The sequence below is a fragment of the Diadema setosum genome, chromosome 5 (assembly GCF_964275005.1).
Source record: "Diadema setosum chromosome 5, eeDiaSeto1, whole genome shotgun sequence".
NCBI lineage: Eukaryota > Metazoa > Echinodermata > Echinoidea > Diadematoida > Diadematidae > Diadema > Diadema setosum.
The window spans coordinates 11,544,053-11,616,141 of record NC_092689.1 but is presented as its reverse complement, the minus strand read 5'-3'; positions in this window follow the sequence as shown (position 1 = coordinate 11,616,141).

Sequence of the window (72,089 nt, the reverse complement as noted above, 5' to 3'; positions counted from 1 at the left end):
ATGTACTAACTCTGGTGAAAGTTTCATGCTTTAGTCAAATTTTGCACAATTTTTTTTCGGCTTATCTGCTCTACTTAAAAAGATAAACGCAACAAGGTGACCTACATGACCAATGAATGCAACAATTAGAACGAAAAGGTCGTTAATTAACACAACCAGTCTTCTTCCTCACACATAATTATAGGCAGATAGCGTGATGATGACGAACCAAAACTAATGTGCATGTATGTCGCACATAAACCGACACATCGCTGGGCATTAACCTTGTTAATCATTCCTGTCTCATATAGTATTGAAAATTTTCCACCTTGCCTATGCGTATCTTCTTCTAAACCTCCATTAATAGAAATTTTCATTAATTTTGTAGAAAATTGGGATTAAGGACGTATCTGTCACGTGCACGCAAGTGTTATGTTCCTTTGTTGCCAGCCTGAATAGAGGACATAACTTTGAATTCTAATTGTATATTTGATCAGATTGAATTTCCTTATCTTTCATCCGTTTGATTGATTGCACTTTCTAAGGCGTCATTCAGTTAGCCTCCATGACAATATGGACCATTTTCTAAAAAAAAAAAAAAAAAAATGTATTTTATGTATTCATATATATAAAAATGATTTAGGGTCCAAACATATTATATATATATATATATATATATATATATATATATATATATATATATATATATATAATATGTTTGGACCCTAAATCATTTCATGCTGCAGATATAATCGAAATTAATAATGCAGCAAAAAATAATGAGATTACAAATCTTCCATTTCTATCAACGGGAGTTTTACTTCGAATAACTACTATCTATTAGGTATACTTTTGCAATTTCATATTTCAAATACGGATGGTCTCACTCCAGGGTAACCTATATTTTTTCGACATCGATTTCATTCATTTCATTTCACACATCGATAGCAACTCTTCTGCTTAAACTGTCTTTACTTCTACTACTACTACTATAATAGTAACACCTCTTCAATTTCTATACTCGTAGCGAAAGACGGCACATGTTTAACAAATAACAATATACGTATCATCTATATCAGTTTCTTTTTTTCAATTAGAGGGTAAAAATGAGCAAGAGACACAAAGGAGGAATGCCAGGAGTTAAGGTTTATTCCGAATGTAGGACAATATATCTCATCTCAGTGTCCATTTCATGGATACTGGGATTTTTATTACGAAGAGTTCTCGATGTGCTCTTGAACATGCAAGCATGACACCATGGAGAAAAAAAAAGCGACAGGAGGAAACGTGGATCTTGCAAGTGAAGTAATAGTTATTAAGGTCGACAAGAAGCAAGAAGCTAATAGGACTTGTAAGAAAAACTAGGCTGTTTCATGGCGTTGAAGGATTTTCTCCCTTCCCTTTCAAGATCATATGACTTGAAGCAAGGACCTTTTAAGGTTGACATTGATTAGTTTGGATTGGCTGACAGGTAAATTCAGCTGTCTCCGGTAGCCGTCTGCTTGAAACGACACGGCTGACAAATTTAGGGGTGTGATGGAGTCATATGAAAGTTCAAGTGCGCAGACAGACGACTGTAATCTGTTGCAAAGAATGAGTGAAGGACGGAAGTTCATCAAATACAGAGGTGTATAGGCCTACACATTTCTCGGGTAAAGACTGAAAAGAGGGGGCGTTTGTCAACTTATGATTGAATGTGCAGACGATATTTATCGGTTTGTACGTCACTCTTGAAGATACCGTACATCCTTTCTAAGTGCATCGATCACAACACCCCACAACTGCGTCTAACTAAATAGATTAAAATCTTTCTCTTGGAGGCAAATCTTGCCATAAGCACATCGATGTAATCAGTTTTGCGACATTCCTCTAAATTAATTGGCAAAATACCACAAATACTTGATGCAACTGAGTGACAAACTGCCCTTTATCGACGTAAATAATCACTGATTATTTGAAGTGTTTTAATAGTAGCCATGATAGAAATCATGGGTATACATAATATTATTATAATCAATTGTGTTTTCATGGCTACTACTATTACACTGAATAACAAGTGCTTATCTACGTCGATGGAAAGCAAATTGTCAATCAGTTGCAATGAAAACAACTTGACGGAAGAATTCATTAATTTGAACACTTACAAATGGATTCCTGAATGGTTTGGTTTGGTTTGGTAGATACTTTATTTTCTGCAAATCAATATGAATAAGTTACATAATCATGAAGATGCAGGAAGTATACAAAGTAAATTCAACGCAGAGTCGTTTGACTTGCATAAACCACGATACATATAAGTACATAATCATGAACATGTGGGAAATATATAAAATAAATTTAGCACAGTCTTTTGACTTGCATAAACAACGATATGAAAGAAATATAATATACAATATGCATGTCTATGCAGCAGACATTTATAGTTAAGAAACGATTATGCAGAGGGCCGCCATTATAAGCATTGCTTGAAAAGATGGCCGGCCCGAGGAAAAGATAAGGACGTACTAGATTCGTAACGATATAAATTCTGCTGCGAATTTATGCATGTATGTATATTATGATATAATTTCATATGATATATACCTATGTATTAATATCACATATAGACTTGACTATGGTTCCTTAGGTTCAGACAAGTGATTCATTCAATTCTTATGTTCAGTACACTGATTGCAATACAATTAAACTTATTTGAATACAATGCATATAATTGTCGTCACATACATGAAATTCGTTTTCGGAGATTTTTTTTTTTTTCTTGACAAGTTTGCAATGAATTTTCCGGAAACTGAAACGTCTGTAAATCAATCACTAACAATGCCCAAGTATTATTATATTGGTCTTTGCATTTCTTCTAGAAACTGCGTGGTACCCTCCACCTCCACCCCCCCCCCCCCGCCTTCCCCTTCACGACAATGCGCACACAGGACTCTTTCAAAATATTCCTGCTTGAAGAAAGAGCCAGCTAACATGAATGATTTAAAGAAAAAAAAAAAGATCTTTTCAGTGATTTCTGGTATATGGATCTCAATTTAAAACCAACTTATTGCTGCATTGCCATATTTCGAGATTACAAGAAGCTATCACAAGCCGCTCCTCCAAAGTCACAACAGCGTTTTATCTAAAACAGGATGCATGATGCGTAGGATCCCTCGCTCCATGAAGTAAAAAATTACATGTGCCTACGTCATCAAACAACGTTTTCAATTTTAATCAGTTTTTGATTAGTAGCTTCTCCTACGTATTCTTCCTTCTGACATCTCTTCTGCGAGTAAGATTATGATTTATTTATATTTTAGATAAAAAAGGACAAATTACAACCCAATGAAGTATGTTGCCTTAGCACAATGATATCTCTTTGATATGTTAGTCAAGATCACGTTCGTGGTTCCTTATCCTATTTCTGCCACAAGTCATTTGAAAGGCATTCACATTATACTTGGAAATGAAACTGATCTGATAGGATGAAAATATTTAAGAAATGTAACACTTTTTTTTCAAATCTGAAACTGGGAGTGTTCGACGTGGGTTGAGTAGAGGCGGTGGTAATTAAATCATACCAGCAAGGCCAAAAAAAAAAAAAAAAAAAAAAAAAATCATAGACTGCACAAGGCTATATCAGCGGGAGAAAACTGTTGTGTGGCGCATATTTTGACTCCTCTCATACCATTTAAGTCAATTACATCTAATAGGAAGTTTGGTTCCAGGAATTTTCACTTTATCTTATTTATTCATTTATTCATTCATTCATTTATCTCTTTAGTTATTAATTTATGAATCTAATTATTTATTTATTTATGTATTTATGTATTTATGTATATATGTATGTATGTATGTATGTATGTATGTATGTATATATGTATTTGTTTATTTATTCATTTAGTTAGTTAGTTAGTTAGTTATCTATCTATCTATTTTCATTTTACAGTTATGCGCCTGAGCCCTTGTCATTGAGAAATGTGTCTTGTTCACTTGGGAGAAAGAACTATGATGTAAGAAACTGTTTTTCTCTATGTGCGTTGAAGAACCTGGCTTCATTATCAATTCTACACACTGCAATTATGCAGATATCATCATCATCATCATCATCATCATCAACATCATCATCATCATCATCATCGTCATCATCATCATTGTCACCATGAAATTAATTTAAAAGTAGAAACGAGCAGGCGTATAAACAAAGATGATTGCGGTGTTCCATCCTGATTAACTCATTGAGGACGGACTGATTTTACTATAACACACATTTCCCATAGACACTTGCCCGGGTATATTCAGGACTCGCCCTCAATGGGTTAAGCATGTACATGCATAGGCCTATACATCTCATGACTGACTTTTTCCATCACGGAAGCCCATCTCAAAATGTATTGCCACTGCACAAGTTTTGCATGCACGCAATCGACTCTCTCTCTCTCTCTCTCTCTCTCTCTCCCAGCCACCCACACCTTTCAAACTTTACTCGCTGGTGCTCGCTACGTTTTGTCAGTCTCCGCCCCTATTTGTGACGTCATGTGGTGTTGTCATGACGATACGGTTGATCGCGACGTAGCTAAGATGCGAAAGGATGAAACAAAAGTGACAGCAGTCAGCTTTATTGAAAGACAAGGCAATGCCCTGTTAGAACAATGATGATAATGAGCTTGCAAGGGGCTATGTAAAATAGAAAAACAGACGGAAATTCTCGCCATTCTAGGGATAGGTTTTCAGGTGAAAGCACTTACACAGATATCCCCCACCATTAAGTTTGCTTGAGTGCCGTACAAAAAAAAAATCCGGAAGAAAGAAAAACTGCTTTAAGTTTTACATTTTGTGCCAACACAAAGTCGCATTTCATCTCTGAAACCTTTTTTGTTCATTTATTCCACGTCGCCGTTGAGTTTGAAAGTCTATTATCTCACAACGCCATGCTGAGTGTTCCTTCTCCACAACACTCCTTTACCTATACGCTTTGTTTCCACGAATGATAACGCTGCGAAAGACTCGATGAAAGAAACCGTCGGCAACTGACATTCTATTAAGAATTTCCCTTGTGATGTTCCATGCTCGCTCACCACTCCGGTCAGCTTACGCTGTAGCACTGATCACTAGCAGACGGTTCTGTGTGCGTCGACGCGCGTTTCGCGCCACCACTACCAACAGATCAAATTGAAACACGGAAGAGAGCACAAACTAGACAGAAAGTGGCGCCGTCGGAAGCTTTCACGTAGCTTGGAGCCAAACACACCTCTTTCAACGCAACAGACACCTTTATTTTAGCCCAGAAGTCACGCACTGATATAAAGGAACTGGTTATTGGACGATAAAGCAGTCTGTGACGAGGATAAAAGAGGAAATTCGAGCTTTTTTTTTATTTTTTCTTTTGTTTAAAGCAATATGCGAGGCTACACTTGGATTTTCGCCGTCTCCGTGTTTTTAACAAGCGCGGTGTTAGTGATCGCCTCGCCCAGATGGCCCGGGGGAAGTAGCCAGCAGAGGTCGCGGTGGATTCTAAACAGCAAGAGAGACTTCCCATCACCGTTGTCGGATACAAGTTTTGTCAAACGGGTGAGAAAATGATTGAAAATAGTTCAAGATGTTCCACGCCTATGCAGCTAGATATAAGCGCATTCCGTCTATATTTAGATGTACTCCAAAAACTTATCCAATTTACTTGTTAGCTCTACTCTGATGAAGTGTGTCTATGACTAGGAGTATAACACCAGAGGAAAAAAAAAAGGTGACATTTTGTCACGAAGTTACAGGATACACTTGAAAGAAAATGTTCTAGCATCTCAACAAATTTTACCCTTTAAGCTGCAGTAACTTGTTTGCTTGTTATAGTGCCTTTGGAAATAGAAGTCTCTTGCGATTTTAGATGAACTCTGTTTTTCATTTACTCCATGTCTTCACTTAATGTAGGAATCAAAAGCTTGTTTTTCATGATTTTGAGTGAAAGTTACACCACATAAAATTCTAGCCTAGATTGACAGACGAGAAATTGCATCAAAAATAATGGACAAGATCGAGAAGGAGCTTCGATGAACTGCTAATTTGAAAACAGATGATTAAAGAGATATGGGATGGCAAAATGACAGTCCATTCAACTTCTGCCACCATCATGTACTAAAAATGGTACCATAGCTCCCTCTACCAAACCACAATCCTACGATCGTAATACAACTCTACACCGATAAGACCCCTTTTGGTAGCTGGGTAACCAATATGAAGTCTTAGATAAAACTACCCACGCATTTGGCTGTTAGAAACTGGTTGTATTTTTGTTTGACATCAGAAAGGCAAAGCAGAAAAAACATTCCATTTTTTATGAAAAGGCAAAAAAAAAAAATGATTTGTCTATAGGGATTGACTTTTCAATCATAGCAAGTACGGTGAGGAGATGGTGCAAGCCAAAACTGGAAAGCTTTGTAAAACAGGAACCTGTAGAGTTGGGACTTTTTATTATTTTATCTCCTTCAACTAAATGACGTTTTTGCTCTGACTTGCTTCGTCATGAGATGTGCACCCGTAAATCTACCTCAATATAATAATTATTAAGTTGAACGGTGATCTGCAAGATCTGTCGTGTGCTGGAGGACTGTATATATTCGCACTTTATTCCAGTTGGTTCACCTCCTTGTTTTATTTCTATAGTTCATGTTTTAAATTGTACAGTTTGATACAGTGGACTCCCATTATAACGAAGTTCTCCAAACGGGCAGTTTTCTTTCGTTATAACAACTATCGAAATTTCGTTATAACCGAACAAATTGATAAGCGATAAAAATACATGCAGTGGATTACGTTGCAACCTGAATCTTTACTTCGTTGTAACCGGAATTTCGTTATAACCGTGTTCGTTATAATGGGAGTGCACTGTATTGGTGTGTCTTAATCCGTTGTTATTGTTGCTTTCTTTCTTTTTTTCCCTTTTCTGCTTCCTCTGTGTAACTTTTCGGTCGAGGTTATAATATTTATAATATTTTATGTTATCGATGTTTTTAAGACAGAGATAATCGAATCAGTTGTAAAATGATCATATATCGGAAAGCAAACTTGTAACGAAGGATTTGAACTTGATCAAATATTCACTTTCAATGGGTCAGTTGTTTGAAATATTGATGCCGCTCATAATTGAATGAACATAAACACTAAAAACACATAAATCCGTTGCAAGTATTTTTTTTTTCACAACGATATACGACATATTAATGAAACATTATACATTTGCTGCGTTATAGAGCTGCTTTGGAGCCCTGAAATAATATTTGGCCTCCTGAATTTTACATGATGTTGGTAATCAGCAGGCATTGGGGTTGCTAGGTTCCGGCCTGTCTTGGACACAAACCTAAGGTCGCTCTGTAAGACCAGCGTATATACCTCTACAATACCCAGCTTCCGCCTCTCCAAACAAGTTTTATTCCTTCCCTTAGCCAGACAAAGACTCTTTGTTTGGTGTCACGCACCAGCTAGTGACCTGGAAAAAAAAGAACGAAAGAAAAAGAAATGCGCACAGGAGAACGTGAAAGATCAAATTTCATCTAATATTTTTCTTTTCATTTTCAGTTATCATCCCTCAAAAGGGATTTTTTTTTTCAGGTTATAAGAACAACTACCTTTTGACCAGAAACAGACATGGCTCTGTTACTGTTTCTGTTTTATGTCGGATGCGGAATTGTTAACTTTAACAACCATTGTTATTCATGTTATTATATCTAATCATCTGTCACGGTTGACAACAAGGTACAATACTGTGATATCCATCAAAAAAAAAACAAAGAAAACAAAACAAAACAAAACACGAGTGTGTGTTGGCAGTTACTTTTATACGATCTACCGGATTCTAAAGCGCAATGGATAACAGTATTAACAAATCCGAAAATCATAGTTCACCGATGAAATCCACGGATGTTGGTGAAGAGGCAGATAGATAAACACTGCACTGAATAATTACACCGTAAGTTGAACCATTTCTCTGAAACAAATATGCCTCGCAATGTTTGGAGGAGGCGTGTTGGCTGTTGCAATAGAAAGACGCCATATTTTACTTAGTTTGCGTACATTTTTTCATGTACCTATACGCCATCGCAAGGATGCATAACAAACGTAGGTTTCTGACAATCCAGCGTCTTTGTTTCCAATTGATGTACTCAAAGGTGTTGTAATTGTATAATGATGAAATTCACAAGATCTATATGTATTCAGAAGACGGCAGATTAAACAGGTTGAATTATTCCATCAATAGTAGGCGAGACTTTGATACTCTGTTTCCGGCATTCGCGATCTTTCTATCATTTCAAATTTTCGATAGGATTATCGCAAACAACATTAAATCACTGCATTAGCCCACGCCAAGTTTTGTTGATCCAATTTGATTCAATTATAGAAACAAAATTAGAAGCAACGTTGAAGCCATGAATTGATTCCACGCCCAATATATCAAGAGGCACATAACTGGCCCTTCATTATCTGTAAGATGACCACGATTGCTACTTTTTATTCTTTGGAAGATTAGTAAAGGACACTACAATGTTTCGTCTTAGAAATGATGAATATCATAATTTGGACGATAAGATGTGGCGCGTACGCAATTGCACGCAATACAGAACTAATTTGCACTCTGAATAAGAGACCATACGATTGCGAATCATTCATGGATTCATATTTAGTTGTTAATTTAATTATGGATGCGTGCACTGACAGTGCTAACGAGATGATCGAAGCAAGTGGGCAAATAAATAGATGAGAATGACGCAAAAGGATGATATATTTATACAGGATAGTATTAAGATAAAAAGAAAAGGTGCATCAATCGTCTGTCAATGTGTGGGCTCACGAGACGATTGCACAAAGGATTCGTGACCCTCCTCACGCATACATGAATCGCAAACCAAAAACCAAGTGCTTTCCAACTGCCTGGTCAATTTCGTAACGCTGTCCTATCCAAACCGTATGAAGACAGTCACGGAATACATATTATACTCGTGTTTTTCAACCAAGGCTTGTAGGGGGAGCAGGCTGTCGTATTTTATCGACAAGATGAGAGAAATTGGAGTTGGCAACTCTGTTAACATCATCATCTAAGGACAATGAACTCTTAAGAGAGAGAGAGAAAAAAACAATTCCTTATCCTGGATTTTTCTATCTGTCAATCACTCCAAACTGCGGCTTTAACTCGTGAGAGGCAATGCTCTCTTTTGACGCTACGCGAAATCGGCAGGACTTTATATCTTGAAGGCATACACTTTCTCGTGACATCACAGGAACATGCACCAAAGTTATAATAAGAAAAGATCGCCGCATGTTGTACTAAGAATAAAAAGAGGGTTTTCCCCGCAGCCATTTGGGAAGTTGCGGAAAGGGAGAGAGAGAGAGAAAGATTAAGATGTATAGGAGAGGAGGGAGAGGGAGAAAACTTAGTATAAAAAGAGAGAAAGGAGGATATAGTAAGGGGGATGGGAGTTTGAGAACCACAGTAAACACAGTCATAAACACTTCAGACTATCGCTAAATCACAAAAATCCAATTAGGCGTGAGTGAAACATCGTCCATACACTCCATGAGTTCTCACCCCACGGTTGTCAGCTCCATGAGTGCTGATGCATGAGGAAGTATGTCCATGGTTTACCAACTTTCTAACCAACATGTATCACAACAAAATTAAACAGGACGCCATCAAACGTACTTCATCATGCTAATACTTAAATGGATATCAGACCAGAAGAGAGACAGTTTGCATCCGGTTTTTCTGTTGTCGTTGTTTTAAAGAATGAAATGCTATTGCGTAAAACTTGACCAAAACCGTGGATACTGCCTGGTCAAGCAAAATTGTCTACGTTTAAAAATGACCATGAATATGACGACGGACTGAGAAAATATGTACACTTTAGGACGATAGAGTTGGAAAGTGAAAAAGGTCCAAACGCCCTGAGTAACTTTAACAAGTTTTGATTTTTTGGCTATATGTTTCTTACTTAAGTTAGTTCATCTTATCTTTTTTAATCTATCTATTTATCTATGTAAGCATTTACTTAGTCATTCTCTTATTTAAAACGAATGGGCATCCCATTTAACAAAGTCAGTACCCCATGGGGTCCTTAACACACAACGATAATCAGTGAAGGGTGATGATCAAGGCAGACCATAACGACTGTATGGGGTGAAATTCCTACTTCGCCGTAGAAATACACATTATGGAAAATGTGCACGAGGAAATTAAAAAAGAAAAAGAAATATAAGCTCGAAAATCCTACACCAGTGACTAGTTGCGGCTACACCAATAGTACCCTTCCAGTGAAATAAAACGCAGCCGCTCGCCTCACTCACGTTACCTCACAATCATGATATGATCGATTGTGATCTAATGGGATATTCACATGTGAAAGAATACGTGAATTATTCATGCTCTATCTGATCCAACAGAGAGTGAAATAGTTCTGTGATCGTTTTCACGGAGTCACGATTTCGAAATACTGCGACTGCGGCAAGTCCAAGGGTATCTGCTCCCATTGATTATAGAACAAAGAATACTTTCTCATGCGACTGCACATTCCTCATCTCAGCATGATATATCCGCACAGTTCCCGCGTTGGATCATGAAATGTCGTTATGAACATCAAAATAGGCTTTAAACTGAACTTTTGATCCACAGAGAGGCATGTTATATTCTCTTTTATTAGTTCCTACATGTTGTATGATTGTATTTTATTTCAGTTTTTCCGACTAAACCAAGCTCATTTTTTTTTTCATTCCTTGTAGAAGCCCAATTACTCGATAATTTCAGCTTGGTAAGTGTATTTTGGAATATATCAGTAACTCTGTGCAGCCACCAACTTGATTGGCTTTTGATGACATGAGCACATTGTTACCGCGCTTTAATGCATGTATAATATCAGGAAAATGTAACTGGAAGATTGAAGGGTGGACAGTGGAGCAAGGGAACAGAATGGTCACAAATGACCGAGTAGCATAATTCAGTTGCCCACGCGGTTTCTGTCATCAAAACTTTTGGAAAGAAATGTGACAGCTAGAGGAAGCTCCATAAAAGTCAGATCTCCAACATTAACGAAATAACGTCGCAAAGCGGAAATGGAAGTCGGCAGTTTTTCAGGACAGTCTGCAGTAACCACACACACACACTCACTCACACACACACACGTACACACACACACACACATATATATATATATACATATACATATATATATATATATATATATATATATATATATATATGTGTATATATATATATATATATATATATATATATATATATATATATATAAATCGTCTAATGATATTAGTGTAAATGGGGAAACAAAATTTTTGAAAGGTTTCATGAAGACTTAGATTGTCTTTATTTGTTTCACGTGGATCTTTCATGAGGTCCCTTTGCAAAATGGGATGCTAAATGTTAATCCAGGGCAGTTACCCTATTACTTGAAATCCCTCAGTACTTTCAATATCTGGTCACAGTCTACAATTGCTGGTAAGAGATAACACGAAAAAAAGAAATATGAGTTCCACTCACTCAAATCAGGGGAATGCCTTCAAACTTCTGAATCTTCTCGTGGATAAAACAACGTGGGTGAGGAGAGAGAGAGAGAGAAAAAAAGGTCACGTTGGACTTTGCAACTAAATTTTTACGGAGAGATAAAGAAGAAAGAATGGCCCGTTACCACATTGCGTGAGAAGAAAATGCAAACTAGAACAAAAAAAAAACACAGAATGATGATCACAAGGTTTTCGTCAAATTAGCATGAACTCTCCTTTGCTCACCATCTGGGGCGCATCGATGCGAAGGTTTGGACAGAAATTTGTTTGTTTGTTTGTTTGTTTGCTTGCTTTTTACCGTGTCTGGCTATCTATCTCTCTGTATGTATGTACATACATACAAACACATACACACACACACACACACACATGTATTAATACATTATTTTGTATAACAATGTGACATGCCGTCGCGCTTCATTGCTCTTGAAACGCAGATCTTGTATTTACGAAAGATTCATGCCAAGGTGATTTCATTGAAAAAAAAAAAAAATCTGAACATGTGTTCCAAACCTTGAAGTCTTGGAGTCTGTGGGAGTGTTTTGAGATTAGCAGACTTCCGATTTTGTATGAAGCACGTTGCTGTGATGTTTTTGTTTTTTATTAGTTAAAATACACGAACAAACTATTATTTCATTGTTGCATAAGAAAAAGTATGAACTTTGTTCAGGCGGACATTGCTCGTCAGCTGGAGAGGGGTATAACAGGGAGTTCCTTCGCACCCCCTGCACCCCCCCCCCCCCCCTCTCCATTTAAGGGCTTGTGTCAAGATGACCGCAAACTGTATCTGGTGATCAAACTGACAGATTACAAATAGAAATTGCTGATCATAGATATGTCAGTCTCTACTGTTACAATCAGTTCATATCTAACAAAGACTCCCTTTATTACTAGAAAGGTCCATATCTTACATGAGACTGTCTGGCTGACTTTTAAAGATTTTTTTTTTTTTTCAAAATCGACTTTTCCCGATTTCATCAAACTACACTGTAGTTTTCAGAGACTGCACTTCATGAAAGATGTATTTGTTACATGCAATATGTTAATTCGAAGACGATTACAAAAAAAAAAGAAGAAGAAAGAAAGAAAGAACACATAGATGCATGTATTACACGTATAGCTGGAGAGCAAATCAGTCAGCATCTTGTGCGTAGGGCATTTTATAAGAAACACAAAGAGAACAAATAATATGTTCTATTATTCCCCTTGGCAAAAGTGAGGGAGGGGACCACCAGAGCACACAAAAGAAAAAACCTTGTAGGCCTACCTACTATTCTTAGAAATAAGAAAGAAAATATAGAGTCGAGAAGGTAATGAGAATTACAAAAGAAAATACGATAATTGTGTTTTGCGCGATAGAGGAAAGTGCATTGCGGAATATTGGATAGAGATGACAGTCGTGATTGACAGCTTAGGTGAGCGAGAAGTCAAAGACACACACACACGCACACACTAACACACACACATGTATTATTTAAGATATCTCATACGTAATACTTCACCTTGGATTTGCATTAGTCTATTCCACCTTATGTGTTTGTCGATAATTGGCGGCTAAAGTGATTGCCATCGAGATCTTGTGCCATTCAGATCAGTGGTAGAAGGATTCATTGTATGCTATGTGCGTGTTCACGGGTTCAAAGCAGACGACGCGGTCACGTGACACGTCAGATAGAGCATTCTGAATCACGCATGGACTATTTTCGTCCTCGCGGAATGCCGTCGTATCGAATCAAGCAATCGATACAGAGTCATTATCGGGACGGCCGATAGAAATCATTCCCAATAGAGAAATCCGGCCGGATTATATCGGAAATGATATCGATTTTGAAATCGCCCAATCAGCTTCATTGGCTATATCCGTTTCGACGGAGAGAGCGACAGAGACATGCGACGGACTCAAATCCCAAAGTATAAATGAGTCAAAGGTCATTTCATTTTCATCTTTTTTGTTTCCTTATTATATCAGTGTGGTACATGATTGGACGTATATACTTATAATACGCAACTGCACACATTGAAAAGTTTGGACGTTCACTCTTCTCGAATTAACCAGGAGTTCGAATCTCTGCAGAAAATCAACTTCAACGGACGAACAAGGGTGTAGCAACGCACCTGTTGCTCAGTTACTGACGCATCACTTCTTGTTTGTTTGGTGTTTTTTTAAAGCCTTGTTTGTTGCAAAGTTCACAAGCAAAAGCTGGAAAGAGAGGGAACCATCCGGGATTGGAGCAAAATTTTTCATCAAATGACACCAAATTAACAGGGAGCTACCTACGTCAGATCACCTCCTGGTGGGCGTAAAGGAGTTAAAATAATGATTAGAACATAAGGAAGAACAGAGAGAGAGAGAAAGCGAGCAAGGAAAAACAGGCTTGTGCAATACAATCAAGGAAATGTGTTGAGTAACAGGAAATGAAATTCCTTGAATTCGGAGTTAGTTGCATTCCGTTAGTGTTTTAGATTCTGAAAATTTGTTTCGCACATTCACTCTTAAAACATCCGAGTCAGAACTGACCCGGAACTGGGTCCGTTGGGGTCATACACCGTTCCGGGTCAGAAATGACAAGGAATGTGGTCAGATATGACCCATTCAGAGTCATGAATCGGGTCAGGATGACCCCATTCGGAGTCTTCATGACCAAATTCCAAGTCATTTCTGACCCGGAACGGTGTATGACCCCAACGTACCCAGTTCCGGGTCAGTTCTGACTCGGGTCTTTTTAGAGTGTTGGACAAAGACAAGAGTAGGCTCAGAAAAAAAAATACAGAAAAATATGGACATTGATAGGTGAGCAGATGAGAGATTTTCCTTGGAATCTGGAAAATGGAATCTTGAGAAATGAACAGACTGCATGGCTTGTCTTGTTGAATGTCAGAACTCAGCGGATGTTTCACATTTGAGTATCTATTCAGTGACGATATTCTGTGTCCAAGTGATAGTGTGGGTTTGTGGGTGCTTGTGCGTGCGCACGTGAGTGATTAAAGATTGCACCGACGTGTGATTGTTTTGGTAGGTACGTGGATTTAGCCAGAAGTTTCTATGTTGCACGTTTGGTTTGACAATCAATCCCCCTCACGTTCTCCAAAAGTGAGTTGGCGAGCTTGGCGAGGGATTTTAATCGATGGTCAAGAAACGCGACAGACTGACAGATGTAAAGTAATGAAAAGGGAAAATATCAAAGGAGCATCACCAACATATTATTCATTCTGAAAAAAAAAAGAGAATATCGGCGACACAATAAGTTTGGAAGTGATATTCTGTATTCGTTCGTTGTGATGTTTTCACCACAAGTTCAATTTGTATCATGCAACTGGTCTTTTCCAGCAATGGCTATTTTATCGACTGAATTGAAAATGATTTCGCCATTGACGTGGACTCCGGCAAAAAGGGCTTTACTTCAGAAAAAGTACGTACCTATATATAATTACGTCGTTTTCACCAGTTGCGTTTGCAGTAATGGCAGTGATGAATTAATCAACTCTTTAGAAACATTTCCGTTATGATATATTGATTGCGGTCAGAAAAGCAGAATGACATGATGGCGTGTTTTTACCCTCTGATCCCCAAACATAAATGATCTTCTGAGTTGGAAGGTCGACCTCCTGCCAGAATTTATCCCTCTAAAGGGCTTTTTACACTTGCAAATTTTTGCTTGGTCCCGTACCGACGGTGGGGCTAAGGGGGAGGGAGGGGGGGGGGTCTTAGCCCCACCAATAGGGAATTAATTTCTAGTGAACACCACACCCCAATATAAGATTGAGCCAATGAAATGCTTTTGGGAAAAGAAGTTTGTTAGTAAATTAGTTATTAAAAAAAATGTTTGAGCCGAGAAATCAGTTAGCATGGTTAGAGTGGGAAGCTGTAAATGTGATGACCAATCCAATATCTATCCGCCTCTGTACAATAATATGGTCGCCGGCTTGGAGAAAGTCGTAAGGAGCTTTTGGGAACTTACGTTGTTTTCATATATTCCAAAGAGCACAGACAGGTTTCTTCCTTTGACCTCTGATGCCCTTGGCAGTTTAACGACCTCAAAGTATCAGAATATTGATGTTTGGCATCATTGATTACTGGTAAACATGATTATTTCTATAGAGAGCATTGGTTGGCCCTATTTATTAATCTGGTCTGGTGCATAAAACGGAAAAAGCATAATTAACAAATCGACCATTGACCCTTGCCACCGCCCCGGAGCCCTCACCCCCCCCCCCCCCCACGCTTAGAAAAAAAAAACACCCCACACACACACACACACACGCACACACACACACACACACACACATTCCGCCGCCCCTGTTTAGGTGTACTCTTTAGGAAAATTGAACATGGAATTGTGAAGTGCATGTCACCATGTCCCCGGGGAAGAAATTACACTGTATACTGCACTTACAGATCTGTCAAACCTGTACCGCCCCACCCTGACAAAAGGCAGCAAGTGACAAATGCGATATATTTCTTATGAATTAAAAAAATATATACTGCGCTGGCGATTCCAATGGCATATCTCCGTAGGATTGATTTCTACGCCATATTTTTTTCCCCCAGGAAAACATCAATAAATCGGATTTGAGTAATTTGTCGACCCCCCCCCCAAAGTAGGACAGTAGGTGTTATATACATATATATATATATATATATATATATATATATATATATATATATATAAATATATATACATGAGAGAAATGGTTTAAGAGGAATGACTTTAATTTACGTTTGAAGACATTTCAAGAGATGTAGTCTGATTTGTTAAGGGGCAAATATTTCTACTGTTTTCAGTCTTGTAAACACACTTGTAATCTTAGCGAAAACTGTTCGAGTACGTTGACGGTGATAAGTAAGCCCCTTTAATCAAATTATGTATGAACCAAATGGTTTCTTTTGAACACGTATTGTGTTGAAAAGTTCTTGGCAAAATTCCAGGGTAAATGTGTACATGAAAATTCCGAAGTTAAAAGCATGTGATGGGAAATGCAAACAGTATGTGCGAATGCTTCTATGTTTCCTGCCAAACTTATTTGTTAGTGGGGAAAAGAAAAGAAAAGAGAAGTCTCGCTCTACCATGTCTACACCACAACGCCTACGGATATCTAAGCTGGAGGTGGGTTGGAATGTCTTGTTTAGAGCACCAACCTAAGTACAGATCAATTGGCACGCTATCTTTTGAAGAGAAACAATACTTTGTTTCACATTGTTAGTGGGGAAAAGAAAAGAAAAGAAAAGAATAGAAAAGAAAAGAAAAGAAAAGAAAAGAAAAGAAAAGAAAAGAATAGTCTCGCTTCATGAGAGATGTTCGGATCCCGCTCTACACCACAACGCCTACGGATATCTAAGCTGGATGTGGATTGGAATGTCTTATATAGGGCAACAACAGTAAGTGTAGATTAATTGGCACGCTATCTTTTGAAGAGAAACAATACTTTGTTTCACACACTATGATAGCATGAAAACAACTGATAATCAACAGGATACGTTTTCATAAGAAAAATAATCTTTGACTCTGACGCATTATTATCCAGAATATGAAGTAGAATATGAAGTAAAATTATATTTGTAAAAGATGCAATGAAGGTAATCTTTGGTATTATGTGCCCCGGAAAAAAAATGGCAGCACATGAAATCAATATTAATGCATATTTACCATCGAAAAGACCAGGGTTTTTACCACGAAGGTAAGTTAATTAGATCAAAATGTCTAAATATCAGAGAGGTAACTGGATCTTGTCACAGTGAAGAAACTGCTTCAGTTCCTATATAATCACATATATATTGGACTGCTTTCATGGCATGAACCTTAATTTCAAAGAAGATAAAAATCCTTGACTAGAAGAGTTTAAACGTTTTGCATTTGACGAGAGAGAGGAAGTGAGTGAGAGAAGAGAAGGAAAAAGATGTAGCATTTTTCCTTTCTCTCTGCGTAGGCAGGAGTAATATTCCATCTATCATTCTGACGTGTCCTAACCAAAGAACCAATTACTCCCCCGGTCGTTCCACGGAGGAGGTCCGTCAGTGTCACCCAATACGGTTGATAATAACCCCATTATTGCGATTCAGATCAGGTCTGCTCTCGTTTTCCCCAGGTTTCCATTTTTTTGGTCTGCCCCCCCCCCCCCCCCACCCGAAGTGAATTGATAGCAGCCGTTTGGCTATGACTACAACCTGACGAAATAACTGTTACTGTGTGCATTATGACTGCACAGATTTTTCTCACCCTACTTCGAGAACAGAGATCATCACGTTTTGTCCACACCTATTAGGAAATAGGAAATAGATTTTCTCGTCCATTTCTATTTTCGTTTCATTCGCGTTCTCATTCACAAAACTTCCGTCTTTCCTTCTTTTTCACTCGAAACCCTTCAATGCCATGCTTCACAAGCTACTGTGAGCACTCTGTCATTCATCTGATTAGTTTCTATACTTACGCACCTCATGCTGCGAAAATATATTGCCCAAAACGTCTTGAAATATGACAACACACGTTTGCAAACACGTTCTGATGGTTTTACACCTTGTTACATCCTGACCCTCGTTAACGTACGTCAACAACACACATGCACTCATTTAATGATCGCATAGAAAAGAAAAACACAAACAAACAAACATATTATTTCACCAACAAGGTCCAGGGTTACCGTGTTACCTCTATCATTTCACAAAATGAAGCATGAATAAGATTATGTTTTTCCTTGCCCCGAATGCCAGCAGCGACCAACGTACTTGATTTAATACTGGCGAAAATGGTGTTTATTCCGTGAACATACTCATTGCCAGTAATGATATCTCCAGTTTCATTTTCCGTAATTTGCCACGTGTGCATAATTGGACACGTATCAAGCTGTGATCATTTCCTATCCCTGAAATCTATGATAAAGTAATGTTTTATCTGTCTTTCCCGTGGGATTATCTTAGACATGAATAGCCTTGCACCATTAAAGAGTAGAAATGTATTGTCTCTTTTGAAACAATTGTTCTCTGAACTTGATCCGAGCACGACAGTCGAATAAGTTGGTAGTACCATTAATACAATCAATGAGCAAATCCTCCAAGTGACAATATTCCTAGAGCATTTCGTCATGAATGACACACACTCACTCATGACTGCTTTTCGCGTAAGATATTTCTTCAGATTTACAGAATTTGGTTCAAAATAAAAGGTATACTGCTCCATTTTTATTCGCCCCCAGAAATGGCTAATGGCACCCAAACAATAGGCCGTTTTACAAACGCATCTATAATGTGATAGATATCCCCCCCCCCTCTCTCTCTCTCTCTCTATCTATCTATCTCTTTTTTTTTTCCAGCAAGGTCACAGTAACGAACTATTAGAGTCACCTGTTCTTTGATGCTACATTTCAGTTATCGAATCCAATTTCATGCATTGGTTGTTGTTATGTTGAGCAGACCTCAAGCAGGCTTCCTGGTACTCTGATAAAAATGGCAATGCACACACACACACACAGACACACACACACACACACAAAAATCGTCACAAATATCAACAAAAGCCATGAAGCAATCAGTTTTTATTTAAGTATTGCATATAGCAGAAAGGTTTTGAAACTACAGCGAAATTTGTGCAACCTTTTGAAAAACGTCCACTCTCCCTACTCTAAGCTTTCGTTTTGGGCTTGGACAGTGCAGAATGATGAGCCCCTGGTAACATAGTTCCAATTGATAAACAAAGCCTGAATACCCATGACAGAGAAAGACTGGTTCGAACAGGCGTGCACGAATCCCTTTTCTCCAGGAATAGGACCTGCCTGTGCCCTATACGTCTATTCTTTTTCATATAATTAAATTCGATTGTATTTTCCAATATCATATAGATTCTTTCAAATACAATAATTGCCAAAAAAACAATGTAATGCATAATATGATAAAGATACATTTAATTTTGAAAACGGAAAATAAAATGACTTTAACTCGAATGTGACGCATATATACGTCGAGACACAGCCACACACACAATACACACAGACACGATCATTGTAATAATACCCATACGCATAAACACACACACACACACACGCACCCACGCACGCACACACACACACACACACACACACAAACTAGCAATAGGTACTTGTGTACACACAAGCTTAAGTGTGAAACCCGCCAACTCAGCGGCCATCTGTCCATTTGTGACAAAACAGAATCCACACGCTTCGATTCCATCTTTTTTGCTGTGATGGCCACACAATGGGCCGAATCGATACTATCCAAACGGCCACCATACAGTTCCGTAGTCAAATATCACCCCTTTGCGGAGATGCGCCTTTATGCTGCACTCATTTTGGCACGTTTCGCTGCTGACAAATTGTCCGCTCATCATCAGTATCTAGTCTTCAACGATGCTAGATCCTGGAAAAGTACAAGGGCACTGGCAGTATGTGCTCCTGGAGCACAGCCAGGACAAAAGGCGGTTTCAGCTTTCAACTTTTATGCGGACGTGAAAGGGCGTCACAGTTTACCATCATCCTTCGTCATTATGGATTGTTCGCCATTGTCTGCCTCCCTCCCGCGACAGAAGACAGTGCGTTCTTTTGATGTATTCAGATTGGTGATACCGCTTTTCAATAATATGTAGGCCAGCCGGATGTCCAAAGGTCACCACGTAATGGACACATTACCTGGACAGCGCGAACCTCCTTAGACATGAGTTTCCTTTCTTTCGATATCCAGAGAGGGAGTCAACTTTTCACCCCTTTGAAAGAAAAACTATTTTTTGTCTTCTTCATGTCTCCGAGGGGAAACATTAATTTAACCCTTATTCCTTTAACAATTACCAACCATATTGTTGTTATTTCTTTTTCCTTTCGAGAAAAACTAAGAGGATTGAGATGTGCATTACATTCATCTGTATGATGCGGACATAACCTCATGACCCGGATTATGATATCAAGGTGTCAAATTCAGCGCGTAGTAGGGTACGAGTCAGTAGTCACTCGCCGATAATATGAATTGATTTTTCGACTAGGTGTTACCTTGAATTGCTGATCTGTTGCTTTAAGCACTTTACTCCAAACCAACCCGACTCTCTAGTCTGAACAAGTATAAAGAGATTGACATCGGACGTTTGTGAATACATTGACTGAACATTCAACCGATGGAACTTTTAAGAATGAGAGTTCGAGGTGGTTCAGCGGCAGATATGCACGCTTCATAATTATTCACTGACTTCGAACGCATTAGCAGTGTTTCAACCATGCTGAACCAACTGCAACAACCCGGTAGATATCCCCATAACATTCTCCCAAATTTTGCTCTAGTCACTGCGTTTAGATGACACACTCTGAAGTTTATAGTTACCTTTTGCAAGAGCTGTCGCCTTCCAACACTCTTTCTTCCCAGACTCCATAAACCTCTGGAACTCTTTGTCCCAGGAGGTATTGGGCTGTGCAATTCTAGACCAGTTCCAAAGAGATGTGCAGCATATTTTATCCCCCAGTAATGGGAGAGCAGTTGTTCTTTTTCTATGCTTTTTTTCTATTTTACTCGCACGAGTATTTCACATAGAATAGTCTTTTAAGTGTATTTTTGTTCATTACTTTTTGATCCAAGGTATGCACTACACTGACCAGCCAAACAGTACGCAATACACGAAAAGGTGGACTGTACTTTAGCGAACTAGACGAAAAACGGTATTTGGGCGGAACAAACAGTACTGGTTGCAACGTCGAAGCCTCGAAACTAGAAGTCCTGGATCCGTTCTGTTAAGCATCATCTTATCGAGTGTTCAACAAAATTTAAAAAAACCCTCTGTAAAATGTAAGCATAATGATAAATGATGCTGAGCATAATAAGAGAGGTATTAATAGGATATAGTAATATGGTCTCATCTTATTCATGGAAGTCTTTCAATTGTATTATTGCTGTAAAGGTAATATCAACCAAGCATTTCCGGGCAACCGTATCATCTGGACCATGGGTCTCATTAGTGGGTAAAACGTTACTGTGTAGAAATAGGTATCTTTGAAGAGTATTTTAAAGCGGGACAATCACTGTTGCTTCCTTCATTTTCCCTTTTATGTCAGTGTTTGTTTTAATTATTGTTTTTGGTTGTTGTTTTTTCCCATTTTCAGCTTTTCTTTTGTATTTTTTGTTTGCAGCTTGAGGTAGAAGTGTTTAGAAACTTGTTTAGCTTCAAAAACTAATCAACCAATCAAGAACCCTGAGCTAAACTCCAGAACTCCTGAAAACTCTGAAAAGTCTCAACAGACCCATCAAGAAAAAAAAACCCCTCTCCAATTACTTTAAGAGCAAGCAATATATATGCTCCAAACTTATTGCATTTCTTTACATCCTCAAGAATATTTCCTTGATTCAAATTATGCAAGTGCAGTAGGAAACACGTGATATTTGTGCGCATATAATGACGTAAAATAAAGCCTTAGAATCTTCAGAGGACAACGCAAGTATTCCAAACACTGTAATTGAAATAAGAATGCATGGACTGCACGTAGGAACGTCTGTACTTTGTCGGAAATTCAGAGAAAAGCGAAAACCACTTGTTCTATACAATGATCCTCGCTCGGTGCTTTTCGAGTTTTAGTTATGCCAAAAATCATAACAGTTTTGAACGAAGGCAGCAAAGAGAGAGAGAGAGAGAGAAAGAGGAGGAGGTTTCCTTGAAAGCGTTGGATTTGAGGAGCCCCTGGCATAGTAGTTGGAATAGCTCCAACAAGAATTCGTTTAATTTCTTGCGGATTTCGAGTGATTATGAGTGCAACATAGGGTTTCCATATAATGTGATTATCTCTCTGGCTCTATGTTGTCAACATAAGTAGATATAAGGTTATGTAAGAGTGAATGTCTAGTCTGGATTGCCAATTAGAATAAACTATGCATTCACTAAGAGCAGCGTAGTTCATCCCATTACGTAGAAAAATAGAGGCAGGGGTGGGGCAAGAGAGAGAGAAAGGAAGAGAGCGAGGGAGATGCATCATTGTTCTGCTAACTCCATAAGCTTTTACACAGTTATCTCGTACTGTCTGCCGAAGATCACAAACCGATTTTGCAGGCCGATAGACTGGCCTTTTGCGCAATCCATTTTGGTCATCATCTATCTGCCCAGCGAAATTTTTCCATTCGTTACATGCTTGCTGCAAGTGTTTTCTCATTCGTGCTCCACGATATAGAGGGGCTAATGCTGGGCAGAATATCTCCCCCTTCTTCCGCTTCCACGAATGAATAGCTGTGGGGGAAAAAATGAAGTTCAATGCCAGCGGGGAAACTCTATTCACCATTCCGACGCCGTAATTTCGGTATCGCTGTCTTCAGCACGATTTTACGTGTTCGTCAATGGTGGTAGACTGGTATAGAACCGTAGCGATGAGAGACGCAAGCACAAACCTGTCCACCAATCAGCCAAAACCCAGCCGTTATTCAATTTAACATAAAATGATAATAAAATCGAGATCACTTTCTTTGTCTGGTTCTTTGCGCGAGTCCTTTATCACCTTTGCCGGGGACGACGCCGCGTGTGGCTTCCTTAGATCTTTTGGATCCTAGGTGGATTTCACGCTGCTTGATACCGATATCGATTTCTGCGACGAAAGTCTAAATTGAAGGTTAGTCTGAGGAAAGGGGGGGGGGGTTCACATGACGCAAAAGATCAGTAAGAATGCACATTTCGCGAAACATGTGAATGTTCTTTTTCGCCGGGCCAAATTGCCGTAATCGGTAATTTGCACCCTTGAAATTAAACGAAGTGTTACGTTGCTCTAATGTTGGAATACGTCAATCAGTATAACATGAAGAAGTAGAAGAAGAAGAAAAAAAGCAAGCCCATAAGAGACTATTCCCTATAATTTTCTTTGAAAAACAGTTGTAATTTGTCGGTGTTGAACTTGAAAGATGGAACTCCTCATATCCATCGTAAATCTTATCAAATGAGAAAACGCCTTTGAGGCTTGAAATAAGAATCAGTTCATGCGTAAGTCACCGGCTTTGTCAGAGAAATGTGATGACGATTATTAAGGACAGGTTTATCTCAATTTGCATAAGGATTGAGAGAATATAGCATCATTAGTAGAACACATCAGTGAAAGTTTGAGGGAAATTGGATAATCCGTTCATGATTTTTTTTTTTTTTGGAAGTATCAGTACCGCCATCGCGGTATATACATTGATATAATATAATTCGTGATATATATGATGTAGGATATGTGATATAACATAAAATATAAAGAAGATTAAACATTATGCGTTGTTACTTTTCTCGCAAAATAAAAGAGCATTTGATTTGCCTTTTTCAGAAGGCAGGGGTAATAATATTACCCGTAGTATGCGTCAGTAACAAGTCGCAGAAATGTAGGAAATATACCTTTCTTCAAAAACTTGAATTTGTAGAATTCTCTTTATATATTCCTTATATTATCGTTCTACGCATGTGGCATCATTATCTGCTGTAGTCTTCTCATCCAGGAGTTTGATGCAATCACGCAATTCACATACTATATATCACTGTCAGTAGTGTTAGAAGTTTAACACTGGGGGCGACTAATCCGCTCGCAGTTGAGGAAAGATATGGGCAATGTAAAGTTAACTGTAAAAGTTTACAGGAAGATTTACTGTAACAAACTCACATGCATTTTTTTTTTGTGGCAAAAGATCCCAAGTATCAACAGGTGTTAAAAACAATGATGCAAAGCTGATCACTGCTGGTGAACATCATTTTTATTCTACCTCGTCATCTTCCATGATTGCATGACTTTTTAATGTTTTTGTTTTATGACTTTTCAATGTTTTTGTTGACTCACTGAGATATTTTATTCTGCATGTCCTACGACACAACTTTTATTCAAACTGTACACTGATCAAATTATTGTGAATTTTAATAACAAACAAACACCGCACACAACACACACATACACAGTGTTGTCTGCAGCTCTTTGAAAACGGAAAATCGCTGCCATAAACAGGTAGAAATTGATTTTCTAGTAATTAGAGCTGTATAAGAAGTAAGTACATGTACTTTGAAATCCTTTTACTGAAGCGATATAGTGAGAAAATGTTCATTACACTTTAGATTTCTCATTAATGTACCCTTGTATGATATCAACGTATACTTCTGAAGACATTTTGTACAGAATAATTCAGGCATGAGCAAAGCAATCACAAGAATCTACATCGTGCCTTGCGCACATCCCACTTTCAATTTCATTCCAAGTAAAATATGTTGATTCCAATACATTCATCCAACTGCTTGTGGCGTAGATTAAGCGCGCTCATGCAACATCTCAATTGAGCACCAAACAATGTCCAATATTAAAATATTCATGGTTGTTGAGCGGCAAGTATGTCTCGATTGATGCTAAGGATTACCTACCGGGTGAGAGAGAAGTTCTAGGAAAAGTAAGGGCTTTTTACACTTGTAAATTTTTGCTTAGCCCCGGACTATCGGTGGGGCTAAGGGGGGGCCTTAGCCCCACCGATAGTACGGGACTATCCTTAGCCCACTTTCTGTTTACACTCGTTTTTGCCAAAGTGGGCTAGCCCCACCGATAGTACGGTACTATCTGGCCCTGCAAAATAGCAGGGGTTAGCACCGCAATTGCGGTGCTAGCACCGCAATTGCGGTGCCAAGCAAGTGAGTGTAAACAGAACGAAAAAATAATCCTGGGCTAAGCGACGGAGACGAAGTGCGACCCTCACTGACCAATCAGAAACGAGGTAATCAAGTGCTGCCGGTGCGTGCGTGTACGTGTACAGTACACAGCGTAATTATGAATATTCATGTGGTTTGGAAAGTCCGGGGCTAAGAAAGACGAGTGTAAAAAGGTCAGTTTTCTCCTTAGCCCCGGACAAGAGATAGTACGGGACTAATTGGCGAGTGTAAAAAGCTGAAAAAATTGGTACGGGACTAACGATAGTCCTGGGTCAGAGAAAGTCCGGGGTTAAGAAACACAAGTGTAAAAAGCCCTGTAGAGTGAGTTGATTGGGTTCGCGTGACATTTCTTCGGAATCATGGCCGTATAAAAAATATTTCATTTATTTCCAAGCGCGCATGGTTACTAAAGTTTTCAGTGGGATGCGCACACGAGCAATCAAAGGCGGGAAGATGAATTAGTCCCATCTGATTTATGCTCGCGCATATTGATTCTCCCCCTCCTGATTTAAGAAGGAGCATATTTCCAAGGTGTGATGTTATAGATTGACATTTTATTCGACGAGAATGATATTATGTGAGAGAGGAGAATGAGACAGAGAGAGTATTGAAACACGCCGTGCCATGTCGAAATGATATAGGTCGAAATTGTTGTCACCCGAGAAATAATCATCTTCTCTTCGTGACACTCTTGATTTTTTATTTTGGGGTTATTTTGGGATAAAAAGCATGATTATGAATGACCTAGTTTTCCGAGATATTGCCTCTTCCCTATATATATATATATATATATATATATATATATATATATATATATATATAGACATAGACATATATGTGAATACATTATATGTATGTGTAAGCGTGACATGGACTAAATGTTGTTCCGAGTTTCTCTCGGTGATAACCTTTCGCAGAGATTTTTTTTTTTCGTTGTTGTAGTTCATCCTAATGCTCATTGTCACACAATAAAAACTAAATTTTAGCGGTGGCCTCTTATTTTGCCCGCCCAGATGTCGCCCTAGTTTGCTTTGTATACAGAGAAACAATCGAAACTGTCCGAGTGCGTGTGCAGCACTTGCACTCGAGTCGTCACTGCTGCGCGTGTCAACAGCCTTGTCGGACGTACGGAGGCATTTTCTACTTGATAGAAAAGCTGCAGTCTTAGCATTCGCCTCTAATTCCACTTGCTGAAAAAAAGAATAAAGCAAGATAAGAGAAATAGGCATCGTTTTTGACGCTTTTTTGTTTCTACGGATCATCGAGAAGGGTGGTTTGACAAACTAAATCCCGTCATGAATTATGCCTCTCTTATTTTCATTCTCTCCTCTATCTCACTTTTTTTTTTTTACAAATTCTTTTATTTTTTTCAGTATTTTCATATAAAAAAAAAGAGATATGCCCAGCAGCAAAATCCTTATGTTCTCCATAAATTTGACTTCCCCAGTAGAGGCAGTGGCTGCGATTGAATTGTTATGTTTTGTGTTAATAATGCAAATTACCGTCTATAAGGCGATAAAATATCGAAAAGATCCGCAGATATGGCATAGTACCCGGTTCTGCCTTTTCGTCCTTTTGTCGATGTTCACATGCAAGTAATTCTTGGCTGACTAGGATTTGCCTGTTTATTCCATCTCGTGGCAAGAATAAAATCAGGTAACAATCTACCAGGACAGAGTTTTTCCCTCTTTATGACAGTAAATGCATCAACCTGAAATGCAAGTGCAATATTTTATAGAAAAGATAAATTGACTGCACAGTTTCTAATAATCTCGGGGACCTCTTCCAAAGGTTGTCTGCGGACAAGCATAGAGTAAGTGAAAAAAACACACCGAGAGATTTTTTTTTTTTTTGTGATAAAGGGGAAAAAAGAGGTACCTTGTTTCCCCAGCATGAAACTCAAGCTGTTTTGATTGCAACATCAATGTTCTCATTAGAGCTGATGCAATGTCGTTGTTTTTAAAACATTTCGAACCAATTGAATTGATACATAAACGCCATGTTCACTTAAAGTACATACCTGTTCCGATTTGGGAAGATATGTTTCAAAAAGATTGAAACTTTGCTTTTTCCTGATAAAGAGAAAGGGGTACCACTTTGTCGCGAGATTACTGTTGTTTTGGTGTATGCATAATGTATGTGTGTATAAAAGACGTGAGCCTTGAATTTGATTAATCGTCTTACTGACAGAATGGGGATTGATCGGTTCTTACTATGAGAGAAGTACGCTGTAGTTAAATACACTATGCGTTATTTTCTGTGTGTTACGAATTACAGTGACAAACAAAATGTGAAGGTGAAATTTCAAGGTGTAATTCCACATTGTATCCAAGTAACAGTCAATAACAAGAGACGCGTTTAATGTAGAATGGGAGACATTTCATAACAATCAGACTTGTAATCACGTTCATAGGAACGCTATGACATGTTAGATTTTCACCTATTGTCACTGTCCAGTATTACTGATCAGTAATAGTAATAAGACCCATTAACAATGTTAAATAGGTAAATATTTTATCTACACGCGGCTCATAAATTGGTATGTATGCGGAGAAATTTAAAAAAAAAATTCATATATTTTTGCACTCAAGTTTAATTTGCAACAGCAACTCATACTCTTTTATATTCATTTTGGTTCTTCCCGACTAAATGTCAGAAAAGGGAATCTAGTGAAATTTTATTGCTATTATAGGCTAATTGGAAACTTGTCATAATCTTCACTGTCATCTCATGTTATTTACTTATGTTTTGCTTCTAATATCACTTTTCAACGAAAGCATGTGAAAAATTGAAATTGCAAACTTTAATTTCAATAAAGTCTCTACCATTCATTTGTTTTTTTTCAATTTTTACCTTGCTTTCTAATTCCAACTTGAACAAGGTTTAGATGGAATTGGATTCCAAAATCGAGAGTCTAAACCTGGGCTTTATAGCTCATCAAAGTAAGAAAGAAAAAGATGATGTGAATTACGAAAGAAGAATGACAGCGCTATAGAAAATATCTTGTCATAATTTCCTCGCTAGTCTTCTTATTCTTTGTTTGACGGCGGAGGGGCAACAATTTGAAACAGCTGATAGTGAGATAATAATTCTGACATACACGTACCCTGAACCTGAATACCTCAATATCTGAAAGTCCAAGTTGTAACAACAAAATACACTACACTGTCTTCTCAAGCAGTATACTCTCTCACCCCCTCCCCCTCCCCCCCCAAAAAAAAAAAAACTTTCAAAACGAATAAAGGTGGTTTCATTTGACTGATCTGATTCGATTTCATTTGATATATTCTCTGTATGGCATTGCTTTTCAATTACATCAATTTGCAACAATTCCATTAACATTGTATGATTTATCCTATAAATATTGCATTGCAAAGTTTGGTTATTTTGTACGATTTTAACAATATTTTCCGTTAGAATGTGCGTGTGTTTGTGTAATTGATTCTAAGGGTGTGAATCTAGATCTATGAATGATAAAAGTTGTCCAAGTTGTTACAAGCCAGAGAAACCAACTGATACCTGCGTCTGATAGTGACAGTAGACGGATATGAAATGTCATAAATTGTGTCAGTAAATTCACTCGTAAACGACAAAAATGTGGCAAGTTTTCTTAAATCTCCTCTTCAAAGCTGCCAAATAAATGAATAAATGGACAATTAAATTAAAATTGAAATGAAAAGAGATATCAGAAAGCGCAAACAGTACTTTGGCAACTAATGAAATAGAATACTCTTTGTTTGCAAATGATTAATAAGGCGTTAATTGGAGTGTATTTTATATCAGACTTTATTAGAAGAGGGTTTCTTTCGTTATGTGACGTTTATCGTAGAAAATACACTTCAAAGTCTTTCGCGAGATAGACAGAAAAAGAGAACGGTAGAGAGAAAATTATAAAAAAAAAAACAGGAAAAGAAACAGTTAGCCAAGATACTCTATAGCCACATGAGACAACTAGTGATGTAAAAGATACTGATGATGTTTTGTTCTTTCTTGAAATACCGCATCGGGTGAAGATATGAACGAATCCATAATTTGCCTACGTAAAACGGGAAACATATACGTAGCTTGGGAAATAAAGAAAACTCTGAATTTTTGATCAATTCCTTTCAGTAAACATAACCTCCAGGTGACGGCATTTGTACATTAGGCCTATGGAACCCTGTGGATTCCTAGGTGAAAATCTATAAATTGTATTCAACGGTGGTTTTCTTTTCCGCTACCAGATTAGCCATGCACCTGAGCAAAATATTCGGATGAATAAATTGACTGGTCTCTTGTTTAGAATTTCACCGACTGAATGACTGTATTAAGAAGAATTTTAAGTGGTCGTTTTTTGACCTAAAGTTGTTGTTTTCTGTCGGCTAGGTATAGTTATCTCATAAGTAAATAGATGAATGAATAATCAATATGTATATATAAAGAAACAGAGAGACAGGGACAGAGACTATAAACATGATAAAAGATCAACCAAAGTCTACTTATCATAGTTGCCTGAACTATGTGAGTTGTTGCTGCCACTGGCAAAGTTAATATGGTACATCACAAAGCAAGGTCATGTCATCAGTGGGAGACATTCTTGCCGGCATTCTAATCCAAGCAAGGTGATTGAACCTTAATGAGAACGATCATTTTTCGTCACACACACACACACACACACACACACACACACACACACACACACACTGATGAGAGTTTAATGGTAATTATCACTACACAAGGTAGTCATACATTGTGAGGGTGTTTTTGTCGCAGTATGAGCAAAGGGGCGACACACACTCGTACGCAACCTCACACACTCACACTCTCGCATGCTCACACGCCACTAGACGCTTTTACACCAAAGCTATAAAGCATAATCGGACTTTTTCATCCGTATATTTTGATGGCATTAAACCCAGTCTTTCTATCTATCTATTTTTCTATCTATCTATCTATCTATCTATCTATCTATCTATCTATCTTTGATTGGTAAATACAGACTGCGAAGAACAATGGTCTTCATGATGGCTGGCGATGGATCACGATGGCATTGATTTTGGTACTGGTTTAAAAAAAAACGGTGCACAATGCTGCTACAACACGACTGATATGCCATATTATTCATTCCTGTACCACGGTACATTGTGTTACAAAATCTCGCACACAAACATGTATCAACACTGTACTAATATCCATGTACATTATGTGTGTCCATGTATGTTATACTTTATATCATTTAACAGTGCGTATGGATATATTTTTATACAGATACAGATATACGTATATTCCGATAGAATATAAGACAGGAAGGAGATAGAAAGCAATGAGGAGGAGAAAGAAGACTTCATGAAATGAATTTCCTTTAATCAATGTTAATCTTCAAAAAAAACCCAAAAACACCCCGTAGTAACACCTGGAACCCATGTCATAAAAAGATGATACGATAGCAACTCTTGCTGGAATGGCAATTACCATGGTAAGCAATACGAATCCAGCTTCCTGATTGGCTGTTGCTATTGGAAGTTGCCATTCCAGCAAGAGTTGCCATCCTAACATCTTTTATGAAATGGGGCCCTGGTTACTCTATTACTATGTTTCTTTTCTTCCCTGGAAATTCTTCTGGAACACCTACACCCATTTTCGGTAACTTTGTCGTAAATGGAGTTTTGTGTTGCCTTTACACTGACAGGAAAATATGTTTGGCTGTAAAAATCCTGGACTCGGGAATCGGGAAGACCTGTGACTTTTCCCGCACTGAGCCTTCGCTGCTTGATTTTCGGGGTTCAGGGTCACTGTTGAAATTACGTACTATTATTTGTTGTGCTCTTCTCCTCAGTAAATGAATGCAAGGTTTCATTCCTTGATTTGGAGCATATCCTTTCTTTTTTTATTCCAAATACTTAAAAAAAACCAGTAACCACATATCAAAATGACTTGAAAAGAAGGAACAAGTATGAAAATGCGTTTATGGGTTCAAATGCTTAAATATGTTGACAGAGTAGGATGAAATCAATGATTAATATCATGCGGTCCTCAGGTGCGTCACAATTACAGATTTAAACAAAAGCGCTGTTTTTTTTTAAGATGATCCTTTTGTCATTTTGTTGAAATTTTGAGTTTATGAAATTCCTTCAAACTACAGACTTTATTCAGAAATAACGGAATGAATTTGCAACATTGCGAGGTCAAGTGGGCAAACGAATATGAATTTGTACAAGAAAAAAAAAGGAACCTATGAAGAAACATCGAATGCGCTATTCTGGTATAAATTTCAACATCACAATGCGTTCTTCGTTTTTGTTTTCCCATACTTGGATGATACAATTTTTTTTTTCGCCTTTATGCAACCCTCGAAACGTATAACAATGCCATATTTTCTATGACAGCCATTGCTTGAATCGTGGTAAATATGAATTACCTCTCAAGAAATGGAGATTCTGAACACTGAGTTCTCTTTCATTCAAGCAAAATCTCTTTATAGTCAAGTGTTTAATCGATCGACTATGCCTTCTATTAAAGTGTTACCTTGACCCTGCAAGATTCTATTTTGCAAAATGATTTTTTTTTTCACTGTTTCAGTAAAGCGCTGGACGTAAGTGACCAAGGCTTTACGTTTCAGTAACCGTCAATAAAGGTGAACTCTCAAATCTCCTGCCAGAAGTCCATCTTATTTGATAAACCCCGGGAAACTGCTCCTTTGATTGAGAGAAATGCTTCGCGCTCGCATCTGTTATGGTTAAAACTACATTGTAAGCTGCCAGTTTTATAGGCCTGTGATCGAATTTCAATTCCGCCACTCTTCCAGGCGTCTAAAAACAAACCTTGCTTTTGGTAGCAGCCATGCCAAAGAATTGTAGTATCGCTTAGGTCACGTCTTGGCAGTTACAGATAGGTAAATCAGAATAATGCACCGCTAATGCAATCACGACAATGTTCATTATTAAAGGACATCGCTCTTTTGGCTTTCTGTAATTGATTGAATCGCTTTCAGTTTGCAGAGAAACGCAAACAAATAAAAACAAAATTCTTGCCTTTTTTGTGAGTGTAGGACGTATATTATGTGTTATGTGTGTGTGTATTTATATATATACATATATAAAATGAAACCATACATGATATTGTGTGTATGTGTGTGCATTTGGATGTGTCCGATGTATGGTTTCATTATATATATGTGTATATATATATATATATATATATATATATATATATATATAATGAAACCATACATGATTGTGTGCATGTGTGTGCATTTGGATGTGTCCGATTTCAGCAGTGTTTTAAAGGAAGGCATCCATTGTCGACGTGCTCATTATGATACAAGTTCTTTTTTTTTTTTTGTCTTTTCTTGTGTTGTCTTATTTGCTTACCTATTCAGTGTACAGAGAAGTAGCGAATGGAAAGTATCTTCGATGTTCTACATCAATTCACTACTCTAGTTTCTAACTCAGAAACTGGAGAGATAACCCAACAGACAGTGCGAGTGCAATTTAATGGGAGGGAACTTTGTCAATGCATCAGCCCGAAGAACCTGTCTTCATGTAATGAGGATTGCCCAATCTTTGACCTCTAACGCACACACACACACACACAAATACATGTGTACACAGACAACTTCGTTTTAGCTTTGAGACACATTGACTGTTTGTCCCTTTTGAAACACAAACAGACAAAGATGACAAAGGACCTGTTTTGTACAAAATATGTTTTGCGCTCTCGAAACCATAAGATTATGGGTTCAATAGCCAGCTTGGCACTTTTGGTACGGAAGACGAATCCAGAACAACTCATACAACAGAACACACTGGGACCATTAATCGTTTTGATTTGTTTGAATAAAAACAAAATAAAAAAAGAAACAACCACCACACCTAAACAAATCTTCAACATTAGAAAGAAACAATGAATGCAATGGGAACTAGACGGTCATTCCAGATATTTTCGTTCAAAATTCCACTGCAATACGAAGTATGGTAGTTATTTAACTTTTCCTTTTAGCAAATAAAACAATGAAAAAGCGATATCACCACAAAATGGTTTCATTGGCATATAGACAGATTCATACAAATACATACACATATACATACATTCATGGATACGTACAAGGAGATGAAGAGAGAGGGAGAGAGAGAAGAGAGATCGCACTTGAGGAATGGCGATAAAGGAACTTGTATCATATCAGGAGGTATTTTTGTCACTAGAATGGGAAGTTTGAAGCAAATAAATGTTACATCTTTCCAAACGCAGACAAGAAAGAAGGGGATAAAATCTATACTGGTTGCGAGTGCAAAGCCCCATTCTCTATCATGTCTATGGTGATACAGCAGGTCCCTTCATAACTCAAATCATCTCAATGTTCATTTAATTTGATAGGTGGAGTGAAAAAAAGTGGCCGTTGTAGAGAATGATGGAGAGGGAGGGGGGTGGGTGATAGAGAAAAATATTATTCCAATTGTGGCCTGAGCTTTGCGACGCGATTTTCTTTCAAGCTTCATCACCAATCGATTTTCCACTAGTGATGCGGTGAAAAAAAAGGACATGCAGTGAATCGACGTAATTTCATTTGAATCATTTCGTCACCTGCAACGTGGTGACAGAAATCTCTTATAGCCATATCCGGAAAATGAAACCTTTTAGCTCCACATATCCCAATTAGAATTTTATGTTTGATTCAATTAACTGAAAAAAATCCACCATCACCCCCAACAACAATGACAACAACAAATATGGGCGTTTTATCCATCTTACATTTCTCTCTATTCTTATCATTGTTACTTTGTCTTCCTTTTTTTTTTTTTTTTTTTTTTTTTAGCAGTTGTAACTACGTATGCAGAAACTGCCGGAAAGCTGTATTATCTTTCAAACGTACTCTTTTGGGGAAATGTAATATTTTGACGTGACAAATGTTTTCTTACTTTATTCCATGTCTAGGCTATAGCAAAGATGATAAACGCGACGTTCTTAAGAAAACAACAACAATAACAATGAGCAAGATGCGCTATGATTTTTTTTAATCAATTATCTCCCTCTGTAGAAATGTATTTGTAGGATCGCAACTGCTGATCTACACTTTCAACAACCATGTCACAACGAACATTTTCAACAAACATGACAAAGAATCAGAGCACATCCTTACCTTTCTGCTTTAATAATCTCTTACTTTTGTTCAATGACCAAAATGTTTAAAAAGTCTCTGTTCTTATCTTATTACAATACTTTATCTTTATGATTATAATCATGATAGTGACAGACAAAATAAGTACAAAATGCTTCAGATAACAATAACGTTTCAATTTATCCTCTCTGCAAAAGTTTCCTCTCACAAAACAAAAAGGAAATACATTGCAAAATCACTTCTTGCTGGATTTCACTTTTCAAAAAAAGAAAGAAAAGGAAAAAAGACCGTGATTTCTCGCAAATTTTCTCAGATGCCGCTTATTCGATTTGAATTAAGGTGCTAATCTTATAACGATCGGCATTGGCCGTCTTGAAAAGGGGGGTCGCTGCCGGCAGTTTAATGACAAATTTCGATTGAGTGTGACAAAATCCAATTGCCGCTTTACAGCCGTGAGCATTGCGAGGAGAAAACGAGGTCTAAAGGAGACATGGAAGTCAGTTTTCCACACAGGGGGGAATAACGAAGAGTCACAAAATGCTGATAGGTAGAAAAAAAAAGTTCGTTTCCCACTTCCGAAGAGGCTAAGTGGGTGACTTGCAACGCCGTGTTATACTGAGTCAAAGAAAATAACCTGTCAAAATCGTGGCAGAAAGACTCTTAATCTTTTCGAAAAACCTGTCAAAATTCATATACTTTCTTCTTTTTTTTCTTTCTGGCTCTCTTCTCCTTCTGATTCATACGCCCGTTCGTCCGCTTCTGCGGTTTTGCTGGTGTAATGTTCTTTTTGTTTAGCTGTCTGCGTGAATGTCTGTCTGTCTGTCTGTCTGTTTCTCTCTGTTTCTCTCGTTCTAACATGCACACACTATTCTGAAGACATGAAGACAGACCTCCCTGCAGAGACACATACGCTCAAGTAGGGCTACAAGGGCGGTAAGGATAATACTAACACGTATGAATAACTGCAGGATTGGTCGTGTTGGTGAGACTGTCTGTAAGTGCCACATATCATGAAGTCTCTTTAATCCAAAGTTGATCGACCATAACGTAGGCAAAGCGTAAAGATAACTGAGAGATATTTTCACGGTAAGACCTACGCAAACACACACGGGAGCTACATGACAACTCTTGCTGCACATAACACACCCACACGGAGTATATACTGTATAATTATATAGCAGTCAATATGAACCCCCTTTCTAACTGTGCCTACCATATTATAGTTTTGGTGTGTGCTCGCAGCTTACAGCATGCCTTAGGCAACTTTGTGGCATCGTTTGTGACTTGTGATTATGTTGTTTGGGGTATATTGTTCTCTCAGTAGAATTATCATTGCCGAACAAACAATTTGCGTATACCTATTTGTGGTGTTCCTCGCATTAACACAATTAGACGCTATACGCATCGCTGGGTACAGGACTATTTCATTATCACAATCATTCACCCACGAACCTCACAACGTCGATACTGATTCATAGTATGTTTGCCATAGTATAAAGTCACGCCGAAAACAGGAAAATCGTTGATTTTCACTTATCCTGACAATTTGATTCCAAACGCGATTTCCTCGGCTCAGCTGTTTCCGACTTTTGGCTTCTTTTGTTGTGATTTTTCTTTCTGTATGTTCAACGCAACGCAATCGAGATCTACTAATGGAAGAAGAAAGGATCATCCATCAAGAATGATGTATCGTGATGGTAGGTTTCGGCTGTGACATTATTTTCCAGCTAATTTATAACGGAAACAAACAATTTTGCTTCATCAAGCTCTAGGGGGAGAGGGGGCTGATTAAACATACCCGCTGAATAAGTTCCGGCAATCAATCAGAAATCTGACGGAGATATTTTCTTTGCTTAGAGCCAAAGAAACACTTCGAGCTTTAAGCAGCCGGACAAGTTGAGTCGTGATTGATCCGCTTTCGGATTGTTGAAGACGAGTACAGCGCCAAATATCATACTCCGACATATCGCCCGATCGCTAAATTCCGTGATGATATAAGAGTACACGGTACGCGAGAAGAGCAGCTGCGCACCGTGGGTTCGGAGAGCTTCTCGAGTGTCTGTGACCGAAGAAAGAATACAAAATACTAGTAATGGACAGAAAAAAAAACCGTCAACTTCATTCATACCACGAGTACAACACACGTTAAAACGCGTACTCGACCGAGTTCATTGCCATCGGTGCACTCTGCGCGCGCAAGTTCACTTCAGCATAAACAAAAAAAAAAGGAAGATAAAGATGCTTTTTGTGATTTGCGAACATCTATTTTGGCTGTCGGGTCGGGAATGAACTGAAATGGGAAACTGATGCAATTTAACATATTTCCGACTGGCGGTATGTTTCAAAATAAGCAGCATGTCATGGAGCCGTTACATCAGAATTTGAAACGGTTCACCTTTATATCACGATGCATGTATTGTGAACAACCGAGATCAGAATGAAAACGTTATTCTTGAGAAAAGTAATGTTTTATCAACCAAGAACTTGTATCTAGCCAAAAGAACGCTTGTATCAATTTCTCAAGATACCGGAGTTCTTGTAATCCGAGGTCCCGCATCAGCGCTGGTGCAATTATAAACAGAACAAATCTTAAAGGTTTTTTTTTTTTTTGAAATACGATTCAAGAATTGCAAAATAGTACCTTTACACTGCAATTGGACATCTTTGACATAGTGGAGGGGAGACGCAAATGATAGAAGAGTACATGCAAACTATCATCTAACAATCAACAAAAGATTGGGAGGTTTTAAAGGGAAATAAAGGTAACATAACTAGTACTGAAGAACTTTAAATCACGAACCATTCTCACCAATGTTTGTTGTTGTTGTTGTTGTTGTTGTTGTTGTTGTTGTTGTTGTTGTTGTTGTTGTTGTTGTTGGTAAATCTAGTTTACTTTCGTGTCCTTTATGTACAAAATAATATCGTGCAACGGAGGAGAAAATGAGTCCTGAATATCTCGTACTGAGAAGGAAAGAGAATCCATGAGGATATGGCGGTAAATCTAGATGATAATTGAGACTTAATATCACGCGATGCGTTTGTCATGGGAACGGCAAAGTTTGGATTATTCATGGCTTGAAAAGAAAAAAAAAAAGAATGGCATATACAGAATCATGAATATTGTAGTACAATTTGCTTCTGTTTGCATTCGAGACGGTACAATTTAATATCTCTCAAAAATGTCAATTACTTCTCAAAAACGTGGAGATTGTCATGCAGCCTTGACGCCTACCGCTGAAATGAAATTACCCTCGAATGCTACAAGAATACAAACACACCCCATGCCGTGTTCTTTCAATTACCTAAATGTAGTCAATGATTTTAGGACACATCAATTCTACTAGTTGACAAAGCCATGTACCTCACGGGCATGCAATATAACAATGATGATAGAAAGATAATGATTTTAAAAGCTTTACAACAGTGATTATCGTTGCAAATTACATTGAGGTTGAAGGTTAGTTTGCGACATATATTCTAAGGAGCATCATTTGAAGAAGCGATGGTTATTCAATATGCCAAGAAGAGTGGGCCACGATTACATTAAGCTGAAATCTCATTGTTAATCTGTCTCTCTTATTCTTCACCAAGTGGGAATTTATCTTTTGGGGTTTAAAAAAAAAGATCACACTCGATCGATGTGAGAAGGAAAGAAACACAAAGGAGATTGTAATTTTACTCCATCAGACAAAATCAACATTCATAAATTATATCAATCTCACAGACAATTTAAAACATGGTTTTGGTCATTGCTAGTCATGTTTTCGCATCAAGTTTTGATGACATGTTACGACGCTGAAACATGATAATCTCATTATTATTTCAGCTGCTTTTCCGACATAAGAGGTTGGGATGCAAATAAAACATAAAATGAACGGATACATAATGCGCGCGCGCACACACACACACACACACACACACACATTACATGCATCCAAAAGGAGATTGTCAACTGATTATTTTGCGTGTCCGAATGTGTCTGCTTGTGCGGGTGGGGGGAGGGAGGGCTTTTCCATCAATTTAAGACCATTGTTCGCTTTGCATAATCATATCTGGATCTTTCCTCACATCGTCAAGGCTGTCCATGCAGAAACTCTTTCACACTGTCCCTCTTATATTCCACTGTATTGATGAAAAAGCCTTACACCCTGACAGATTTGTTTTAATTGCTCCGAAAACAATGCGTTTTGATGATTGATGGAAAGTGCTGTGGCGTCTGTCATTTTATCGCGCCAGGTATTTTCTCGCCGATTCGCCCATCCTATAGGGAGTTGCTTACAGGATCGATCCGCGCAAATCCTGCATCGCCAAAGTTTCATTATAGTTGATGCTGAGATGGTAAACAGAAATTTCTGAGGCTGTCTTATGTAGGATTTACCCACAGTGAAACTGCATCAATCTTCACGTCATGTCCAGGTGTGTACATGCATGCAAGGTGTCAGTTTGTTTTTCCGTGTGTCAGTATACGTAGTCCGTCCTTTTAATGCACTTGAGCTGTGAACGCGAACAGCTTTTGTTTCTCTTATGACGGCCCGCCGTAAGATAACGTGTTCCAAAGTTGTGATGGGTCAGTGATTCAGGAGACAAAGTTTGAAATGATAATGAAAATTATAAGCATTCACATACAGTACCAAAACTGAGATGGACCCCACATTAAACAGTCTCAGTGGGCAATATTCTTAGATACATGGCTAAAACAACGTTAAAAGAATTATGTTTAGCCTAGAGCAATAGAGTATGAGTAAGCGTCGTATGAAAAATAACGTAGAAATACACTGGCAGACATGATTTATGTACTGTAAAAAAAGATACGTGTCAAACAGCAAGCAATTAAACATATTATGTATATACAGCTGTCAAAAAAATTATGAAACTCATTCTGGCTTAACAGTACCAATGACAAAATTGCATGCAAACTTGGTCGACAGAGAAAGGGCTCTATACCGCAAGAGTGGCATAGCATGGTAATTCGTGTGACTGTTATTAATCATAACTGACAAGAAACTATATTAGACCGTGAAATGCATTTGGAGGACAATGGTTTTAATCCCAAGTGACGTGCCTATTAAGTACAGTCCGAAGTCGAGCGTATGTAACCTTCTTTAAAATTCACCGGAAGGAACCTATTCGAGATAAACTATTACCAAAAAGACATTGCCATAGCTTCTCTTTGTATTTCAATGCTCACCGGATAACTTGTTTTGGTTTTTCTCGTTTGTGTTATCGTTGTTGCGTACACTGGAAAATGATTTCGTATCCTAGCATGAATGATATTTTTCTGTTGCTTCTCAAAGCAGATACACGCAGCCAAGCGCAGCTCGTAGGTCGGGGAGTAATTTATACTGTCATCGACTAATTGGTCCATTAAGGCTGCACTGAGAACATTCAATATGTTTGGTTATACTTCAAATATTGGGTGATAAAAAACACACACAGACGGAAGTTTAATGAAAAATAAAACGCATGTGGGCATTGATCATTAAATGCATTAAGTTCGTGTTTATCTACCCACTTTGACTGATTTTGAACGGCTCGAGATGGACACAATTTCACTTCATGAATCATTCATGATTCCATAATAATGATATGATATAATATTTTGTGGCCTAAAATATATCATCAGCTACTTTTTATGTGTTTTTCCTTTCGACCCGCAAGATCTCCTTCTCTCTCTCTCTCTCTCCATTTTTGAGCAATCTGGCGTATTCCCACGGCTGGCGCGTCAGAGAGGGCAATTACGACGTCAAATTATTTGCCGCATCATAAACATCACCCTTTGTTTCCCTCCTTATAACGTTTTTTGTGATTATTAACCTGAATAAAAACCGGAGCAAACACCAGCGCTCGGCATGTTTGACTTTTACGTCGCGGTGACATCCATATCGTGTATGTTCAGTGTCATGGCATAGGGCTACCAGACACAAATAGGATACGACGTGACATATAGTGAATAATTATAAGGAATATGACATAATACCATTTCTTCTCATAGCACCGTCAATATGCGTCATAATGGCATAGAATGTGTTTTCCCTTTTTTGTTTATCTACCAATTTATTTTCGATGGGCAAATACACACTTTATATATCACTGTCAATATGCTGACATGTAAAAGTTCTAGTGGCATGCTCACTATATAAGGCCGAACCCTGTACAGACATTTCTCTTTTATTTAATTGTTTGGAAATAACTTACAGTAGCACTAGGCTGGAAAACACAGGTATGAAGACAGTATTGTTCTTATCGTCATACTCTCCAACTTTGCCCCGCAAGAATGTATAAGACAATGCAGCTAAATGTGTCCTATCGACTTTTAACAGAAACACAGGAGCACATCTCCCAATGAGTTAATATATCCCTCCATCTCTGTCTATCTCTCTCTGTTTGTGTGACTCTCTCTCCCTCTCTCTTCATTTAGCTATCCTATATCATATGTATATATATATATATATATATATATATATATATATGTGTGTGTATATATATATATATATATATATCCTCTCTATCATATTTATCTTTTTTTATTTCTCTCTCTCCTTTTTCTCTCTATCTGTACATCTCCATCTCTATCTCTTTCTTTGGGTGTCTCTCTTCATCTATCCATCCTATATTACATAATTATATATATATATATATATATATATATATATATAATAAATAGTTATCTTTCTCTCTCTCTCTCTCTCTTTCTCTCTATCTCACTCTCTAGCTTCACTAGGTTCCTCGCCAAGCCAAATTCATCACGCATATTTATATCTCAGTACATTCATTATAATACTTGTATATGTAGACTGAACCAAATATTCTAAGATATAATATACAAGCACTGCAACACAGTTATGAAGACATGGGGCAAATGCTGTGACTTTACCTGGCTCACATTACCGCTGTAGCATCCAAGACATTAGCAATCCAACCGCAACTGAATTTTGAATGACTTATCAAGAAACATGCAATGAATATTATGTATTAAATTCTATACCGATCACGAGGATTCAAATGCGTGACCCGGGGGGTTCTCTATATACGAGTGACATTTGTCTGACGATGATTGTAAAAGTCATGTCTCACTGGGGGAGCTTTTTATTTAAATCGCCTGTCAACATTTTCACGAGTATATGATCGAGATGGAGTATGAAAAAAAAAAACAATATAAAGAAACTAGACTTCGTAATTCAGCGCAATACTATCCCCACTTGCTATCCCTCCAACCCCTCCCAACTCTATTTCAGCATCGCTGTAGAAAAAGAAAGCATCCACCTTACCATGAGCGGGATTAGCAGGGCTTTGGGATGGGGAAAGGAAAAAAAACAACAACAACAACATAACAAAATCACATCAGGAAAGCGAGGACTAGTCATTACATTTGTTATCAAACAGCAATCATTTTTGCGTACATGTCAGCGCCCCCTGAAAAGCTCTCCGACAAAGTTAGAAGAATGCTTCTTAAAACATGTAACCCGGAGCGCAGATGAACCTACATTACCCTCTGCAAGTTGACCCTTTTTTTTTAATCCGTCCTTTTCTGTATGAACTTTTCCTTAAGTGGCGCTAAATGAATTTCCTGTCATTTCTCAATCTGTCTCCGTCTGCTGCGCATACAAGAGGGCCGCTGTGGGCCTAGACGCCCTTACAACAATGACATCCTTACATGAGGCACAGGAACTGATAAATCGACATTCTCCAGAGGTTTTTCTGTAAGTGAATTGCAATTTAATCAGTGGGAGCATCAGTGTACACATGATAATAAAACGAAACATTAATGGTGGGGCATCACCTCAAAACGAGTGCGTTCTCCTCTAGGGATTCCCATTAGCAGCGTGCAAACAAAAGAAATGGATAAGCGAAGAAAAACAACCAGTGAAACATAGCATCGGGAATACAAAGACACAGAGATAGACATGCATATACTGTATTTATAAGCCTATTGCCCTAAAGATTAGGGTTTGAGCAAAATGAGAACTTACTGCATCACTATATAGAATAATCAACTAAAAGACTTTGTACCATATCTGTGGCACTTAATAAAACGTCCATTCTGCAACTTTACTGTAATAGAGAATGCTCTATTTATGTTTTATCCATCAGGCAAGATAATGTCAAAGGATGGAATTCACACTGGCAAGCATTGCCTACAGTTTTCCTTTGTTTGTTTGTATATTTGTTGCTCTTGCCTGGTTCATGACGTATACCATTCCTGCAGCATACGTCACATCGGGATCAAACTTCCAACTATAGTTCCCGAGTAACTTCTTCTTCTTCTTCTTTTCCTCCTTTCTTCTTTTATTTTCGTCTTTTTCTTTCTTCTACTTCTTGGTATGGCACATTATATATATTGAGTTGATCACGGGTTCACTAATTATGGTTTGTCACGTGGGGAGTAACCACGTGTTGTCAGTATCATTCGTCCGCTATCTGGTGTGGATATGTATAGCAAGCACAACTGTATAGCTAAATTTAGATTACTTTGTCTGTCCCTTCTGAAGTCATCTAGAATCTCACATTATCCTAGGTTCCGTACGAGTAGAATCTAGGTAGAATTCTTTCTTAAGCCTATTGGTACTTGGATTATGATTACGTATAGTATCATCTATACACACTGAATCAAATACCAGTGTTCATGTTGAAAATAGTCTAGGCAGGATGTAACCCGGAGACTTGAGTTCTTTCCAGAAAATCCATTGCATGTTTGGCAAAGTGATGGTAGCCGGCTCTAAAAATCAGACCAAAAAAAAAAATAAAAATAAAAAATAACGGCGTACACTCTACAGGAAACCGGTATATATTTCCTGACATGCGTATTTTGACAACGGCCTGATAGAAACACTTCACACATCTTACGTAGATATGAAGTTAGTGAGTTTCCGTTCCCCCAACGAATTCCGCTGAATATTAACAGTTTTGGGAATGCAGAGAGATTCATGTTGAATTAACTGTATTGATTGTGATTACTTGCCTTTGAGGTTTGTTCTCATGCAGTTATTACACATTCTTGCGGTTTGTGGGAGTATCATGGTATTATGGATGAGGTTCGGGATTTTCAACCTGAAGATGAGTGGTTCACGTCCGGCCAGACGTGTATTTTTGGACCCTAAACTTTAGGAACACTGCCCTTATTGAACCAGATGCATTATATGGAAACCTTACTCACGGATAATGATATTCCCATGGCCCTCTACTAGATCATAACTGAGTGGATAAAGGAGGTCATAGTTATCCTTGTCATTATCGCAATTTAACGTATGATTACTTTGTCCATTTTGTATCACCAACATGAAGCTTAGTGAGTCTTACCTTGTGCACGTCTTGTCGTTCTTTCTAACGCTCTTCGCTAAGAACAGTCTGACCATCAATTTTCTCAGTTTAGGCCGCAGAAGTCATAATTATTTCAACTAAAATTTGCAGCTGTAGCAAAGTACTCGTCAGCCTTATTCATAACTCTCTACCCCCCCCCCCCCCCGTTTGAAAGTGACAAAATTGAAGCACACAGTTCATTTTGTTTGCATCACATTAGTGTCATAGTACAAGGATGTCTTCCACGTGTATGTAAGCACTTTCCTCTTCTTCTTCTTTTTGTGTCTTCGATTTCATTGGAATCTCTGAAAAACTCAGTCGGTTTTGGATGTCATCAACTTTGGTATTTCATTGTTTTGTTATTTCTGTTTCTGGCCAAGATCCTCGTGTTGACACAAAATAATTCACTCTTCGAAATTGTAGCCACTTCATACGAGTGCTTTCGTATCATTGTCAGAACATAATACATAAATACTCATAAGTAAGGTCATAGACACAGTGCGATTGTTGGTGCTTTCATTCTTTTGCTTTTAAAGAGCTGAAAAAGAATATGGGTCTATGTAATTAGTGTACTTGCGTGGGTGTGTGCGGTTTAATAATACACCTGTATAAAAATGGTCTATTCCCATGCGGTGTCGCACATATTTGTAGTGCTGAAATCGACACCAATATTCTTTTCTTTCGTATCTCGACCTTAATAAAGGTTACTAAACTCTTTTTACGTGTCAATAGCTGTGTCTGAAATGTGTGTAATGACTTGTTGCCTGCTGCTTAAAGGCAAAACATAGTTCTCAGAAAGGCTTTAAATTCATCTTCCACCACTTGGAATGTTGCTTGTAATGCATCGAAAGGGTCTACCAAGAAATTTGTCTGGCTGACGCAATTTTGTCAAGATGATGAGTCGTTTTGGAGCATTTTGAGATCCATAAAGTAAAATAATTTCGATCGTATGCCTACGAGCATACTACTTTTTGTTCCTGAAGAGCACTCCCCGTTCAGTAGTAGGTAGATACAACGTTACCTGATGATCTATAGTTCCCTATAGCAGTCATATTTCCCAACAAGCTGCATGTGATTCACTCGTGTGCTTATTTACGTGATACGATCGATGGATACTGCTTTGGCCAGTTTTGTCAAATATCAAAACAAAATAATAAAAACACTGCGTAGCATCCACGAACTTTTATGTTTAGAGATTGCAGTACTGTCGCCGTACCTTTTTGGCCAATATTTCGCATTTGCATCTCTACCAAAAATCTTGTAATCACAGCGTTATTTCATGCATTTCTTATGCGTTCGTGTCCATCATTAGAGCAAAAATTGACAATTTCTGTTAGCGTACGGAAAGGTGTATGTTTTACCTTTAACGATGAAATGAAATGAAATGACGATGACCGGAAATGCATCTTTTGTTTTTCAAGATGTTTAAATTCACCAAGTCGTGCGGGGAAATGTGGAATAGGGTGTGCTACATTAGCCTGAGACAGGTGCTTGTTCCTTGGAAGGTGATTACGCAAACAACTGATAAGTTGAATGGAGTTGGGTGTTTGTCCACTTACAAGGAAATATCTTCACCTGCCTCAAATTATTGACGATCTTTCAACACAGATATTTTTCTGAAGTGGTCATGATACAGCAAAGATCTATACAACATGACGTCACAGGAGTTTTGCATTATGTCCTTGGCAAGTTGATTGACAGAAAAGGTGTATGCTCCTATGTGAAGAGTTTTACTTGCATGTCTGACTCGAGTAGTACTGAGACGTGAAGTGTTGTGAAATATATTTCCCCTTAACGTGATAACCTACGTGTTTTCATTCTTTTCTTACGGTTATTTGATTCTAGAACGTCAATGATGCCAAAGATCCTTAGAATGGGAACGCGTCAATGCATACTTTGCTCTGATGTAACCACGAAGATTTTGACGTAATGTTTGTTTGGTCTTTCCACATTCTTCCGTTTAACTTCACTCTATCACTATCGCTTCAGAAGAAAGATATGTATTCTTGAGCCGCTGAATAAGAAAGCTACGGCGAGCGGAGGTCCAAAATGATCAGCATTCCCTGACATCGAGGGAATAATGATAACACATCGTTTGTGAAAAGGAGACGCGCTGTATGGCTTTGCAATTACTGAAATTTCAACAGGCTGCCAGTCTGTTGTAAAGACGAGATTAGATGGGTAATGATAACAGGAACAACTAGATTCAACCTGTCACCTGGTCCTAGTTCTTCGTTACACAGTTCCCTTTGCAAATGCGCATTTTGGCTCCCACCGTCAGCTTTCCCCGCCCATAATGAAAAATTAACGCGGCGGCCCTACAGCAGCTCTTTAATCGCCGTGCCAAGCATTTAGAGGGTTATTCGGCAAAGACTCTGCCGCAGGGTCTCGGAGGGCTAAGATGTGAAAATAAGTAGCTCTTTGTGACACTTTGACCATAGGCGAGCACACGGCTGATTGCTTAACCATGTGACACTTTGTTTGGACGTTATCACCTCGCAATGACGTAAATAAATACTCGCGCATACAATCGCAGCGCGTCCGCTTTTCCTGTCCACGGTGCTAACCAACTTACGTCATTTACAATATGACTAAACAAATATGTCTTGTCAGTAACGCCTTTTTATTCTTACCGCAGAGATTCTCTGAATTCAATAGCGATTCCGCGGACTTGCCTCGACTGCGGTAGCCATTTGATAGTTGCTGATTTCCTCCGCGGATACTGGCGTAAACATGACACTCTAACAATGTCTAAGACAACATTATGATTCGTTACCGTGGGAAAATTAATTGAAATCATGTTGACGGCATTCCTATTCTGATCCTATCAAACTATTGCATCCGATGTGACAGCGCCATTTTGCTGGCAATGTTAAGCCTTGTCACCCCCCCCCCCTCCCCTTTTCTCCATTCGTTGCGACTAAAAAGGCCAGTAGGATTGATTACCACAGAATTGCGTTACTGATCCCGATCTTCTTCCAACCGCGTGCAGTTGGTGTCCCAAAGAAGTCACTGTGGACGGATAACCGGACGCGAACAGTCGAATTGGAGCCATCCCTTGTCTTTCTCTCAAAACGCGGACCGCCTCCTCAAGCGATAAACTCTGAGGCCGCGGAAAATGGAGGATGAGGAACCTTACACTCGGAAGGAAATCGGCCGCGCTCTCCGGGCATATTGTTCCCTCGCCGCGAGATAAACTTGTCATGGAATTTCACGATTTTGCATTTGCCGGCAATAAGCGACAGCACTGGAAATTGTTTGGAAGGAACAAGAACTCCCAATTTCATTGACAAGTCGGTGTATCCTCCCCTGCTGCTTCGTTTCCATAACCGAGGATTTTCCCGCGAGATCTTCACGCGTCCTCTTTCCGCGCGTCCGCAAACAAAACAAAACAAAACAAAGCAAAACAAAACAAACGATACCCTCCATTTTCTTATGCAACTAACGCCTTATCTCTATGATGCAATACGAAATCTGTTTGTGACATTTAAAATGTGTAGAATGAGACCGCTGATGTTCAGCGACTTGTTTTTATTCTACACAGAATATTTCCACTGCCAGGTCATTAGTCTTTTAATAGAAACCATTGCATCTTATTCCAAATTCACACAAGGACGATAAATGTTAATTCCGTTCTTTGTTCAAATTACGATTCGCCTTGTTAGTGTTTGCCCCTTAAGGCCACCTTACATTGTGGCTCCAACATTTTAATGACTTTGCATCCTTGAGCTGAATAAATGACCAAGCTGATTATCGAAGGAAATAATGTTTTCTATTAATGAAACATATTAATGAGAGGCAATGCCGATGTTAAGGGGCAGATTGACGGTCTGTGTTCGAACTCATCACTCTTCTTCTCTACTTAGGTGACGGTAACCTTTCCTGAAGGTCGATCAAAAGCCAAATAGAGTAAGACATTTTCATTTTGAGTAGGGGTGCCATACCAATTTAATTTTAGCTTACCCAAGTTGTGTGCGTGGGTAGTTGCGTGTGATTGTGTTATGGTATGTAGCTGTGAGTGAGTGGGTGTGCGCGCGCACGTGTGTTTGAGTACTAGTATGTAAGTTGTTCGAAGTAGATGTCTGTCTTACTTCATTATAGTTAATGCTTTGTCCCATGGGTTGTACTCGAATATCCTCATGACTGAATGCGGAGCCTTGATTAGATAATGACAATAAGATCAATGACACTTTTAGAAGAGATCCGTGTGTTTTCAATAGTAATACATCTCACCCTCACGCCGTCGTACTCAAGAAGATGGCGACAGGCACTGCTGCACGTTAACACACAATACAAGTGGTTTCATTAACGGTGATATGATTGTGTGGGCGGGTGTCCTAATGTGCGTACATAAGTATGTCAATAAATATCATGGCACATGTCGTGCATGTGGGTACATTTAGTCATTTTCTATTTTAGGACCGACGTAACAAGACGTTCAGCGCTACTTCAGCAAAACTGTCATCAAGTCGTCACATTGTAACGTGTTTTATTATTATTATTATTATTATTATTATTGGCGGGAATAGTATAGAACAAAGCGTGTGGCGTTGCTAACGTCTGTTAATTTTGAGCAGCAGAAATGCACGCAGTGAGTAAAGTTCGTAAGCTTTAGCATCGATGACAATAGCACTTCAAGTAGCCCGTCGTATTGACCGATTTACGACCTGGGAAATGCCACTGGACAACTTTGCCTCACCTATCGATCTTTTGGTTCAGAGTGGCTGAGCGTTCGATCTGACATTTCGCTTCAAGCCAAAATGACATTCAGCGGATGATAATGGTGTGGACATTCGTATCTCGTTATGCCCTATAAGAAGAGCCAATGCATAATTCTTGCCGCCAGAAGCAAAGGGGAAAAAAAGAACAAAGACTAAGAAAGAAAGAAAAGAAATCCTATGATGCCTCTATTTTCTTGGACATTTCTTAATATTTAATCACTTTCAAATCGGCAACCAAGATACCCGTTTTAAGTGAAATGCTTGCCAAACGTAAAGTCTGTGATATGATTGATGATCGTACGCACACGGCAGGCATTCAGCGTTACATTTTGCGTCTATATTTGGTTTAAACAATGTATCTCTGAATCCTGACAAATGGGATTCCGCAGCACGCGAAGAAAAATTGCAAAGAGACGCAGATAGCTCGTCATTGTTGTCGAGTCGTCAGGGGGAAAATGCCAGTGACAAATACAAGTCTTAAGGATATCTTATTCAAATCTCATGCACCATTACACCAATTCACTCTCGAGAATATGGAGTATGGGAGGAGAATAGAGAGATAGCTTGAGAGAGAGAGAGAGAGAGAGAGAGAGAGAATAGGAAAGAAAGAGACAAATTAAACAATAAAATGGGTTTACCCACAAAAATAGCAGACATTGTAATGTTGGTAGAAGTTAACATTCATTGAAATTTAGCTGTGTCGTATTTGACGTCCAAAAGCTATTTTGTTTTTCATCTGCCGTTGCACGGGTGATTGTATATGGGATTGGTCTTCTGGTGAAATTTTGTATGAAGAATCGCGCTTCTGTAAGAAGATTGGCAATGTTGTTGTTGTTGTTGTTGTTGTTGTGTTTCTCTCCCTGTAACCTTTCATTTCTTCCACAAAATTATATATTTCAGTAAAAAACCACGACTACCAAAGTCAATGTGTACTCAGCAGACATTGAGTGAAAAAACAACAACCTGATGACACTTTTTTCTTCTTTTTTTAACAAAGCCAGTAAAGTTCTCGCTCTATTTTCATAATTAAGGAAAAGGTAACTAAGGACGGTTTTCCATGTTACAAGTATTGTACTTCATCATAATGATTGTAATTGTTGTAACTCGGTGTTAAGACAACAAACATTGGTTAGAAGAATCGCGTTCAGGGGCTGCATCAACACATCGAACTTGCAATGGAGCACTGATTGATTTTAGGTTTTTTTCCCGTTTCAGTTTACATTGCGAGAACTGAAACAGTAGCTTGGATGACTTCTACCACATGCTAATTTGGTTTCTACTTGCACGTATACGAGAAATTTTGAGGTTCTTAGCTAACTGCGGAGGTTCAGGTGGATTAGCGAATTACGGCAACGCCGCGAAGACGCCACGAAAAGATAGGGATGGATTAGATATGGTAACTTCTCAAACAGTCTGCCATAGACACTGTTGTTGGGGGTGTTTGTTTTTGTGCCATTCTCATTAATTATTGTGACAAAAGTATCAGTCTATGTTCTGTTTCTCGTCTAACTTGTCTTTTCTTCCTTAACTCTTTTTATTTGCTTCGTTCCATCTTGCTAGTTGGTTTTCGACTCTATAGATTCAATTCAATTCAAATCTATTTCATTTTTTTGACAAGAATACATAGGACCTATACATCATGTAAATACATATACTTTCTTTGGTAACTGATAATAAGCTAAGCAAAATAATGCTAAATAAGAAGAGTATACAGTAATTGTGGGACCTTGTAGTAATTATATATTGTCGTGATAATTAAAGTGATCAAAATGAAGTAAACAATACGAGAAGTGGTAAAAATCCCCTGTATTGAAAAAAAAAATCCACAGCAAATTCGTAAATCTGAAAGGCCCATGCAGGCCTGTTTTGGGACTGGTTTTCAGTAGTAAAGCATTAATTTTCTCGATCAAAGGCAATTGCTCTTTTCTGTAAGAAGAGTGTTGCCGTGAATGCCAGTTTGTTTCTAATGAGAACGGTGTCTGGACACGCCCACTTATTAACCACCCAGTGTCTGAGTGCTGCAGTGTTCTCCGGGTTGATTGCCACGAGTGTTGGCCGCGCGCTCCCCGGCAAGCTTCCGTTGAAACGTCAATCATTAAAGGTGCTTTTGAGACCTGACAGAAATTGCCGTAATTGCTCTTTTGCTTCTGCACGATTGTTATATCCGCTTCCGCGAAGATCTAAATGACAAAAGTAAACCCCGTTAGGGGAAATAGGGCGCCTAATAGCAGCTCGACACGGGGGAAAGCGGTCATAAATGAAATTATGTTCGGCTTCAAATACCACACGTTAGCATAAACAGAAAACCGATATTATCATCCAAGATTTCTCCACGACGGAGCGCGGGTTGCTATAGCGTTGTGGAGCCCAACATAGCTAGGTCTTCAGCCAATTTGTGTTTTCTGGGTTTGGTTTTTTTTTTTCTTTTTTTCGTGTGTGTGTGTGTGTGTGTGTGTTATTGGGTGACATAGAGTAATGGGTGAGCTGGACAGGCGGCTTCTTTTCGTCTGAGCCTTGACCCAGTTAAAGTGATTAAACAGTACAAGGACTCTGATTGGGATTGCCAGTGACTTCGGAAAGAGGCACTTTCGTAGAATGCGAGATGACTGTGTATATTTTCTAGTGATACATGACAGACCAACGGATGATTTATAAGCGAGAGTGAAAGAGAGAATGAGAGAAGAACAAGAAGAAGAAGAAGGAGGAGGAGGAGGAGAAAAGCATCATGACAGCTTCGACATCTTACTTCAATGTAAATTGCTTTTCCCATTTTTTTTTTTGTAACTCTGCCTAACGATTTAATATCAGGATAAGCTCGCGTCATACATGCACCCTCATGCGTTTAGCGGGATTTAGACGAAGTTGGATGTGAGCCGGTGAGTCAAGAGAAATCATGATATTCGAATGGTTCACTGCAAATAATGAAACAGGCGAAAATTGTAATGTCCAATTCCCCATCAGTGTTTAGTCATCGTACACTGTTCAGGAAAAACAAAAAATAAGCGCATTTGGATTGCCTCGTATAGCATTGTCTGACAGCACTTTTGGTTACAATGCACACATAATATCAGATGATGTCTGATGATTTCTGAGTTTTTTTTTTTTCTAAAGGTTACGTAGCAGTGGAATATTACAGTTTGTAGTACGCCTTTTGTGTATTAATTTTTGTTCCTGGGGCATGAATACCACCTGGTGTTTGAACGTGGAGATTCGAGTATTTCATTTTCATGCAGCATGCAAATGAAAGGCAAACTTTATTTCTTTCTATCTTTTGTCTGTTTGTTTTTTTTTTTTTGAGCCCGCAGTATCCTTTGTTGCTTTTCATATAAGGCCGAGACTCTATCCCCCCCCCCCTCCCATCGAAGTCTAGTCAAACTATAGACTTCAGCCTTTATATTTATTGTCTCAACGTGATTTCTAAAAGGTTGGTACGTGTTGTAAGACGTCAGTTTTCCTTCCCCTTCAGGATCTTTCTTTCCTTTTCTTTTGTTTTAACTGTGTTGAGAGAACCATGAGGGCGGTATTTATTATTCCAGTGGGCAGTTACCCTCTCTCGATGCCTGAAGACGCTTTGCTTGAGTCATTAGAGATTCCGTGTTTTGTGTTTCGTGTCATATTTTGCACTGAGAGGAAAAAGATGCAAAGTGTTCGACAGGTAAAGGATGCCACATGGATATCGTGACACATGTGATTTTATCCAACGTACCTTGCTGTAGTACTTAGGCCTTTGCCCTTCCTCCCCCCCCCCCCCCCCCATTTATCAGAACCATACCTCAATGGCATGGCACCTCAGGGAGAATTTTGAAATAGAAATGGAAACATTATATTCACGTTTATCCATTTCTACAAGTACGATTCGAATGAAAGTAAGTCTTTTTCCCCCTTACCCTTCTAGTTCTCTTCGTTAAAGCTTATATTGAAATATGGAGGCTTTAATGCAGAAGTTTTCAGTGTGTTTCAGCTTTTATGCCGTGGTAACACTAAGCACCCTAAAACTTCGAAAGAATTGGGCTTGCACATACTGGTTCTCTTAAATATTCCGAATGAAAAAAAAAAATGGAGATGACAGCTAAACTCACTTTCCCTGATGAATGAAGTGAATCAACGACTGCATTATTTCATGTACGTCATCACGAAAAAACAACATTTTTAAAATTCCGTTCCGATCGAGCTAAACTTGACATTTTGCAATCAAACGAAATGTTGCATCAATAGGGTCAATAAATTCCTTTCTTTTGTTTCTTGCGGGGGGGGGGGAGAACAAGACTTTCTCCGGTAGTATTCACTCTAATGTGTCATTATGAATTTATGAAGTAAAGTCATATCTACTGCATCAAGTCGCCTGTTTGAGATGCGTCAAACATGATCTATAATTCATGAACCGACCCCGCGACAAAGTGTCCTGGGGACAGTGGGAAAATCGTCTTAATGAAACTGTCACATCCCATACAGCAGATCGGAGGAGTAATTATTCAGCTTGTCGATATCGATTTGCTCGTGCGGTGTTGTCGTTTAGTAGAGATCATATCCCTCCTCTAGTGTTCATACCGACACTCCTTTAATTTGTTTCTTTTGTTTTGCATTTGGTTCTTGTTGTGTGTGTTGTTGTTCTACATTATACGCTACAAGGCCTATATGCACATATACAGTTGTAAGGTGTCGATTGTACATTAATACGAAGAGTGCACTTTTTACCATCATTGTCAAGGAAATTACCCACGAACATCATCGTTGCTGTTGCTGTGGGTGGTGGGTGCGTGTATGTGTTTGTGCGTGTGTGCGCGCGCGTTTTTGTTGTACTTTTTTTTTTTTTTAATCAGCTATCTAATGAAATCGCCGCCACATATTTCCCATGGATATCACAGATTTTGGACTTTGATTTAACCATGGCTTTGTTCACAATACTGAGTAGATTTTGGTTGGGTTGGTTTGCATATTATCACCTGCGTATGAAGCACTATATTCTCGTGGTGAGGCCTACTTGACCCCATGTTGCATAACTGCAGCTTCCATAGCAATAGTTTTAATTGCTCGCAGCCGATAGCTAAATATTGTCCGCCAGCGTTTGTCATGGTAACTGTATTTGTGTGTTTTTCATCTGAAGTAGAGTTCTGTATTGATAGGGTTTACCTCGGAATAGACTGTCTTTATCAGCTATTATTGTGTACTGCATGATATACATTGTCACAGTATGATTGAGATTTGATACAGTCCAACCTGTCTATATCGGCCGCGCAAAGGAGATGAAAAGAGTGGCCGTTATAGACAGGTTATATTCTAGATGTCGTGTGTATGGCATGCATGTACAGTTTTCATGTACATTGTATCATATACAAGTGCTTATATGCACATGTATGCGTATTCCACTTAGTGTGCACGTGCTTTATGTATTGAACAATGCCGTTATTGATTGAGTTGTTCCGTGGAACAATGGTAGTTGAGACAGTTGAGGCCGTGGAGCTACACTACAGCTCCATGGTTATTCCAAATGAGTGTGCATGAAATACAGTAAGCAAGTTTTTCACGAGTTCATTACTATACCTGAATGCATGGCCAGCACGGTTGCAAAACAGAAAAAAATATATATATATATATCGGCTCGGCTCTGGCTCCATATGGGTCTGTGGCCGCTATACACAGGTCAAAATCTACCGCGGGAAACAAAATTGGTGTGGCCGGCGACCGCATGGCGTTAGACAGATGGCCACTATCACAGAGTCTTTCACATGGCTTTTTCTATCGGAGGATTTTTTCAGTGGCCGTACACACCAGGTGGCCGCTATAGAGATAAGCCAAAATTGACCGTAGTCTCGACATTTCGACTATGGAATTGCCATGAACGCGGCGGTTAATGTACCATGAACCCATGCCACGAGACAGGTCGTGTCAATGACCAGCGGACGAAATCGAGAATCCTCGCTACGCTGAGCACTTGAGCTGGCGAGAAAAACGCGACATTCTGCACCCACTTGAGGACAGCTGCGGCTTTTCTCCTATACCCCTTGTCATTCTCGTCTCCTTTCCAAGCTAAAGAATGTACACACAAAGATGAAGTCCTACCTAAATGTCATGATGTCTGGTCTCCTGACAACAACAACAACAGCAACAATAAAACGTGAAACATGTTGCATACCTGGTTGATCGGGATGTCAAAGTGCATTTCTTGCATACTCATTTAAAGTACGATGACTTAATGAACCATCTACAAAATGACTCCTGTGCTTGTTTCTCTTCTACCTGATGGCATTAAGAAAAATAGAAATGCCATTTTGTCAAATGAAAATATTGTTGTTTTGGCAAATTTGTCTTCGAATAACAACGACATTTCGCAGAAATATTAGAAAAGGAAAAATGAGGGCATCTGAAGGTCACGGAGAAGCCATTAAGCACTTAAAAAACGTGGGTTTGGGGAGACTACACATCAGTAATATTGCTTCTTTCTGAGCTCTCCTTTTCTCTCAGTTTTTTTTTTGTTTGTTTGTGCAAATGCTATGAGTGTGTGTTTGTATGTGGGTGTTCTTGAGCAATGCATTATTTGATTGTTTTTCATCGTTTCTGCGCTTGAAGCTGAAGTTCCATGGCACTAGTCTTGGCCTCCTAAATAAGAAAATTATATATTCATAAATGTTCACGTTCATATGAAATTATAATATATGTGAATACATATAGGTCTATAGATTTTGGCTGTCACATTTCTTCGGAGACGGTAATATTATAGATATGTGTGAATGCATAAACATGATGATGTACATAATGTAGTCATCCAGATTCCCCCCCCCCCCATCTTTTAAATGCCTTTATCATGATATGCTTGCGAAAGCTATTATTGATCTAATCCAGAGGTATGAGGTGAAAACAAAATCAATACTGTAAAAAGAAACACTAGACAAAGTCTATACTCACTAGATCAGTATACTTTTATTTCATATACCCGACTATGAATATGAACATCCCTGGGTTTCTATTTTCATCATTCATGACGTAACTGTCGAAAGACATTAATGCATCAGACTGATTTGGTTCACGTCGCAAAACACAATGCTGAAAATTTCTTCTGGTGACAGAGAAAATAACTCCTTCTTATAATTCCCACTCCACAATGTATTTATTTTCGTTTACCTTCCTGCTGTGGGTATTGAATAAGGGATCCCGCTTGTTCATAAATCCTTTCTGAGATTACTCGCTGCATGGCGAAAAGAAATAGAGCGGATAGTTCAACTTGTTTTGCACGTATTATATATAATGTGACCCTGCATCACAAAACCAACAAAAAGTCGCCAGACATGGATTTTTAGTTAGGGTAGATTCTGAAAGAGCAGACTCTAATCTTTAAAATAATGTATAACTCGATTCAAATGGACTCTCCTAACCTATCTAAATATTGGAAAGAAAGCACCCGTTCTGGAAAAGTGTGAACCGAGAAAAGGGGCTCAGAAGTACAGGGTGTATTCAAGCGCTTAATCTTTACCAAGCCGTGCTAGCTCTGCGATGAATGGGACAGAAAACAGGATGTAAACCACTGGAGCAAAAACAATGAAGGGATTATCAGATTAAGTTGAAAGAGAGTATGCTCGATTAACACATTCTGTTCATGGTTAATGCCAACTTTCAAAGCAGTAGCGTTATCCTTTCTAAAGTAAAGAGTTGAAAGTGAAGAGTGTGCAAAGGATTTTCAAGAAATGAAATGAGGTATCTAAGATATACTTGATCTCACAACTCTACAACAAAAAAAAAAAAGTTGGAGAAAGATTGCTGAAAACACACTTTCCCATCCATTTTATGTTCCCAAACTTTGAAATAATATATAAGAAGAATAGCTTTTTCAGAAAGCATGAAAAACTCCAGATGGACATGGTTCACCCGTTTCACCTATTTTTGCGTCCTTAGGTAAAATCAAGGGGTGTAACTTTTTGTTGGGTTTGTGATACATTTTTTTTTTTCAAATAGAGGGAGAGAGGAGAGAGTTTTATACACAGATAGATCTAGAGAGAAAGAGAGAAATAGAGGAAGAGAGTTATTATAAAAATGTGTTATTTCTATTTTGTTTCCGATCACTTCGAATCGTAGGTGATTGAGAAATATGTGTATATATATATATATATATATATATATATATATATATATATATATATATATATATATATATATATATATATATATATATATATATATATATATATATATATATACATATTTATATATATATATATATATATATATATATATATATATGTATATATATTTATATTTATTTATATATATATAATATACTGAAAGAAATTAGACTTGAGGCGGACGTTGCTATACGGGTCATTTTGTCACAAGCATGGTTTTGATTTGATTACGTATTCCTCTCAAATCATCTTCTATAAGTAGTATAAATGGCATGGCCCGTGAACGGAGCGAAAATACTCCGCCTAGCCTAGAACATCACCTAGAAGAAAATAAAAACAACTCGTAACAGTGCGAATGAGATAAGACATTGATTTCTTATATCACAGTATTTTAGATTCGGTCTTGAAAAGCCTGGACTTACCATATTATGGCATTCATTCTTAATCAGCCCAATCCATTCCGTCACACTGTCAGGTTGCAAAAGGCAATCTGAATGGACTGTCCAATTTTAGATGATATCAGCTTTGAGCAGAACACAGATAACAATAGCAACAACAACAACAATAAAATAAAACACCACAGTTATTAACACGCCTTCCCATAATGATGTACGGAAATTTTTTAACAAGTGCATTGACCATACAGTGAGCACACGTTACGTCAGAACACGTGGTCTACAAGTAGAGTTCGGTTGCACTTAGATTAGCGTCGCTCACTACTTTCCATTCGTTTTCTACTACGCACGGTAATATAATAACCTTACTCCGATATTCTACGAATAAGGATTTCTGCACTCGGAGTTAATCCTACCACCTGATACATTTTCCCTTTAACGAAGATGACACGCCGTACGGTACGGTTACTGCTACTTTCACAAGCGGCTTTCGCGTGTGTGTGTATCCAGCTCATTTGGTTTCCCACTTTCCTCTCATTTGTAACATTAAGGGCGAAGTGTCCCTTCTCGTCTTTCCATTCCTTGCTATACTTCCAAGTTTGGCCGGCCATACGCGTCGTCTGGTGTCTTAACTTGTTCTGCATGAATTTCTTCCCGTTTTTTTGTTTTTTAATTCCAGCTTTTGTTCTATATCTAACGAAGAAAATGGACCTTCGCCCGTGTGTGTGTAATGGCTAGTGCCTGCTTGTTCTTCATACGTCAACCTGGATCTCTCCAGAACATTTGTTGTTGTTTTTTCTTACTTCTACCCAGCAGAGTTTCTTTATTTTGGATCAGTATTAGTGTCTTTGTGGCATTATTGTCCAAAGGAAAAAAAATTGTATCTGTGGTGACCTTTTTTGAGCTCTGGTCTGAAGAACTCGGAAAACGTGCACTATATACGCCTGATATCTTCAAGCGCGTGCAGTGCAAATATCTTGTGTTGCTGACACGATATGATAAATTGGTCTTATCTCGCATACATAATGGCTTGTTATTGGTTCGATTTGATATGACTCAGTGGCGTTATCAGTCCAATAATACTGCATACATTTTAATTCATTGCCGGCCCTCCTGCCGGAGTAATGAAAGATGAGCGCAGTCATCGCCTGACCTCTTTCGAATGGCAGTAATTTCATTATCCACCATAACTTGCGCCTTTGACAAATAGGCTAAAATATGCAGCGCTACTTTCATACTGAGATCATAATTATTTGCGGCACTTTTTAGTATTTGAATGACCCCCCCGCGCGCACTTTCTCCAAACCATTCACGTCAGTAATTCAAACACCAACATGCGTATCAGTATACGCATTTAAAACAAAACACACCCACATCACACCGAAACATCTATACCTTGATATGTAATTTTTATGCCAAATTCTGCCCAATTCTATACTTACCCATCTATTATGATATAAAAAGAGAACGAGAAAATTGTTTGAAGGATGTTCAAACATCGTATTTAATGTCGCTTTAGTTTTGACAGTTTAATTCGCCCTATTATTTATGCATATTCCTTCACATTTAGAAAGTACGCATTATCCCACCTTTGCCGATTGGCTAAGTCGCTCGTTGGTTTATACTTTAAGGATTTATCGCATTCTTTATCATCTTTATAGTGACAGTGGTTGAACCATTAGGACTCCTATTGAGGAAAAAAGAAACGTAAAGAAACTCGTAAACGAGACAAAGTTCGCCAGAGAGGTACCGTAAATCAACGGCTTTCTCTTTTTTAATTTATCAGTTTACCCTCATCAACAATGTTCTCTTCTGAATGATATATTACGTCCCATAATGGGCACAATAGAAGTATTCTGTCACGTGAGGGTAAATACCTTGACATGTGACAAAATGTCGCCCCGACACCTTCCTTAAAGCATCTTCAATCTACACGGGCCTCCGCTATAATATGATTAATGAACCATGTCTCTTTTCTTCGTATAAGGATCAATTCAAAATATAAAAAGGACGAATGAATATGCCGGAATGATAATTTCATGCGACTGAAAACGCGTTAAGAAAGCGCAGTCTTCAAAATTACAAACACATTTCAAGACTTCGAAAAGTCGGGAGGGCTTTCCCGCCGAAAGAGAAAATAAGAATTCTCCCAACGCAGCTGCTATTCGTAAAATATTGACATGAACTTTCCAATTATCCAAAACGATATTTCTCCATTTGCATTCGATTCCTCAGGGTGGCGCGGATCTAATATGACGGTGTTGTTTCAAAAGTGAGCGAGAGAGAGAGAGAGAGAGAGAGAGGGTGATAGAATCAGAAAGAGAGAGAAGAAGAGAGAAAAACCGAGTAAAATGATCAAACTAGCTCTCGTTATTCTGACCATCTCCCAATGGTTTCAAAAAAAAAAATAATTAATTCTACTGAACCGCTCGCGTGAAGAAAAGATCCACGCCATTGAAGTGAATTCTCATCACTTCTCGTTCCGTCTTTCCCACCTTCGTTATTTCCGTCTCCCTTTATCTTCATCTCTTTTTATATATATTTTATATTCTTCTATTCCTCTTTGTCTTATTTCTCATTTTCTAGACAGGTTTATACTCCAGAGCTCCGTACCTCTCTCTTCAGCCATTTCTCTCCTCTCGTCACAATTCTTCTACCAACTCCCCCTACAATCATCGTTCGTGTTGGACGTCATTGTCCACCAGAGAAAAGAACACGTTGTAAAAGAGCACGTGTTCGGTTGGGGGTAAAATTGATAAAAGACGTAAGACGCTAAGTTAACGCTTTTTCTTTCTTTTCTTTTTTTTTTCTCCATGAGTTCATTTTCAAGGCATACTTCACACGTACTTTGACCGCGCGTAACACCATATTTGATACACAGTTTTAAGGGGGAGCAACGAAAGGAGAAGAGTGAACCACCCTTTGAATATCTATTATAAAATGATGAAGCGAATCGTAATAACATGATTGGTTGAGAGTGAATAAGCATTTATTTTTTGCCTAACATGTGATTTTGCCTGTGACCGGTCATTAGTAAAGTGTAATGACCGGTCGTTAGCACTTTCACGTGGCAATGGTGACTGGCCGAGATTTCATAATTTTCTTTACTTGCGAAAGTTACCCACAATTGAAATTTTCTTGACTGAAGAAAAAGAAGAGCTGTTTTGTGGGACTGATCAGACGACAAGGATCTGCTTCATCATTTTATCAAAAAAAAATATATATATATATATTTTTTTTCTTTGCTCAAAGTTTTCGCTATTTTTATTATTTCTGGTCAGTTTTTCCTTCCTTGTTTCAATATATATATATATATATATATATGTATATATATATATATATATATATATATATATATATATATACACGACATTTTACTCTGGCATTAGTATAATTACCTACACCCAGTCCCTTCGAAACATTGAAAACACCCTGCGCTATCGCTCCGGGCTTGTCACACTGTAGGTTCCGAAGGTACCTTGTGTAATGGCCAATCCTTGTTAGTTACTGATCTGTGCTTTGTTTATATTTATTCAGTTCCGTCACTGATTTGCTTCGAATATACTTAATCGAAAACATCACAAAGAAAGAACTGTACTAATTATATCAATATACCTAATGTTCAGGATGTTTGAAAATATACCATTATGTATCCATTATGATTTATTTATAGTTGATATAATGTAGGTACGTTATTTATATGCATGTATACATATATACATACATACATAAATACATACATATATACAGGTGTATACATACAGGCAGACATACATACATATTATTATGTATGTGTGTCTGTGTGTGAGTATGTACACTACGTGTATATTTGTTTGTTTGTCTACCTCACGCTTTTTCGATTGTTTTCAAATACCTTTATATTAGCACCGTGTCTTTTCAACTTGCGTACTTTACTTCCTTTTGAGGCTAGTCTCCGTAAGTCGTTACGTTGCATATCTACTTGTTTCTTCCACCGTGTCGACGATATTACCGCTGAGAACTTCATGATGACCATCTGGTATTTGGCGAACCACTGCAATTTTCTACCGCTGTCCCCTTTATCTAACATCATAGGTGAAATCTTCTCGCTGTTCTTGTTTTCTCATCCGGGGTGATGCTGGAAACTGCAGCGACCAGTGCGTGCTATTTAGAGAAAATGTGCCTTTTGTGAAGGCAAGGGTCACGGCAATGAGAGTCTGCATTGAGCGCGTGTCTCCTAAAGGTGAAAAGGTTCGCGATCTTTTGACCGGCAAACATAATACGACGTCCCTCGAGCATCTTTGTATCAGAAGTTCACTCGAAAATGTGTATGCTGCTGACTTCGAGCTTTGCGTTTGATGAACACGCACAACCGACACGACAGGAACTGTGTGTGGCGTTTCATCGTACTTAGTCACTTACTTAACCCGTTCCATACGGGAACCTGGTATTAAATCTATGGACATTTCAGAATTCAGTATGGAACGGTTTAATCATGCTTAGTCTTTATCATTTACTTATTATTACCTATTACTTATTGTCATTATAGTTTTGCCGACGTTGGTTTGTCTGTTTGGATGTATGTACGTATGTATGTATGTATGTATGTATGTTTGTTTGTTTGTTTATCAAAGGATTTGGATGAAAATTTCAGGAAAAGTTGATAATAACACAGGAAACAAATGATTAAATTTTGGTCTAGATTGATAATTGTTGTTGTTGTTGTTGTTGTTGTTGTTGTTGTTGTTGTTGTTGTTGTTGTTGTTGTTGTTGAGGTTGTTGAATGATTATTTTTTTAATTGGGAAATAGGGCCATGTTCAGCATATATAACTTCACAATAGATAGCCAGATTACTTAGCATCGCCATCACTCTTTTGTACATCCCCAACACCATCATGATAATGACCTTTGATTAAATTTTATCACGCAGGGAGAGTAAAGAAATGTAGCATGGCACGGAAATCCCAATAATATGGGTGAAAATGAGCTCGCCTAATGTGTCTTCGAGAGCTTTTCTAGTTTTATGCAGTGATGGATATTAAGATAGAAGGAGAGAATTTAAAGAACTTTTCCCCGTTGATAAAATAGCTAACCTCATGCAAAGCCTAATGATCACTCTAATGTCACTGCCTGAATCTCTGGCTTACAATGTAACACGGGACTCTGAATTAAGCATTATTCCTCGCTCGTTCCCTCGTGTAAAGATATGGTAATCTTCTTCCGATATTAGCTCAAATGCAATTGTGGATGAAATCCGGGGTGAGGTGAGGTCCCTGTAGTCTTTACGTAAACTCCATTTTTCCCCGTCATGATTTCGATTTTCTGTCCTATAATTATTCTCTCCCGTTCTCTGTCGGGATTCATGTAATGAGCACGTAGCTTTAAAACTTATTTAAAACAAAATTGTATTTTTGTAAAGAGAAAATTGAGCACTCTCGTATTTCGTACGTTTTGTTTCATATGGCGTTCGTGCCAAGAATAGGAAAAGTGAAATTTTATCAAAATTGGCCAGTGCCAATCGTCTCGATACCTGCGTCCCTTGTACAAGTAGATTGAATTAGATTCATAACAACTTAAAGTTCCAGTTTCACAGCTTTTTATAGCTGTCCATCTCATATTTAGACAAAAAGGACAGTCCTTAGTGAAAATTTTCACTTTTATTTTCCAGAGGTTCAAATCGCTTGCTTCACACGTAGAATAAAACGTATACCAGTACCGGTACAATCGCCTTCAATTTCACTTCTCAGAAGTCCTTGCATACCATACTGTTTCTTTCACTATAACAATGGGCAATATTAGATTCACTCACAATAACATCTACACCAATACACACAGAGCTCGCACACACTTTTTTTGTGATGATTCTTTATTCGAATGTTTTTAAAATTTGTCATAGAATTAACATTCACAATAACAGGCAACATTTTTACAATGACAATAACATTATACACAAACATTGTACAGAGATATGTCATATCTTACAGATCCTACATCAGGACTTATTAATTTTGATCAAAAAACGAAATTCGTTTGTTGTTTTTTGTGTGGGTGCGTTTTTTACACACATAATATTCTCGCAATATGCCCCAAACTGGGGACACGATGGTTTGCTCAAGGCAATTGGGCACATTTCATCATCTATTGTCTGTTTCTGAAAAATACACTTTTCTATGTTGCGAAAACTGACGAATTCTAACCGAAAAGCCATCAGATCTGTCAGAAATAAAATTTAAATTCAGTCTAGCAAGTACAAACAAACGAACAAGCAAACAAAGAAACACCAGGCTCAATGCAGTGTATAAGCGCAGACACACAATCTTGAGGAAATACGTGTAAAAATTTCCGAATTTCCAAATTTCCCCATCCGAACAGTCTAAAGTACTATTTGGCCACATACTTTTTTTTTTGTCTAAGCACTATTCGCCCACACACATATACACGCACGTACGCAGGCGCACACACACAGATACACACACACCCACACACCCACACCTACACACCAAACAGAAAGTTGGTGACTTTGTTTCATGTCGTACCACTCCTCTGCTATGCAAACTTGCCACACATCGCTAGTAAAATCTAATAAAGGTGGCGAGTTGGCACCTCGCGTGTCACTCTCATGTTACGGTCTTCAAAAAGCAGGTTACACATTTTAGGAAAGCATTACTGGTAGAACGGTGCATATAGCAACCATATCGAAGTTAATAATTCATTTCCAATATGAGGAAATATGCTTTGTTTTCCTTTTAACTTTTTCCTCTGCCTCTCTGTCTGTCTGTCTGTCTCTCTATCTCAACCTCACTTTAACGCTGCGTTGTAGAATACCAGCTAACTAAAAGTGATGTACATACCACGAAAGGTCAATAAATTTTTCATTTAGTAATGGACATCTCATTATAAGCGGACGTGCATAAATTTTGGCTTCTCGTTTCGACTACTTGGCGGTATATAGAGGCAGGAATGATTGGAATGTTGATGGCAGCAACGCCACTGGACGCGTAATAATGCCACGTGACAATAAGAAGAGATGACAAAAAGATGAATGATGAATAGACAAGGATGATGACAAAAGAATGGAGACAAAGAAAGATGCCTGAGGATAGGAATGGCTGACACACACACATGAAGAACATTAAAGCACAGACAGCATTCATCAGTATCACACCTATAGAACAAACATGGCACACAAAGACACGCGTAGAAGCAGCCCACCAGGTCTCGTGGTTAAATAAGTCGAAAATTAATTACTGACAAACACGAACATACGCACACATACGCATACGTACAAATAGCAACGTACGAGACACGCAGGCATGTTTCCATTTGTTAGTTGTGGTTGCCGCTTCTCTTTCTTACCTTACCCTTTAAAAACAAACAAACTACAAAGTGATAGTCAAGTTGAATATCGAACGAATCTATATCAGTATCACTTCTTTTCATCCCGCTATGTCTAAGAACGAGCATATCCAAGATGTAAATTACGCCGTCCTCGAAATAAAGATCATTTTCTACTAACATTTTGGGACGCAGAAGTAAGATTAGGAGCTAGCATCAATAATTGATATTCTCGATCGCGGTATCTGGGCCTGGATATGGCTTGAAGGCTAATTGTCCTGGGTGACGAACGGGTAATTTTCAAGGGTTAGTAGCCTCGAAGATCACTCGGGACGCGGCAGGGGACAGTATGAGGGACAGGTTAATGGAAGGATCTGCAGCCCGATTCTTAAAAGAACACTTGGAAAACGCTTTGGGGTCTGAAAAAAGGGGCAATCCTGCAATCTTATTCTTCCCCCGACGGTATCTTAGAATATTGGAGTGAGAGACAGTGAGATGAAGAACTGTGCTTTAACATCACAGAGGCTGTATAGCCTGTAATAATTATGTGACTGCGTTGCTGTGGCACCGCCGGTCATATTTCAAATTTTCCATGCATGATATCAAACAATCTATACCGTACATTCTGTTGGGGGAATAGACAGTTTGAATGCTGTGTCGTATGTGGAGTCCAGAATGTGGAGTCCATGAAAATCATGATCAGGTTTCTAAATTGCCCCATTACATTATGGGTTTCTCTATCCAAAGAGCTGCAAAAATTCGATCCTTTGCGTCATTGATTTAATAAATGTTCTAACTCACGCGCAAGATTCAGCTTTGTATTTTTTCGAAGCTATATATGAAAAGCTTGCTTCCAAAAGGGGCTAGAACCATCGTTTTTCAATGGATTTAACGCCTTTTTGAAGCAAGCTCTTCATATGCTGTCAGGTTCATCCGTAATTGGTACAGAACCAGGCCTGTCCCGGCCGAGACTCGAATTCCAGCAGCGGAGCCGCTTCCCATTTAGTCGTTTTCAAGTTCGTCATGCCGTTCATCTGGGAATTAGTCCCGCGCGCTCCGTCTGTGTTCCTTGTTAATGTTACAAAAGTGAATCGATTTACCGTTTCTTTCTTTTTTTTTGTTAGCTTAATAGGAGACAGCACTAAACTCATAATATGAGCTCTCAAAATCACACGTTCTAAATTTGTGGACGTCTTTTTTTCCCGCCTCAAAGAAGACAACATGGGTATGGTCCATGCCGAGGTCAGATTCAACATGATTTAAGAAGGATGCGCTCTCTCCATTTCCCCCGCTATCTTCGGCACGAGGGAGACCGGGGAAGACATGGGGGAGGAGAAAGAGGAGGAGGATAGACTACTAAAGACATAATCCCACTGAGCGAAAATCACAAAGGCGATGCCTGCGCGTCTGGCGATTACTGTTTTAATCATACCCGAGCGCGGAGACGTTGGTGTCCAAATATAGCAGTACATGAAGATAGGCAAGGAGTGTCCGGTAATGGATTTTCAATTAGACTTATACGCTAGCAACAAGAGACAATCATGTAGGAATCTATTCGGAGAAGCCAATTGTGTCTGGGCAGAGACGAGGCAACATGGCGTTGCTGCGCTTCAGGAAGATTCTCCTTTTCTTTCTTTCCAGCGCCGCTTCGATAAGATAAGACGGAATCAGGATTCATTATTGTCCATCTTTTCCTCTCACACTGTCCACTCGACATTCCCAGAAAATTTATGAAGCATTAATTTTCCTTGCATGGTAGGATAAAAATCAAGCAAACAAAAGCTGAAGATGAAATGTTCATTTTCGCCGTCATCCAGAATGATTCATCAAGGAGGGAGCCGATGGCAAAATCGAAGAGGCGGGACTGATTACCGAGATTCGAAAATAAGACTAATCCATACGATAAGAAATGGCGATTATTAAAGATTGTAGCCTAGAAAGGCAATTATGCGTTAAAGGTAACCCAACGAGTGTTTCCATTATCATCATTACATTCCATTTTCTTTGATGGGAGGCGGAGGGGAGGGGGCTTGCAGAGCAATGAAAAGATGGATGGTATTTAAGGTTTTAAGACCAGGGTTTGAAGTGAACATGAAGACACAAAAGCAGACTTGTGATTTCTGAAACAAAGGCAAATGACATTTGGTTGGTTATGCACAAACAGTGGAAGTGCCAATGACCGTGCCATCAGAAACTCATTTTGAAGCTGATATTGAAAGTGATGTTTCGATGATTTTGTAAGTAGAGTAAAAAAAATATATATATATATTTGCATTGATCTTGCAAGCACAAATTAATTTCAAAGTGGCAGAGGAAGAAGGGATTTTTTTGGATAAAATCTATCAAACTCTAACGGGTAAGTGAGACAGTGATACTATATCTAAATCAATACCCTATCGCCAACGTGTGTGTGTGTGTGTGTGTGTGTGTTTGTTACCAAGGATACCAAGGGAATAACCGCGTGATTGAAGACTACATCTGATTTCTTAAGCCATCGATGATTATTTCGCCTACGTAGGCATACCAACAAGGATCTGAATGAAACATGGGCGTAGGCGTTAAAGTGCCCTGAACTTGGTGTGGTGATAAAGAGGTTGTCCACACTTTTGAGCGTGATGACAGTGGTGACGGTGATGGTGATGCTGATGGTAGCAATGGTGGTGATGATGGTGGTGGGGGCATGTCTCTGGGTCATCAGAGACAGTGAAGTAGCATGTGTGTAATGAACAGGGACAGTCAGAACCGATGTTGCAAGACACTGGATCGATTTATCACACATCACCAGTTACTGCCCCCTGGTGTCAGAAACTTCACTCGCAAATCAAATTGAGACTTGAATATAGAACTACCCCCCTCTTGTGAGCCTTTCACTAATGACTAAAGGCTTTTGACTCCTTCTTCAAAGTAGTTTCTTGAACCTATCAAGGTGAGCTCACCGTTTCAATAAAATTTGTATGTTAGGAAGGGTGTTTGTGTCTTTATTTGTTTGTTTGTTTGTTCGTTCGTTCGTTTGTTTGTTTGTTTGTTTGTTTGTTTGTTTGTTTGTTTGTTTGGTCTTATAGGCGATCACCTCATCACCAAAGCGTACAACTTGGGTAACCTGATGTAGTACCCGAACAATAATAATGGCGGGGATCTCTCTGCGCCTTTCTAACTAAAATAGCAGTCTTCTTGTGTGCTAAACTTTTTGAGTTTTTTTTATCTTTATTCAGATTTTGCTTTTAATTTCTTTTTTGACTCGCCAATGGGTCATGTAAAACGAGAGAACTTTTTGCAAAGTGAAACACACGTGAACCGACCGGCATGATGGAATCGACCCCTTACGATGTAGGGAGATGTGTGTGGGGGTGGTGGGGGGGGGGGGGGGCAAGAGGAAGGAAAGAATCTATGCGATCATGTACTCAGAGAACAGTACGGCGGAAGCGCAGTCACGCTTGTGAGTGTTTGGTGATTCATGTATTCCTCTCTTAAGAGGGTAAGAGAAGGAGTGAAGGGGTCATTTCTACTTACATGTGTGTGCTTCAGGTGGTCTGGTATCAGCGGGTTTCTCTCTCTCTCCCCCCCCCCCCCTCCCCCATTCCCATTTAGTTCGTGGTGTTCTTCAGTCTCTCTTTCTTTTGATTTAGACGTCGTGAATGGACGCTGACACCTGTTAGTGGCCCTGGCCGGTATGCTGCGCACGAAGGCAAACAGTCAAGGTGTTGGCTAAAGCGTGGCTGGAACGCTGAACACGTGCCTCTGATCTCCGACCGCGTGAGCGTGGGAGGATCAAGCTCCTCGATTTGTAACTCGAAGGCCGACACGTTGCAACTGGGCTGTATCATATAGATGCTCTTACAATGAGGGCGGAACATGGCTGTTTCATCAGCAACGCAGTGATCTCTTCGTCCATTCAGGGAGAGAGAGAGAGAAAAAAAAAAAAACCATAAAAAAGAATCCCGGCTTCCATCCGTTATGAATGGCGACAAGGCGGAAGAGCAACTCACTGTACATGGTGTACCACGTAACACCAAACAAACACACTCCACACAAAAACAGTTACTTTCATAAGCTGTGGTTTAACACGGAGTTTTTGTGTGTTCCCATCATCCCTAGATCGCAGTGTGGACTGCCAATTCTTCTTCTCATTTTTTTTTTCCTTGGGGATGAAAATTTTGTTTTTCGTCTTTTTCGGTTGTTGCTGTTGATGTTGTTGTTGTCATGGTATTGGTTCGTAATGTGAAACAATGTAGTGAAGGTTTCTCGAGTACTTGGTATACGACCTTATGAAATACACCTGTAAAAACGGAAGACCAGACTAGTTCATGGCAAAGTGGATACAACTTCAGACAGATGCAGTAATACTTTGGTGTCTACATTAATTCCCATAATTCTTCTTTAGCATATAGTCGATATTATATACACTTGGCCAACCGCGTACCCAATGGCAGCACAACCGTTTCACGTTGACCATCATCAACTTTTGACTACTTCATCTTTGCATTTCGGTTCCTTGTAATCGGAAGACCGGAAGATGGAGGCTGTTGTTCCATGTCAAGTTCTGCTTAGATACTTGAATCTCCCATTGAACTTCCCTGCACTGTTCTGCTTGCCCGTGTGTGAATGTAGAATATTAGTAAAGTGTTCTAGGTGAATGGATGAATCCCTAGTTCAATCTCAATGATGCTTCTTGGAAATAGAAAATCACAGAGCTTGTTCTCTCTCAGGCTTAGCTGACACTTTCTTCCATCACACGAGTTTAATACTCCATCTACCTTGGTATTCTTCAAAGCATTTTTGCCCTTTATTATTGTTTCGCTGTTGCTCCTTAACCGAAGATTGCAGTTTCAGAAACACTGGTCCTCGTGCAATGTCTAGGTTCCACGCACCGCTCTGCTTTGGCGTCTGAGATGAATGAACTTTCTGAAGCTGATCCTCAATACCCAAAAGATCAAGGATAGAAGTATGAGTACCGATATGAATGAACTTTCTCTAAGTGATTCCGCATACCTTACTGTAAAAAAAAAAATGATATATAGCAGTGAGAGTAACAATCTTATCCATTAGCATGCGTGATGCCAATGATGCGTTCAAGCTCTCCCCGCTGGTATCTTTAAGGACACGACTATCACGCATTTCGACCGTGCTCTGATTGGCGCCAAATCCATTGGACGCCGCTTGGCTCCGATGGCGCAAACTCCAAACGGAGCGACATGAGCATTGCACGCACTCTACTGAAATGAAAAATAAAAGAAAAGCGAGCGACTTCCAGTTCGGCTCATCAAAGGCGTGATTGTTCCCTGGATTCCGCCAACCCCGTCCCCTTCCCCTTCTTATGATACCATTGGTTTACCGATATTCATCGGCGCATATGACATGTATGAGAGATGTTTCCTACGTCGTAACCTTTGAGGAGGGACCAGAGGCTTTCTAAGATGCAAGTAACATTTTCGTTTTCTTTTGAAATAAACAGGGAAATGAAGGTGCAGAGATACGAGAATGTATGACTGGGAGTGTTAAAGGATAAGTCCATCTTCATATACATGTGGATTGATGAATGCACCAATATTAGTAGAACACATTGGTGGAGGTTTGGGAAAAGTCAGACAATCCGTTCAAAAGTTATGAATTTTTAAAGTATCTGCACAGTCACTGCTGGATGAGAAGACTACAATACATTGTGGTGTCACATGTGCACAACGATATAAAGAAACAAAAGGAGAATTCGACATATTTCGCTCTTCTCGCATGGTAAAAGAATGCTTGATGTCTCTCTTTCAGAAGGCTGGGCGAATAATATTACTATACACATACGTCAGCGACGAGTGATTAAATGAGCACATTTTTTCCCCGAAAAATAGAATTTTGTGAAATTTCTTTATATTTTCCTTATATCGTTCTACGCATGTGGCATCATACACTGCAGAAGTCTTCTCATCCAGCAGTACGTGCCTGCGCAAATACTTACAAAATTCATGACCTTTGAACGGATTGTCCGATTTTCCTCAAACTGTCACTGATGTGTTCTACTAATATTGCTGCAGTCACTCAATCCATATAATACTATATGAAGGTGGATTTGCCCTTGAATGAATATTCGAGATAAATATATATATATATATATATATATATATATATATATATATATATATATATATATATATATATTGATACAATACAAATTACAAAATTTATACAAAATACAATTTATACAAATTGACAAGAATAAATAAAAAAACCCGAAAACAAACAAGGATATGAAGTGGACAAATGGCATGCTGTAAAGGACCACGCCAGTTTACTATTATAGAAGGATATGTTATTACATGTGTAGTGTGCAAGAAGCACGCACCAGCTAAACGGAAGCTGGGTGACGTATATGATCATGTTCGAGTTTCTACCAAAACGGCGCCACCATTCGGAAACAAGATTGCAGTGTTCCTCCAAGGCAATCACTATTCCGTTAGCATATGCCTTATCTCATTTATGATTTGCCATTTCAAGTAGATTGCTTTGAACCGGGGACCCCGCTTTAATGGTTTAATGCAATAGGCCGGATGCATGACAGACATTATGTTTACGTCCACATCGGTGTTAGGAAACACACACACACACACACGCACACACACACAAACACACACCAACAAACACGCACGCAAAGCATACGTCTTCAAATAAGCATGTATACTTAAACTATTCAATCTTACTTTGTAATTCCCCACTACGAGCTGAATGCAATTAGCAGAGACCCTATATTGTGTAAGTGAATGCGAAATTAGATATCATCTTGAAATATATCTTCTGCGGTTATCGGTTTTTACAATATGTGACGAATTATATTCTTTCTTAGAAAAAAAAAAACGGTCCGACTTTATATTGAATCATCGCCTTCATTTCAAAGTGTGATCTGACTTTTTGACCAGATTTGTGTACGAAAGACAACGCCGTTATCTATTCTATTTTCTGCTTTAAGTGTGTCCTGCATATTCTTATCAACGTCATCATACATCATCATGATCATCGCGCAATCACATTGTATTGTGCCATGCATGGGCCCTATACTACACAATATTGTTTGCCGTTCCTTCATTAATGCCTTACCGTGCACTTGAGTTTCACGATTCAAATGACTGTTAATCTACAAACGTGAAGAATCAAGCATAAGTGTAGCCTCGGGTGGATAAAAGAAGAAGTTCTGCCAGTTTCTTCACCGAAAGTGGAGCAAATATTCTATCAAATTGATCAAAACGCCCTGAAGACCCTGTATGAATATCATGCTATATGATATAATTGTAGAATCAAGACTGACTAAAACTGAAGGTGTGGATTACCTCTACATTTAAAATTTCAGCCTTATATTTTTCAACACGATTGTTGGTAGTTTCTACGACGATCTAGACGAAAAAAAAAATGTCCGAAAGTGACAACGCCCTCAGGTTTAATGTCAGAAATGAAGCGGTGAGATTCAAAAGTCTATGCGCCCTTCATCACCGCGTCGACTGGATCGCAGAAATATTTATTGTGTATGTGTAGATTATTTCATACGTTGTGTGTATGTATGTTTGTACGTATAGCTACGAATGTAGGTGTTTACGTATATGCTGTACAAACACACAAACACGCACACACACACACACACACATATATATATATATATATATATATATATATATATATATATACGCATGCTAATTACCTTTCTGCGATCATTGTTTGCAAAATCTACAGGACACTGCCCCCTAACGTGGAAAATGCCGGTGTTTCTTACATCCTCTCCGTAAAGTTTGTTGGTTTTTTTTTTCCGGAGTGAACATATCACTTTGCTCAAATGTCTCTCCCTCGTAAAACACATGTAAAAGCAAAACCGAAAACAACAAAGAGCATCGACATTGCAAAAAAAAAAAAAAAAAAATAGCATCGTCATCAGACTCGCCAATATCGCGGAATACTCTCGTGGCCGTAGCCAAACACAAATATGAAATGGAGAGAGCCAAATATATCTTTATATAATATTTTGTACTTATTTATTTATCTATTTCTTATTCGT